At 45.5% G+C, this 71,633-nt stretch overlaps 2 protein-coding genes and 1 non-coding gene across 3 annotated transcripts; all 3 read right to left on the reverse strand.

The window, feature by feature from the left end:
* Positions 1-22,208: 22,208 nt before the first annotated feature.
* Positions 22,209-32,033, reverse strand: Tomm20 (translocase of outer mitochondrial membrane 20). The gene is made up of 5 exons (XM_032887385.1): positions 31,788-32,033; positions 27,986-28,032; positions 26,631-26,712; positions 24,059-24,201; positions 22,209-22,711 (listed from the first exon to the last, which is right to left on the reverse strand). The coding sequence occupies exons 1-5, from the start codon at positions 31,906-31,908 to the stop codon at positions 22,667-22,669; spliced, it is 438 nt and encodes a 145-aa protein (XP_032743276.1). The 5' UTR covers positions 31,909-32,033; the 3' UTR covers positions 22,209-22,666.
* On the reverse strand, positions 31,040-31,173 carry LOC116886724. Its single transcript, XR_004386136.1, has one exon. It is a non-coding gene; the product is annotated as a small nucleolar RNA SNORA14 (small nucleolar RNA).
* Positions 32,034-33,362: 1,329 nt separating the features above from the next.
* On the reverse strand, positions 33,363-53,179 carry Rbm34 (RNA binding motif protein 34). Its single transcript, XM_032887546.1, has 11 exons — positions 53,120-53,179; positions 52,682-52,870; positions 51,918-52,051; positions 48,163-48,397; positions 46,796-46,855; positions 44,406-44,449; positions 38,849-38,932; positions 38,648-38,711; positions 36,931-36,970; positions 36,328-36,446; positions 33,363-35,210 (listed from the first exon to the last, which is right to left on the reverse strand). Exons 1-11 carry the CDS (start codon positions 53,177-53,179, stop codon positions 34,926-34,928), a joined length of 1,314 nt encoding a protein of 437 aa, XP_032743437.1. The 3' UTR covers positions 33,363-34,925.
* Positions 53,180-71,633: the final 18,454 nt, after the last annotated feature.

Here is a 71,633-nt window from a genome sequence, read left to right on the forward strand (position 1 = left end):
TGAGCCATTGGCTGGGCTCTCATCCCAGAATCTGGCCATGGGCTGTGCATGCGTACGCACTCTCCACAGAGAGCGTGCTCTCCACAGAAAGCATGCTCTCCACAGCTGGACACTGATCCCCAAATAACCAGCCTTGCTTTTAACTGAGAGGAGCTTCAGGCAGATTGACCCGCCAGCGCCCCTCACACGCATGAGGGCCTACGGTTGCGTGCCAGGTTCTCCAGCAGGGATCTGGCAACAGAGGCATTGGTCTTGGCTGCCAGCCTGGGACAGACAGATCTGACCTGCAGGTACACAGGAGCCCCTCACAGAGCCATGGCTCAGAGCCAGCAGTAATGGCAGTGGTCACCTCTTTATTACTTCAACCATACTCTGGCCCCAAGGGAAGCTGGCCTCAGCATGAACCACACGTATTCCAGGGCTATGTGACACTGCCAAAGTCAAGAACACTAGGAGAACTTAGGCTCAGGCAGCTGTGTGGGCTGAAAGGCACACCTGCCCCTTGGCCCTTGATACTGCTTTGAAATAGAAATCACTCCTGAAGGTAGCGTGGACACGCGGTCAGCAAACAGCAAAAACGGACCAGCATGCATTTCATCTGAACTTTAGGATAGGGAGAGCGGCAACCAGCTCAACCTCTTACTAATCATATTTACTGACAAATGAAAAAGGGGAGGGGCCTTCCGAAGATGGTTCAGGAAAAACATCCTTCATTGTGATGACAGTAAAGGGAATCTGTGGCACTGTCACCACCTGGCAGAGGTGCAGACGGCCACTGGTAAACGCTGGCCCCGTGTCTCTTCAAGTTGGTGCCTGAGTCGCATGCAAGCCACCACCAATAGAAAGTGCCTCCCTCCCCCAACAGAGAGAACAGACTCTGGCCTCGGAGCCTGGTTGAGTACAGTGTCCTGCACAGGGGTGGTGACAGCCTCTGCTGTCATCAAAGGAAATGTTCTCTGCCTCTGTCCTGCCAGACACGTTGTTAATAACAGTCCCTCAAAATGTAACAAGTCACACACAAACACCTAGAGGCCCCAGATAGTCATCCCCGTGCCAACAAATATGTCTGTCTACTCGCAGGTGGACTGGGCTCTCACACCCGTGAGGACACGTGTATCTGTCACTGTCGGTTTGGTGCACACAGCTGTTTCAAAGCCCCCACTGCCCTTTCCTATGACCTACGCCTCTCCTACACATCCACCAGGAGGGGCATCCTGAGCCCACCATCCAGAATGAGCTTCTCCATCTAAAGGCTTTTGTTTTGTTTCTTTCAGGAAGGCATCTCTGGCTTGGAAAAGGAAGGGGAGGGGAATTTTAAAAATTCAAGTTCATTTCCTGAGTCTTTCCAAATTCTCAGAAGCTGTGCCCAGAGGACAGAGAGGTCTCAGGCAGACCGTGCGTGCAGAATGGAAACTAAGTGCCTGTCCCCCAACACCCGCTCTGTTTGAGCCATCTGCTGCAAAGCTGACTTAGCAATCTGACAGCACTGAGGGGCTCAGACAGCAGTGTCTGTCTCTTCTCATCCAACCCCACCCCATCCTTTTTAAAAAAAAGTTTTTGTTGTTTTTTGAAACAGGGTCTTGCTATATATAACCCAGGCACGTCTTTAAGCCCCCACTGTGGTCCAGGGTGACCTCAAATGTCTGCTCTAGGCCTGCTGCCTCAGCCTCCAGAGTGCTGGGATTCTAGATGTGAACCATCACACGCACAGCACGAAGAAACTTTTTTAAAGAATTATTTGTTCATTCGTTTGTTTATTTGTATGAGTGCACACTGTCACTGTCTTCAGACACACCAGAAGAGGGCATCATAAATGGTTTGTGAACCACCACGTGGTTGCTGGGAATTGAACTCAGGAACCCTGGAAGAGCAGTCAGTGTTCTTAATCTCTGAGCCATCTCTCCAGCCCCACAAAGAAATATTTTTAAGGACAGTTAGAAATGTGGGTTTCCCTGGGTGTCTATCTGTTTTAGATTGTTACATTGGGTTAACCAAGTCAAGTCCAGAGATCAGGAGACTGAGGCAGAAGGACTGTCATGAGTTAAGACCAGCCCGGGCTACATAGCAGGTGGCCCTTGCTCAGTATGGAAACCAGGATAGAGGACCTTCCAAAAGCTAAAATAGAGGAATCACTCCATCCAGCTCTGTGACTCTCGAGTGATCTGCCCCAAGCACTTCAAGTCAGCACTCCCGGCATTCCTGGTGCACTAGTCACAATAGGAAAGTCCTAGAACCCACCTTGGTGTCCAGCAGCAGGAAACAAAACAAAACACACGACTTAAACACGTGATGGAATTCTCCCAGGACATTATACTCACGCAGTCCATAAGGAACAGGAAAAGTCACATCACCTGCAGGAAAATGGATGCAACTTCATGGAGATAATCATATTAGGCAAATACATGTTTTGGCTTACACACAGCTTCTAGGTGTGCAGAGAAACATAGAATCATGTATGTATACGTGGTGTGAAAGCTGAGGCAAGACAGTTGGCAGGAACAGTGGGCTTATGTGGGAAACAGGATCAATATACGATATGTATGTGTATAGAAATACTCTCCTGTGACACTACGCGATGCACATAGTGAATATTTTTATTTAAAAATCGACCAATGAACAACTAAATCAGACCCAGGAGCGGGGTGAACAGACAAGGCAGAGAAGCACAAGGGTTGCCCCTCCTGCCACCATGCGTTTCACACGTATCATTTGCCCACTGTTTCTGTCATATCATAAAGTCAGCTGGGCTGAGCTAAGACTCTAAGGAGACAACACCAATCCAAGAGAGCTCTCAACTCTAGCTCTCTTAGTCACCCGTGCACCACAGATGGACTTGTTATTAGCAAAAGTCATTTACAGAATGAGCTGACCCTGTCCATTGCCTGCCCACTACTACCTGCTACTAGGAAAGAACTTGTCTCCAAAAGCCTATGTGATGGAGCATGTATGATGGAGTATACATAGATGATGGAACATGGATGATGGAGCATATGATCTACATGGAGCATACATAGATGATGGACCATGTATGATGGAGCATACATAGACAATGGAACATACATAGATGATGGAGCATACATGGATGATAGAGCATGTATGATGGAGCATAGATGATGGAGCATCTATGGTGGAACACACATAAATAATGGAGCATATATGATGGAGCATACATAGATGATAGAGCATGTATGATGGAGCATACATAGACAATGGAACATACATAGATGATGGAGTATACATGGATGATAGAGCATGTATGATGGAGCATAGATGATGGAGCATAGATGATGGAGCATCTATGGTGGAACACACAAATAATGGAGCATATATGATGGAGTGTACATAGACGATGGAGCATACATAGATAATGGAGCATGTATGATGGAGCATAGATATATGATGGAGCATGCATATATGGTGGAGCATACACATATGATGGAGCATGAATATATGATGGAGCATACACATATGATGAAGAATACATATATGATGGAGTATAGATAATAGAGCATACATGATGGAGCATATACTTGGTACTTTTTTGTAGTTGTTTCATGTGTGTGTGTGTGAGATGTAGGCATATTCATGTGGGCATGTAGGCATATTCATACACATGCATGTGGAGCCAGAAGTTGGTGCCCAGTGTCTTCCTCTATCACTCTTCATGGTTTGGGGTTTGTAACCTGAAACCCATCAATTCGAGCCTCCTCGGTGTCCATGTTGGGATCACATGTCCGCACAGTACCAAGGTTTTGCATGAGTGCTAGGGACTGAACTCAAGTCCTCATGATTGCTCAATGGTATTTTACAGACTGTGAGACTGTGACGTCTCTCCCAGCCTGGCCTCAAATTCTTGATCTTCTTTCTGCCTCAGCCACCTCTAGGACACCAGGATTACAGTCACGTGTGTATGCATCCGGCAGATGATTCATTTTTCAAACTGATGCCATATTCCTCCTTGGGCTGAGCCAGCCATGCCTGCAGAGTCTGGTTCCTGGGCAGAGAAGCCATCTTCACATTTTCCCCTAAGGCAGAGTGTGGGGCGGCCAGGGAGCCAATCCTCTCATACACCAGGTGTGGGGAATGTGCTCCCCTTTGGACAGAAAGAACAACTAAATCACAGAGGGTAGTTGTCTTAGTTAGGGTTTTACTGCTGTGAACAGACACCATGACCCAGGCAACTCCTATAAGGACAACACTTAATTAGGGCTGGCTTACAGGCTCAGAGGTTCAGTCCAGTATCATCAAGGTGGACATGGCAGCATCCAGGCAGGCATGGTGCAGGAGGAGCTGAGAGTTCTACATCTTCATCTGAAGGCTATACTGGCTTCCAGGTGAGGATCTTAAGCCCACGCTCACAAGGCCACACCTCCTAATAGTGCCACTCCCTAAGCCAGGCATGTACAAACCATCACAGTAGCCCTACAGTACAGGCAGCTCAGCAACTCGGGGCAGAGTCTGGGACTGAACTTAGATGTTTAGTTGTGAGCCTAGCCTTTCACAGTTGAGCCATCTCTCCACCCCAGGGGACTGAACTTACTAGAGCTGCCTTTAATCCTGGACCCCACACAACAATCCGCAAACACACACAGCATTTGGAGCAGCCGTCCCAATTCTGGCTCTGCTGACGACGATTACTCCGGTCCACAGAGTGTCCCTCTCGGTGTCCCCCACCCTCTGGGAATGGCCAGCCATCAAGAATAACCATAAACAAGACAGAGGAGAGAGGAGGATGGTGGATGGTGGGGCTGTCCTCCATACCAATGGTTGACCGTGCTACAGGCCCCTTGCTGGGCTTTGGATTTTTATGGCTGGTCCTAGGCTTGAGCGTTTGAAATGTCAGTCCACTGTGTTCTTCATTCTGATGGTCGTTGAAACTGCTAGAGGGAACCACAGGGCCCTACCTGCCTCCAGTCTTCCAAGTCAACCAAATGTTCAGCCTGCTAGAGTCTCAAACCAGACCACTGACCTGGCTACTGTCCTTCCTGGCTTTCCCCTCTTCCAAGTTAGGGAGTTTGTGGGAGAGCAGGTTCAGCCTTCCCTACGAGATCTCGTTGCAGGTTGTCCTCAGTGTCACCTACTCTGTTTCTGAGTCACATGGAACAGATGACAGCTTGGTGCATCAAACCTCTTTCCTGTTAGGGGGTGCTTTGGAGAGTCCCTTAGCCCACTCTAGAGCACAGAGTCTAACCCATACCAGAAAATACCTGGGTTCAGTGCACAGATGAAGGCGTACCTCCCACCAGAGCAGCTCTCCAAAGGCTTTCTGGCCACGGCCTATGACATGACTCTTAGAGTTACATTTTTACTGGCAACAACTGTGACCTCTGACCTTTTAAAATTGGGAGCAGAAAAAATGAACGGGAGCAGTAATGGGGGCAGGAAGCACTCCACTAAGACATTCTGTACCATCCATCCACAACTTCTGTTTGGTGGTGGTGGTGGTGGGGGTGGTGGTGGTGGTGGCGGCGGTGGCGGTGGCGGTGTGCGTATGGGGGGGAGGAGTGTGTTTTCAAATGGCAGGAAATATTTTCCAGATACACTGTGCTGGCATTGCCAAGCACATGTTAATGCCAAGGTTACAAAAACCAGCTGTGGAGAGGTTTCAAGGAAAGGTTTGTCCTATCTAGAAGACTCCCACTTTCTTTACTGTGTACCTGAGGGAGGACATGTGTGTGGCCTATTGCATTAGTTACGTGCAAGGTACTTGAGTGGTAGGTCCTTATGATCCCTCAGTGCCCGAATCCTCATACTCAACTAAATGTGATGGTACATGCCTGTAATCCCAGCATTTGGGAGGTGAAGGCAGAAGGACCAAGAGTTCAAGACCATCCCCATCTACAGAACAAGTTCAAAGTCAGCCTAGGATACGTGAAATCCTTTCTCAAAGGCTCAAAAGTTCCTCCCCATACCAAAAGAATCTCTCTCACAGACACATACCAGAAACTGTTGCAAGACTCATGCTACAGATGCCGGGAAGGCTCAAAAGGGCATGGAAAGGTTGGGCTGCAGTAGTAAGAACACATGACGACCCCCTGTGGATCAGTTCCAACCTCTCCTCTCCCCTTTTCTCTACATGTGAGTGTGTGTGGAAGTGAGTTCATATGTGTGTGTACGTGTCTGTGTGCATGTTGTGTGTGTGAGTTCATCTGTGTGTGTTCTTGTGTGTGTGAATGCATGTGCATGTGTGTGTTCAAGTGTATGTGTGTGCATACAGGTGTATTAGTTCATCTGTGTGCATATGCTTGTGGGCAAGTATGTGTGTGCGTGTGTGTGAGTTCATCTGTGTGTGTGAGTTCATCTGTGTGTGTGAGTTCATCTGTGTGTGCTTGTGTGTGAATGCATGTGCATGTGTGTGTTCAAGTGTATGTGTGTGCATGCAGGTGTATTAGTTCATCTGTCTGCATATGCTTGTGGGCAAGTATGTGTGTGCGTGTGTGTGAGTTCATCTGTGTGAGTGTGTGGGTGGAAGCCAGATGCTGACTTCAGGGTCCTTCTCTGTTGCTTCTCTCTTTTTAGATAGAGTTTCTCACTGAACCTAGACATCACTGTTTTAGCTAAACCAGCTGTCCAGAGAGCTCTAAAGCTCTTCCTGTTTCCATGCCCCAGCCCCAGCTCTGGGGTCACAGGCATGTGACCCACCAAGTCCAGCTATTTATATGGGTGTGAAAGGTCCAAACTCAGGTCCTCAAGATAGCATAGCAAACACCTCACCCGCTGCGCCATCTCCCCAGTCCCAAGAAGGATGTTCTGTGTGTGGAACCATGACTCCCCAGTACTCCTGCTCCTCAGCTCCAAGACTTCCACTAGGTCTCTCACTCTCATTCAGTGATCAGCTCCAGCTCCAGCCTGGGGAATCTCGTCTCATCCTGTTCCTCCCATGCCATGGGACATCCTATGCCACACTGATGCTGCGCTGCTCTGCATGCAGTGAGATTCTTCCCTCCTTCCCTCAGCTTCAGCCTAATGAAGACAACTGGGGTGACTAATTGGTTAACCCTGGGAAGGCTCTCTGAAGATGAAACATGGGTGTTACTCACTGGATGAAGGCATGAACTTGTCCTAGGCCAGGTCTGAGTCAGCAGAGAGTGGCCTCCTACCTCCATACAGGCTGGTCCAGCCAGCCTAGGTCCAGCTCAAGGTCAAGGCTGTCCTACAGGAGGGCATGGCAGTGCAAACCAAGGGAGACAGTGAGGTCTTGGTGGCCTGTGTGGGGTGGGCGGTTCTGAGCCTGAGAACTGGGCCCTATTGAAGATCACATAGCACAAGGTCCTCAGCTCATGCTTCCAAGACAGCGCACGCAGCAAACCTTGGTCAGGACAGTATTTCCTGGTCATTGTTTGGAGAAATATTTTCCCCACAGCAAATTCCTCACAAACCACAGCCCATCTCCTTCCAATCTCCTTAGCTGTGCTATCAGCGTAAGTCTTGGGAGAACGATGTGGGCAACTTGTGGCTTCCCTTGGCCTTCCCACAAGCATCTCTGTTACGAGGGTAGAGGTGATGGCTGAGACAGGTTCTCACTATTAAAACCAGGCTGGCCCTTCAACTCACTGTGTAGTCCAAGCTACAATTCAGCCTTCGGTCATGCCTGGCTATCCCATCTGCCTATGGGAGGAAGAAACTAGCCACGTGTGATGGTAGATGTCTAACATCCCAGTATTCAGGAGGCAGAGGAAGCGAGATCAGGAGTTCAGTGATAGATGAAACCCTGTCTCAGAAAAGAGACAAGAGGAAGGAAGGAAGGAAGGAAGGAAGGAAGGAAGGAAGGAAGGAAGGAAGGGAAGAAGGAAGGAAGGAGTGAAAGAAGAAAGGAAGGAAGAAAGAAGGAGAGAGGGAGGGAGGGAAGAAGGGAGGTAGGCAGGCAAGCAGGCAGGCAGGCAGGCAGGCTGACTGGTAAGCCAGTTTAAAACCAGAGGTCACAGCAGAGAATGGAAGGGAAGAAAGAGCCCTTGTGAAGATGCCCTGCACTTACCCTTGATCCTTCCAGCAGGGTTTTGACACCACAGCTGGGAGACAAGAACCTTTAAGACAGCCTTTAAGATGCAACCCTGGGTCAGATTCCCCAGTAATGGAGCAGCAGGACCCACCCCTGCCCTCCTGCACACTCCTGTAGTAACCCCCACACGATCCCCCCCACCCTTGCCTCTGCCCTCTCCCTCTGCTATTTCCTTCGTCCAGAAAACAACCTCCCCAGCCAGAAGGATTCCAGGCACTTCTGCTTTTGCTCTAAAGCCACCAGCTCTTATAACATTTTCTATTCCTCATCCCGGAGACTCTGAAACACACAGAGGACAAGGCTTTCAAGACAAATAGTGGAAGGCGACACCTTTCTTCCCAGTGCTTGGGAGGCAGAGGCAGGCAGATATCTGCGAGTTCAAGGTCGGCCTGGTCTACAGAGTTAGAACATGTCTCAAAATAAAATTAGATGAAAATTAAAACACAAAAATCTGAGATAAAACCAGGAGGGATTGCTGGGAGCTTGGGGCGGGTGAGTGCATGGAGGCTTGGGTCTGACTAAGGTGCAGAGCACAGCAGTGGACTGAGCTGAGAAGCTTGGGTGGCTGGGGTAGAAGAGGTTAGGAGAGAGCTGCTAGGATCTGCAAGACAAGAGCCTCTTTTCTCAATTCTCACAGTGCCATCAAGTGGCTCAATGGGTCAGTGCAGGATGTCTGTGGCAGCCTGAGCTACCTAGAGAGAGAAAAGGGTTGGGGATCTACTTTACCTAGGGACTCAGAAGCACCCCTCAGAACTGAGGACCAGCCTAGAGCTTTGAGCTGTTCAGTAAATGCCAATCCTTAGCAATATTATCAGAGATGTGTGGAAAGCCTCTCCAGGCATGTGTGCAGTGTCTAATCGATTCCATGAATTTGGGCAAGCAAACTCACTGATCACCTGCTGGGCACATCACCACACACAGAGACATCTCTGGAAGAATCATGCAAGAGTCACTGTCTGTCTCAGCTGAGCACGGGACACACCCTATGACCCAAGTGCAAAGAGGGACCTTTTCGTTTATTTTTATGAGTATTTTTGAGTATTCTGTCTGCATGTAAATCTGTCCACTATGACCGTGCCCGTTGTTTATGATGACTGGGAGACAGCATCAGATCCCCTGAAACTGGAGTTAACAGACAATTGTGAGCTGTCATACAGATGTTGGAAACGGATCCAGATCCTCTGGAAGAGCAGCCAGCCCTTCCAAGTGCTGAGCCATCTCTCTGGTCCTATAGGCAGGAAGATGTCAGTCACAAGTTCAAGGCCAGCCTGACCCATGTAACAAACTCTGTCTCATAGGGAAAGGGACAGGATGGGAAGATAGCTCAGTGGGTGAATTCCTTGCTTCACAAGCGTGAGGACTTGAGTTCAGGTCCCAGGACCCATCTTAAGGGAGTGGGGGCTGGGGAGCATGGCATGGTGTTATATGAACTGCAATCCCAGTGCTGAGAAAGCAGAGGACAAGGGGGCTCCCCGGGGTAGCTGAACAGTGAGCTCCAGGTTTGGTGACATTCTAGAAAAATAAGATGAAGGACAGAAGACACCCAACGTGGATCTCTGGCCTTCATTTACACAAGTACACACATGCCTGTACAAGTACACCTGCATGCACACAATACACACACTCACACACACACACACACAGACACACACAGACACACAGACACACACACACACACACACACGGCACACAAAAGGGAAACTTAGAACTCAGCAATTCTATGTTTAGGTAACTGGGACAGAAAAGAGGAAGGAGGGGACACCTACAAGTTCAAGCCCTGACACTCTTGTCATCTCTGAGGAGGTGGGCTTGCCTGAAGAAACAGGAAACAGGTCAAGATCCAGGCGATCCAAAGTCAGCTCTAAGACCTAAATATGTGACCAACTTGGGTAGGACTTCAAGCCTCACTCCCTACGGTGGCCAGCTTGGATTGTCAACTTGACACAACCTAGAAACATCTGGAAAGAGTCTCACTGAGGATTGTGTGTGTTGGGTTGGCCAGTTTGTGGGAGATTGTCTTAAGTAATTTGATGCAGAAAGACTTAGCCCACTGTGGGCAGCACCATTCCTAGGCAGAGGGTCCCAAACTGTATACTAATGGAGAAACCCAGCAGAGTACAAACAAGAAAGCAAGAATATATACACTTATTTCTCTCTTTTCTTGACTGTGGATGATATATGACTATCTGTTTGAAGTTCTGGCCTTGATTTATTATCAATGATGGGCTGTTTCTTGGGATCTGAAAACTAAATAAACCCTTTCTCCTCACTGCAACAGAAATGGCACCAGGATACTTCCTTTCCCCACACACCTCTGTTCACCTCACATGTTTGGGTTTTTTTTTTAAACAATGGGTAGCATAACCACATTTGGAGTGGGTTCCTACTGTCCCATGCTTTAGGCACACTCCTGCCATGCCTGCAGAGTCACGGTCATCAAGTCATGTAATGAAGATCTTGGTCACTGTTGGCTGGACAGGGAGTGCTTACATGTCCTGTAGAAAGAAGGCCATTCAAACCTCCCTCCTGCAAAACTGTCAAATTCGGTGACAGCCAGTCCCTGCTAGGGTCTAAAGCTGTACACGTTAGCCAAGGACTGAGGCAGCAGAGAGGCAGCCAGCAGCTGCTGTGCACATCCATTCTCTGCCTCCCAAGCACTCACTCCTGGCACCTCTTCCCTGTGACTTGTTCACAAGGACCTATTCTCTTGTTATAGTCCAATTTTTTCACTATGGAGATCAGTCAGAGACTTATGCATGTTGTATGCATGTTGAGCAAGTGTTCCACCACTGAGCTACATCTCTAGCTTGTGCCTGTGTGTGTGTGTGTGTGTGTGTGTGTGTGTATGTATGTGTGCATGTGTGGTGTGTGTGTAGTGTGCATGTGTGTCTGCATGTGTAGTGTGCATGTGTGTCTGCATGTGTGTATGGTGTGCATGTGTGTGTGGTATGCATGTGTGTGCATGTGTGTGTGTGCATGTGTGGTGTGTTTGTTTATATGTGCGTTCATGTGCACAGGTGCATATGTATGCTCGTGTGCTTGCATGTACAGACCAGAAGACCATCTCAGTTTGTCCTGCAAACATTTTGTTCATTTAACAAAGTCTCCCACTGACCTAGAGTTACAGGATACCTCATAGTGTGGCCAGCCAGCCCCAGAGACTCACCTTTCCGGCTTTGGGGAGGGAGAGGGTTGAACTCAGATCCTCATGCTTGAAAGACAAACATTTCTGTAACTGAGCTATCTCCACAGCCAGTCTCAGCCCTTGAGGTGGGGTCTCACTAGGTTTCCCAGGTCGGCTCTTGAACTTGAAATTCCTTCTGTCTCAGCCTCTAAAGTGGCTGAGATACTGGCCTGAACCCAGTTTCCAAGAATGAGTACCTCTGTTAAAAACTTCAAAACACTAGGCAAACCAGGTGGAGTGGTATGCCTTTAATCTAAGTTTGACAGGCATATCTCCACGTGTTCAAGGTCAGCCTGGTCTACAAAGTGAGCTCCGGACCAGTCAAAAGTACAGAATGGGACCTTGCCTCAAACTAACAAACAATACACTGGGTAGAATGCCCTAAGGATGTTCCCAGTTCTACGGCATAAGACCTATCTGGCCCAGTGCAGAACACCTCATTTCCCAAGCCCACATCCTATTTCTGAAAATATAGGGCACTTCCTGAAGAGACTGTAAGCTTATGAATTACAATGCTCAACACACAGCAGCAGGGAAAAACTCAGCAAATATTGACATTGTTGGCTCCACCTTTCCAAACGTTCTTTACAAATCGGTCATTGTTCTCTGGGATGTCAGATTTCATCTGAAAAGCATTTCATAGTTTGTGTCTACCCGTGCCCCCCCTGCTGATTACACCGGTGGTTTTCACTGACTTAATCTGTCCACACAGGGTGAACAAGGGTAGCCAAAAGCCTATCATGGAAGTGGGGATTCTAGGATGCTAGCAGTTGCTGGGGTGGTGTCGTAGCCACTAGTGAGGTTTTCATGCTCCTGTAAGTGGCCCCCCTGATGACATACTGGACACACACAAGACATGGTAGTGGAAGGGGCTAGCTGGGGAGAGGGATGGGACCAGGAGTCGGAAGGGGACAAGAAAGGGTGATGGGGGAGAAATTTGATGTACCGTGTATGCATAGCAGAATGCCATAACATAACCTGTCATTATGTACAATTAATATATGATAATAAAAACATTAAACATGTGTCTGTCCTAAACTTTTCACCCAGGGACTTAGAGATCTGTAAATGGGGAGCTGTGAAATGGCTCAGTGGGTAAAGGCAGCATCTGCTAAAACTGGTGGCCTACACTTCATGCCTGGAATCCAGAGTAGGAGAGAACTGACTCCAGAAAGCTGTCCTTTGACCTCCACACTTGTGCATGTGTGTATGTGGGGTGCGTGTGTGTGAATGTGTATGTGTGTGTATGTGTATGTGGTGTGTGTGAGTGTACATGTATGTGGTATGTGTGGGTGTGTGTGTATGTAGGGTGTGTATGTGGAGTGTGTATGTATGTGGTGTGTGTATGAATGTGTATGTGTGTAAGTGTATGCATGTGTGTGAGTGTGCGAGTATGTAGTATGTGTGTTTGAGTGTATGTGTATGTGAATGTATATGTGTGTGTAAGTATATGTGTGTGTGAATGTATGTGTATGTGGTATGTGTGTATGTGTGTATGTGTGTGTGTGTGTGTGTGTGTGTGCGCGCGTGTGAGTGTGAGTGTGTGTTGAGGGTCAGAGGATACCTCTCGGGGTTGTTTCTCCCTTGCGCCAGGGTAGGTTCTGGGGTTTGAACTGGATTGTTCAGTTTAGCAGCAAGCACCTTTATTCACTGATCCTGTCACCGGCTCTTTTTTTTCCTTATGTATTTATTCGTTTGTTTGTTTGTTTAGAAACAAGATCTCATGTTGCCCAGGCTGGACTCAAATTTGCTATATATCCAAAGCCGGCCCAAGACTGTAGACATGAGTAATTAAGCCTGGCTTCGTTTTCTCTCCTCCTCAGATGCTCAAGATTTAACAAAGAAATGGATGGTCCTGCCGCTCATGCTGGTGCTTCCAAGGAGCCAGGGGAAGGGAACTAGCGAGAGGTCACTGCTCCTATTGCTTCACAGGTCACAGGGGATTACCAGGTATCTTCTCAGGTGGTCTCTGACACAGCAGTAGTGATCTCCATTAGCAATAGGCATATCTATGCAACAGCAGAGAGTTTATTTGAAAAGTGCTTTTGTTTTCTTTATCAGACTCAAAATAACCATCTTATTTACCTAACTTCTGTGCATACATGTGGTATGTTTGTACGTGCACATATATGCAGATGCACAAGGAAGCTGGAGAGCCACCTCAGGTGTCACTCCTCGGGTGCTGTCTACCTTACTTCCCCTTGAGACCTTCTCAGTGGCCTGGGACTTGTGAAGTAGGCTAGGCTGGCTGGCTGGTGAGCACTTCTCCAACCAATCCGTCTCCTCGGCCTTAGGAATGTCTCTGGCACGGTGTGCAGTGGGGCTTCTGTGACAGCCAGCAGCAGCACTTGGCTCACCCGGTCTGTTGAAAGGTTCTTTCCGGACATAAAATAAGAGAATCTGCCGTGAACAAGAGCCCTAGATGACTGCCACACACATGCCTGAGGTGCCACGGCCTGGACCATCCGGTTACATCACTCATGGTACTGGGCTGAGCAGCACCCCGAGGCATCCACGGTGAAGCTTTGGTAGGTTTTTCCTTGCCAGAATTATCTTTTGCTAGTTTCTCTTCCTACCATTTTTTTTTTTTTTTTTTTTTTTTGCCATGAAAGTTTCTTGTCAGACTTTATGGCACATGCCTGCAATCTTAGCTCAACTGGAAGCAGAATTGGGAGGCTTAAAAGTGAGGTTTTTGTGGGCTAGAGCATAAGCTCAAGACTAGCCTCATCTACATACCAAGATCATGTCTCGAGCCAGTAAGTTAATGAAAGTAGCTAGGCATGGTGGCAGATGACTTTAATCTTGTGGATATAGTTCAGGGCTAGAGTATGTCCCTAGGATATATGGGTCTCTGGATTCAATCCCCAGTACCATGGGGTTGTGTGTGTACATATATATGTGTACATGTATGCATGCATGGGTATACGCATGTATACTTGTGTGTGCCCATGTGTGTGCACGTGTACTTGCGTGTGTGTTCAGATGTGTATGCATGTGTGCTTGTGTATGCATGTGTATGCATTTGTGTGCCTGTGTATGCACATGTGTATGTGTGTGCACGTGTGTGTGTACACATGTGTGTGCACATGTACTTGTGTGTGCCTGTGTTCACATGTGTATGCATGTGTGTGCACATGTGTGTGTGTGTGCGTGTGCACACGTGGTATAATTTGGTTAAGTAGTAAGAGTGATGGTGATTCCATGTTTCCTTTCATGTCTTCGTGAGGCTAAATAAAATTTGGTAACTGTACCTCAACTGTTCCTTTCCTTCTTTCACACACACAGCCAGCACAAGCAAAGCCAGCAGCATCTTGTCAAATCTAGTGTCTTCTAGACCAGAGGGGAAGCATAATGTCCCAAACTTAGATTTAAGATGCAGGCAGCCAAGCATGGTATCCAGGCTTTAATCCCAGTACTCGGGAGGCCGAGTTAGAAGAGTACGTGTTTTAAGGTTAGGCTGAGCAAATATGTAAGATCCAGGATGGGGAAAAAAAGGGGGGAGGGGGAGGATGGAGGGAGGAAAAGAGGAAAGGAAGAAAGGAGGAAGGGAAACTGTAGCAACATACATTTGTGTTCCCAGCATTTGGATAGAAGGGACAGTAGAATCAAGAGTTCAAAGTTATCCTAAGCTATATAGCAAGCTTGAGGGCGACATAAACTACTTAAGATACTATCCCAAATATGGGGAGGAAAAGAGAGGGGGGCTAGAGGTTAGCTCAGTAGTTAGGTGTACCTACTGTTCCCACAGAGGGTCTGAGCACCCACATCAGGAAACTCAAAATTGCCTGTAACTCCCATTGCAGGGAATCTGTTGCCCTCTTCTGGCTTCTAAGTGCACATGGTGCACATAAGCACACAGACGCACTAAATATTTTTTAAAGGAAGTTTGCAGAAGGCAGCAGGGCAATTTGGAGTCCTAAACTGCCTGTATTTGTGCACCCACCCAGCTGCTCCCAGAACTTTCAACCAGTAGATCTCTGTGGACCCACCATGTGCCTGGAAAACTTACACAATGAACAAGTTGGACTTGAGGTCTCAGAGATGTGGACCTAGCATTTTCATCATATTAACAGGGAGAAAGCACCTTGTGGCTGCAGATCAAATACACCAAGCTTTGTCTTCTCTGACATTGCCTGAGAGAGAACTCCCTCCTGTTACAGGCAAGAGCCAAATAGAAGGTGAAGACATTACAGTGTGGCCACAAGATGTTTCTAAATAAATGGTGTAAGGTGATTCTGGGAGAAAGGAAGGGAGGGCCTGGTGCAAGGATAATTTAAAGGAGGACAGGTGTCGTGGTATCCTCGTTTGAGACTTGCCTTGTGTTTTGAAGCTGGGGCCAACCAGCTTTAGTGAGTTCAACCAGCCTGGGCTAAAGTATAAAACTGTACATGCATGCACACATACAGCTATACAAAGCCAGCAGCTTTTGGTCTTGCCAGCCAGTTGGCCCTGGTCAGCTACCAACTACCCACAAAGGCCATGACCCACATTCCCAGTATCCTGGGACTCTCGGCATTCCAGAGCCCTCCACACAATCACATTGTTTGTGGCAATTCGGAGCACATTGGGAAATTTTAAATGTCCCATGGAAGGATGAGGGGAAACTAAGAGGCAGAAATGGGCTGAGGGCAGCCATTTAAGGCTCCATTGTCCTCTAATAAATGGTTACTCCCAAGCAGACAAACATTAAAAGCTGTCAGAAGCTGAGGTGTGGTTAAGAATGTGCAGAGGCATGAGGTCCCAGCAGGGAAGGCTGGGTGTGAACTGTTGGTTTTATCCAGGAGCTCCCTATCAGCCACTGGAGGATGTCACCTGCTCAGCCCAGCTGAGCTGGTTACAACGGTATCAGGAGACCCATAAGCTCCTGTCTTACAGAGAGGGGTCCCTGAAGATGAACCCCGTCCCCTGAAGCCCCTCAGAAATGCTATATATTCCCTTTTAACATACATTCTGTGTTGGATTCAGAAAGGATGCCTTGGCCCCAAACGCTGATGTTTCATTTGCAATGGACCAGGGACCATGCACCTTGGGTGGCAAGAAAACAGCACTCAGGCTGGAGATGTAGCTCAGTAGCACGGTATTTACCTAGGTTACACCAGGCTTGGTGTGTGAGCCAAGAGTGGTTGTGCACACCCAAAACCCCAGCAGTCGGGAAGGAAAGGCAAGAGGAGACAAAAGAGGGCCGTCCTCTTCCACAAAGCAAGTTCAAGACCAGCCTGAGCTACAGAAGACCCTGTGTCAAAAATAAACGAGTAAGGAAATATAGGAAGTTCCATTTTGTGGATGAGGAAACTGAGTCCAAGAGGCAGGTACCAAGCTCTTTCAATGACTTTAGCTTACTTTGGGGGAGGCCAACATGATGGGGGATGGGTTAAAGAGTAACCTTAGCACAGAGGACCTCAAGCCTGTCCCTTGCACCCCCTGCCTCAGCTGCTCTTCTCTGACTTCTGATGTCTGTGACAGCACTGTCTCTAACTCCTTGCACCTCAAAGTACTACCAGGAAAAGGAGTGGATCTGCCCAGTGCCTGATGCGTGGTGTGATGTGGATCCTGGAGGTAGCCATGTTTCATATGCTACCCCCACCCTCTCTGTTCCTGCACTTCTATCCCAGCTCAGCCCTTCTGAGGACACAGAGCTGCTGGACAGCTTTACTGTATGGGGGGTGAGGCTGTTACCTCAAACATCACTGAATACTTCCTAGGCCAGTCCCACCCAGCCTTCACTCTACAGCCTGCCTGGGTAACTGTGGGGCAGAGAACACGGGAAAGAAACTTTGAGACTTGTCCTCCTTACCCACTCCAGCCCTCTCATTCATCAAACCCAAAGCTCCCCTCTTCCTCCTGGTCATTCTCAGAGAGGGGTGAAGGGGCAGTCCTCATTACCACCCACACCACCCTGCCTGCCCTCCAGCAAGTCCCAAGATGGAGGAGTATTAGAAGCTACTAGACGTTAGGACCTATCAGCCTTCCAGAGTTCATGCATAGCCTGGAACACAGCAAAACCATGCAACAGTAGCCCACCCTTCAGTCGCCCATCCTGGGTCAACTCCTTAGCTCCTTCAGCCCTGGCCCTGTTTTTGCTCAACCAGAATTAGCTTTTATTCTGTCTCCACCTGTTTGCAGGGGACAGACCAATAGTCTGGGTGTCTGCTGAAATGTCCTGTGCATAGAAAGGTCCTCCTAAGTACTGATCCACCTAAATATGGAACTCTGCTGTGCAACTAAGTCCCTTGAGATAAATGGGAAGGCCAACGCCCTGCAGTACCTATAGTTGACACTAGATGGCACACAAAGAACTGGCTGCAGACAAGAAGGGCTTGAGATTGATTGAGGTAGAGGCTAAGTTTGCCCTAGTTCATCAACGAGGTCTTTTGGCTGAACAGCTGTCATCGGGACACACTGTAATCACCAGGTTTTCCAGGGACAGACCCTGTGGAGTATGAATCCATGCACTGCACATCTGCAGTGCCCAACAAGAGGAAAGGCAAGCCCTTCTAGACAGCACAGCCTTGCTCGGGGAGCCCAACCTTTTTCCTCTATGCAGGCCTTCACTGGGTGAGATGTCAACCACCCACAGTATGGAGCAATAGGCTTCACTCAGCCTTGGCCAACCCAGTGAGAGTCTCATGCAAGGACACACTGGGAGGTGACCCAACTAAACTTCACACCGACACCAGAGCCGAGAAGTCATGGCCTAGCACGGAGACCCATGTCTTCTGTCTTTCCCTCCTTCCAGGAGAATGAGGTCAGGAATGCAAAGCCTTAGTTGCAGCATTTTTCCTAATTCCCCCCAGCAGGCTGGTGGCTGATCTCTTCTCCAGTGCAGACCCCAGTAATGTAAAGTGAACCTTTCTTATGTTGCTGGGACAAAGTCTCACTGTATAGCCCAGGCTGGCCTCAGCCAGGGATAACAGCTGCAAACCGCCATACCCACTAAGCAGAAGGACCACGGGTTCTATCCCAGCCTGTGAAAATTTCGTACTCTGCAGACTTTCGATGTTTTAAAAACAGCTCAAGGCCTGTGACTGGAGGTGAGGAAGTGGGTGTCAAGGGTTGCATTCCAGCCAGGCAGTGGACTGGGACTGCAGCAACACGAGTGACAGGCAGGAAATAGTTGAGCAAATCTGCCAGTGGGAGTTGCTTTTACATGGCCTTTTAAATCGAGACTTCAACTTTTCCCACTGGCCAACTCCTTCACCCAAGAGATTTTCACATGACCCCAGGTACTGAGTCTATGAAATAGAAAGACAAATTATCAGTTAATTAATCACAAGGGTGTTTATTTTTAGATGGAAGAAATGGATGTGCTTCTTACATAACAATTTTGGGTGAGCATTTGATCCTGTAAGCTGCAGAGCGCCTTCAGCATTATTCAGAGCTGAGTGATATTTTCAGAGTTGACTCAGAGAACACTGCTTTACATAAACACAATATAACATGGAAGCAGTGTTTAAGGTCATTTTGGAAAGTGCTGGAAACTCTGCTCTAACACCAAGCTAAAACTTTCCGACAGTTTATGAAATCCAAGCCAGAAATGCAAACAAAAACTCTTGAAAAGCAAACCTGGAGGCAAATGCCTGTGATCCCAGCACTATGGAGTCACAGCATCTTCAACCTACTTAAAGCTCAAGGCTGATTCAGAAAGGAAAGAATCAAGCCTAAGATCCATCACTCTGTCAGGACTGAAAGATACTGATGCCACTGAGGAATGAAGGTGGGGACTACTGAGTTCCTGTTTGGAACTGTGGGGGCTGGAGGACAGGGGCAGCTGGATCTGAGTTCTAGGCCAGCTAAGGCTACATACATAGTAAGACAGCGTCCTAAGTAAGTAGGTAGGCACAGGAGACCTGTAAATACAGTACTCCATAGATTAAGACACTAAGAACGAGAGTTCAAGGCCAACCTAAGACACATGAAAAGTATAAAACAAAAAAATGTCCAGCTCCTTCCCTATGATTTTAATCTTGTCAATTTAGCCTTCCCGATTCAAATTCCCAATCTTCCAGATTCCATGGGGCCCAAAGCTGGCTTAGAACTGTGTGCCCAAGACTCTAACTCACCATCCTACCTTAGCCTCTTATCAGTGAGTGATAAGTAGTCAGAAGGGAACTGTTCTGTTACAACCATTCACTAATTACTGCCAATATTCCTTAATCCAAAAGCTGGCTCTTAAAATGGGTATGCTGATACATTCCAAAAACCCCAGCTTGTAGGAGACTGAAGCAAGCAATGAGCCTTGCCAGCCAGTCAGTAGTGGTGTACACCTTTAAACCCAGCGCCTGGGGGCAGAGGCAGGAGGAGAGTTTCAAGCCAGCCTGGTCTACCAATTTCAGCAGAACCAGAATTAGCAAAAAAAAAAACCAAAAACCTGTCTCAAAAGAAATAAACAGAGACAGAGACTGAAAGGGGTTGAGGGAAAGGTTTGCTGTCAGTTGGAGCCCTTATTAACAAGGAATCAGGGCCTTTAGGAATGAGATGTGGACAGCTTCACCAGCACAGGATGTGCTGTTCCTGGTAAGCCTTGGTGGGACTATCTGTCACTGTGTTAAATGCAGAAACCTAGGACTGCTAGAGGTCAAACCGTTACCAGAGCTTCTCACACCTCAGTGGAGGGCCGTCTCCACAATGCTTACATCATACCTGCACATGGGTCAGGGCCACCTGCCCAGACAAAGGCATTCTTTAGCTAGGGTCAACTTTTCACCTTCCAGTTCCCTGGCTATTTAGCAAAACTATTTGACTCTGATAGTTTCTGCATGAACCTTCACCCTGTGGGCAGGACCCTAAGGTAGCGAGCACTTTAAATGGTTAATTCCACAAAGCCTTCAACTGTACCTTTCTGTCTCTTCCACACACAGGGGAGGGGCAACCTGCCTTGTATCAATTGGGTAAGGGTAAAGTTACCTTACTCCCAAAATTGCTTAGTGTAATTGTGAATAGACCCATCTAGTTGGATCATACAAGTTTAAAATCTTGATTACTTCAAAAGTGCTGAGTCACCAGATTTCTCGATTTCCTATTGGTGGTCCCCATTTCACCCACTAAGCAGTCGCATTGAGAAAGATCCTAGACACCTACCCTACCAGACACTGCTAGGGTCTCTTACCTACTGGGATTAAAGACTTAGGATCTGAAATAATTTCCATACTAGAAGTCAGGTAGCAAACAGGTTTTTGTTTACTAAAGGGGTGAGGTGGGAGAGGGCCTTGTGTTAACCTAAATGTGGTGTGCTTTCTAGGTAGTCACCAAAACCAACAGCATTCAGTTCTGCAAATACACACCAAGCCAGATGTTCTCCAAACCCTTTAATACAGCTGAGGCACAGGCAATAAACACTTCATTTTTTTTTCACGTTAGAATTTGTTGAGCTGTCCTATCATGCACCAGACCACACCACTTCCTCCTCATAGTAGCACTCTGGTTCACAGGTTGATTCAAGGTCACAGATGCAGGTGCACAGCACATATACCTACCTGCCAGAGCTAACACACCTGGACTTCACCTTGTTGTGCAAATTACACTACTAAGGGTGTTTACACCTTTTTGGGCAGCTGGTTAAAATGTTTTCAGCTAAGACAGGGGCAAGCAAAACACACCTTTGCCTAAGGCAGCATGCCAACGTGCCATAACATGTAGTCCCTCTCCAGACTTAAACTGCTTTTGTCTTACTTGGGTGTTAATCTTGCCTTCTGGCATCGCTGACCATGGCAAGGCTTTCTGCTTCCACCTACTTAACTTCAGGGAGAAATGGTGTGCAGTGTTTGGTTTTTGTGAAGGAAAGTAATCAAACAGCTAGTGTTCACAAGTGACAGTGCCAAAGCCTCACATCTGTCTTGTGTGTCAACAGTCTTGGCTTAATCAGCCTCAAAGTAAGCCAGCACTCCACCTCTCCAACCCCAGAGGCCAGGGCATCCGGCACACACTGCAGAACACCTCTGCAGGCAGTGCCCTCTGGCCTTCTCCACGCCTGGGCTGATGCAGGACTCTACAGTGCTGTCCACCACTGAGTCACCATTATGATGCTTGGGACTAGAGATCCTACCAGCAAACTGCAAACGACTTGTCTGTAGCACCATTCCCCAAAATGTGCATATCTACCAAGAAAGCAATGTTTAAGGACTCACGATCAAAAGGCTTTGAAGGACCATGGATGAGGTCTCAAATGTGTGCTCAGTCTGACATTTCATCAGAAAACACTAGAGAAAGGCTCTTGAGTGAGAGGAGTTGTCCAAAGCTGTTATCCAAACACCAACCAGAGGCAGAAGGGAACTAAAGCCCCCTTCCAGGTTCTCCCCACTGCACTACCCCAGAAAAGGTGAGGAGCCCCAAAACAAGTCTACAGCACAGATGTAAGGGAGCTGTCCCAGGAGAACGCTGCTCGGTGGACAGATACTAGCAGACCACCAGGTCTTGATACTCGATTCAGAAGCAGGTTCAGTGGTCAGTGCGGCCACCATTAAGAAGGTCTGTCTCCCACTTGCTGCAGCCAAGTCTCCAGTTAAGATGACACTCCACTGTCACTGCACAAGATAAATTAATGCACAGTAAGACTGAAGCAAAATTCTGCTAAAAGAAAGAGGGTAATCAACACTTGCACAAGTAGACTACCACAGCTTCCTCAAGAAGGGAGTTTCTGACTAATTTACACAGCAGTAACAGAATAACTTTATATCAATAGCAACTGACAAAGAAATTATTCCACATATAGGTTTTGAGGAACACTAAGTCAGGCAAACATGCAATTCAGGATATAAGCAAGTGCGAGGCCTGGTTATTCTGAAATAGTCATCAGCTGGAGATGGACCTGAAGACAACTCAGCAGAACCAAATGACCTAATGCCGAGATGGGACGCCCCAGAGACAGGCAGACCAAAGAGCCAGGTGAGGAGGTGCACGCAGGTCTGTATCCAGGTGCTTGAAGATTAGGAGCAAGCGCCCAGAGCACGAGGCCACTGATGTAGACAGAAGCTTTTACGGATACACAGGGAGGGAATGGAATTGCTAACAGACAACACTCCGCACATGTTTAAAAGTAAACAAGAGACAGTCTCTGTAAGGTTTTAATGCTCAGTTTTCACAAACACAAGTTTCTACTCAATTTTACAACGTACAATAAAATGTTCTAGTCTTTAAAATGTGCATTATTCAACTATTCCTCAGTCTTTTCCAATCCTTTAAAATCACCAGGAGTCTCTACCTAAGTAATACTACTTTATTTACATTGAACTGCATGTCTTAAGAACAAACGAAATCCATGATCTTTTGGTTAACGCAGTGTATTTATAAAATGAAAAGCTATCAAAATACTTCTCACTGGAAAAATAAATAGAACAGACAATGGCTCTACCAAAGTTCAGGTTCACTTTGGAGATGTCAGTGGGACAGTTCATGACAAGCACAGTTTGCCCTTATCCCCCCAGAGCAGATCAGCCTGCAGCTAACTGTTATTACTTCACTGAGATTTTATCATGTTGGTGTCTGGCTCACTCCACATCATCCTCAGCCAAGCTCTGAGCACTGACAATTCTCTGAAAGAAAAAGAAAGATTAATTTTGAGAAGTGTCTCAATTTTAGTTTCAACTTAAATTGCTTTTCATAATCAAAGAACCAATTCTTGCTAAAATTCTCCCATATTTCACACTCCTGTCTCATACAGAAGACAAAAGGTCAGCTGGGCGTGGTGACACAGTCCTGGACCCTCAGCATTAGAGATGCTGAGCTTAGGGAGAGGGGATCGGACTGGTGGTGGTGGTGAGGGAGGGGCATGCTCACACAAGCTTTAGTTCCACACCATTCAATGAGTGAGCAGTTGATGCAATGCTGCTCATCTGTCAGCTGTGCTTCCGTCATTTCCCATTCCAGCCTACAACCACCACGGAGAGAGAACACTGCCAAAATAACATTCACCAAAATCTGTGCACAACTTACAAGCTTTGTTCTCAGCAAAGCTTCCCTGTGCTGGAGGCTCAGGAACTAGGGTGGCAGTGTTGAGAATCTGAGGTCTTTGAAGACCTATGGGAAGGTACCTGTGACGGTTTGTATATGACTGGCTCACAGAGTGGCACTACTAGGAGGTGTGGTCTTGTTGAAGTAGGTGTATCACTTTGGGTGTGGGCTTTAAGACCCTCATTCTAGCTGCATGGAAGCTAACCCAGGTCTGCCTGGTTCTCTCCATGCTCTGGCCTTTATAACATCTGAACCCATAAGCCAGCCCCAGTTAAATATCTAACAGTTGCCTTGGTCATGGGGTCTGTTCACAGCAGAAAAACCCTAAGACAGTACCACTCTCCAACTGGATCAGTTCCTGAACCAAGCAATTAACGGCTTACTCCCAGCTCTTCACTGCCCATTATGCACATGGCTGGTTCTCTTTCCAATTCTGTCACACAGCCAGGTGACTCTTAGTCACATTATAGCCACAGCAGCCAGAATTTTGATTATAGCATCATAGTTGAGGCATGAACGGAACATAATTATTTTAGTCTAATGTTAAAAGATTTGGTTCAAGTTCTTGGTTTTCTAAGTCTTCAAATCTTTGAAGGGGAAATTTAATTTTTCCCCAGGCCTCTTCCAATCTAGCTGAGGTAAAAACCAGCATCAAGGGAGGAATGTGACTCACACAAGTAAGGCAGTTTAATGAGCACTTCAAAGTGAAAACTGGCACATGCAGTAGGTGTTCTGAGATTGATTTTGCACTCCTCAGTCTTATATAGTTGATACGAGTACTTACACTCTGATTCACATCTGACCCAAGCATGGACCTTTGCTAGCTCACCGGACAATGTATCCAGTATTACATGCTTGGCAAACTTGTCCTTAAGCATGGAGTTCTTAGATCAAATTATTTGTTACTCTGAAAGACTTCACCTCCTTACCTGACTAATGGTTGGAAGCTTGGTCAGAAGCATCTGGAACACTGGTGGTGGAAGAGTCTGTTGTAACACTTGCAGCAACTGCTGAGGCTGTCCACACACAGCGATTGCATTTGTCAGGTGGTCCACACCCTTCTCATAGTCACCTGCCAGACATACACTGCATGTTATCTGACGCCATCAAGATTTTGTCACCAACTAATTGTTCCTAGCCCAAATCACTGGCAAGTAAAAATTGGTAGAGAATTTCCTTGCACCCATGGAAAAGAGCACATTTTACCAACTGGCAGCTGTGGAAAGACCGAGGCGCCAGCACCGACGGCTTTCATGGGCTGTTATGCATCATCAGAAATAGCCAAATCTCTGCTGTCCCTGCGGGGATTACGTTTGTCCCATTTATACAAATCAGACACTGCCTGACTGCCACCTCACGGTGACATAGGTGCCCAATCCCTTTCCTGGGGTACTAAGAAGATATGACGCCCACAGAAGAACCTGCTGAGGGACAGGCACTGATGCACAAGACACCAGGTCTCTTCCTGCTGAGCCGACAGTGCTGCTGCTGCTCAAACTGTCCGAGGAACCAGCAGGCTGAACACCAGCTGATTCTGAGAACACACAATGCCTGGCCCTCTGTAGGGCGTCTTGGAAAAGCTTCCTGAATAGTATCTACCTCCTGCACTTAACACTTTCTGACTAGTTTTCCTACTCAATTGTTCTTAATCTAGGAAAAGCTTGGACACTAAGAAAGTTTGCTAGTTACTTGAATACAAGAACTACCTCTGACTCTTAGTGAAACCAACTGAACAAACTCAAAGAGAAATTTTCTCTTAGGAAAGAAACGTAAGTAATCTGGGGCCAGTGAGGTGGCCCAGCAAGTAAAGGTGCTCGCTTGGATGCCTTAGTTCAATCCCCAGATTCACATAAAGGTGGAAGAGAAATGTTTGTGAGATTTCCTCTAACCTCCACTCACTTACAAATTTGTACATATCTCAGATACATTTTTTTTTCAATTTTTAAAATTTATGTGCTTTGGTGTTTTGTTTGCATTCATGTCTGTATGAAGATGTTGAATACCTTATAACTAAAGTTAGACAGTTGTGAGCCACCATGTGGGTGCCAGGAATTGACCCTGGGTCCTTCTCCAAGAGCGGCCAGTGCTTTAACCACTGAACAATCTTTCAAGCCCACAAAACTAATTTTAAAAAGGGTAAAACTGACCATAAATTTTCCTCATAAAATAGAACACAAATAAATACACATTATACATGAAGTTCACTTCAACTCCAGTTGAATCTAATGAGGAAACAAAAAAAAAACCAAGAATAACACAATACCAATTTTTTTGTTTTGTTTCTTGAGACATGGTTTCTCTATAGCCCTGGCTATCCTGAAACTTGCTCTGTGGACTAGGCTGACCTTGAACTCAAGAGATCCACCTGCCTCTGCCTCAAGTGTTGGTTTGAAGGCCTAGGCCACTACTGCCTAGAGACACAATTCCAATTTTATTAATGGCAGCAACAACTTCAAAACTACTTTTAGATAAAAGCTAGTAAACAATGGGACCATCCTATTGTATGGAACAAAGTGTTGCCCAATTCTAAAACAAAATCACTTTTCATTACAAGTACTTGACTAAATGAGGCCCAAAGTAACTGGACCACGTTACTGATCAGATCTGAGACGAGCTGGCAATACCTGGCTTGGCGCTAACATTTGATTACATCTGAGAGTAGCCAAAACTCAAGCAGCGGAGTGCATCTATGAGGTGTTTCTTGGTTGGACTTTTTTAGGCCGGAGAGCCTCCAAAATCCAGGCCATACCTTCTGGAGGTCGCCACAACAAAAAGAGTTGTGCCTTTCCGTCTGCTTGTCCTCACTCTCACTGACAAGCTCATCTATCCCAAGTCACCTGTCGGATGGTGTCACAACATGCTTCTTTAGGACTTCAATGCTGACTGAAGTACTGCAGCTCTCCGGGGCCTCTCGGGACTCCAGCACCAGCCTGAGCTGTAAGCTGCCAGGTCCTTGGCCTTTCTGTTAGGACTAGGCAGACCATAGCCCGTAAGCCACTGCAATAAATGTTTCACACAAACATGCTCACTCTACGAATTCTGTTCCTTAGAGAATCCTAATACACCCTGGACTCTGATTAGGTAAACTAACTTTATTTTAGGCTTATTAGCCACTCCTTCCTACAACCCTGGAAAAACCTGGACTAGGTGAGTATTGGCAGACTCCGGTCATAACCTCCTATTCACTGTTACTATTTATTCTGCACTATGGTGACACCCAAACACCCTGAATAACTTGAGAGTCCTCTCCTCTGCAAAAATGAAGTTCTCTCCTGATTTCATTCAACTGTTACCTTAACTTCTACATCCTATGACAAAAGAAACTCTAAAGCTCACTTCAATCACAGGGCCTGACAACAGCAACCTAGTTTGTCTTCTGAAGCCAGGTTCAGTCTAACGTACCCAAAAAACTACCTTGAAGTGTTTAGAAGAAAATCCTGTCAAAAATATTTATCAACAGAATTAATTCTATGTGTTTCTAAATCCTGAAATGACTATTACCTTGTGCTAATAACTCTTCACCAAGCTGTATCTCTTCAAGGAAGAATTTCTGAACAGCTTCAGCATCTTTTAAATCAGGTAACTAGAAATGGAACATACAGAAATTAAGCTGAGGATTTATCTACAAAAAACAAAACAAAACCCTTGAATCAAGAAAACGGAAAGAGCTAAAGCGTACAATTATCTATAGTCTATAGAAGCCTTGGTATTATTACCTATATACCTCTATTTGCCATTATAGAATATTAAACTATTACCCATTCATTCTTTTAACAGTATTTCACACACATTGTCACGTGCACCGAGGATAGGATTTCTCTGTATTTGTTACATGAGTGCACATATATGTACATATTCACACACATGTACAACTTGTTTTATTGGTGGATTTGGGATTGAACCTAGGGCCCTTTGCATGCTATACTAGAAAAGCATCCCATCACTAAGCTAGATCACCAGGCCTCTTTTTGATAGGATCTTGTAGGCTGGCCCGAGAGGTATAGAGCTTACCTAGCACACAAAGTCCATTTCTGCCTCTAAAATCCTAAATAATACACCTCCTGTCAGACTCACATGAATACAGATCCTATGTTATGCCCTTATATCCCACATCTTGGAAAGGAAGTCTGCACACACTAGAAAAACAGTAGTTCCCAGCTTCACGTCACTAGAACCATTTCCCACCAGCTATGTTAATCACTCAACTGGCTCAAATAGCAAAATGTGTAGCATTTATCAATATCATTTTTGCTTGCCTGAGTGTGCTTTTAACAGAACCATTAGTGATCATTAGTTCATCTACAAATCCAGAGAGTGTCAGCAAGAGGGAAAGTTGATATGTACAATGAGTAGCATTTACTTAATTACTTAAACGATTTATTTTTAAATCAAGTAGATAAAAAAACCTACTGTTAGTAAAAATTATAAACTCGGGTCCTATAAAAAGAAAAAATGAAAATTTATATCCCACAAGTTACAACTTGTTTTTAAATTTGTCTGAACCTGATAATAATTCTGGTCCATAGGTTAAACATTAAAGATACTTGGGACTAAACACACTTGGTTCTTTTTGCTACTGAAGACAGTAGCCAACTAGTATTAAAGGCATGGATCTTTGAAAGGTTACTGTGAGAAGGAAGGAAAATCCAATTAAATGCTGCTTTTTTAAAAACCATTTTCAAGTAGCTGAGAGTTAACTCGTGGTGTCCATCTCTGGAGCCCTCACCTTGCTGCTTGTCCAGTTAACCTATTTGCTATTTTGGTTACCACCTATTTTGGTTACCACCAAAAGAAAATAAAGGAGGCCTGGAGAGTATGCAGTCTACACACAAAAAACACAAGACTATTTTTATTACCTTGGAAAGCCCAGCTCTCTCCTTAGCAAGCTTCTGTTTCTTTCTTCCTACAAGAAAAATAAAACAAAAATTTGGCTATCATAAGGATCAAGACATCTAATGCTGCAACCATCATTAATTCTACAAAGCATTCCTGATTCCAGAATCCCTGCCTCCCTGGTTAAGTGAACTAATGCTTTCAAATAGGAGCTTTCTCTTTTCTTCTGCCTCCCAGGTCCAGCGATTCACAAGATAGACTGCCCCAACAGCTGTGCAGCAGAACAATGCTCCCTTTCCAAATAAAAGAATTAAGCCATTATTACTGAAATGTACGGATTTCAGCTTTACTATTAAAAATCATCTCTTCTTAGGCCAAGTGGTTCTGTAAAAATAAAATATTTGAAAGCTCTGTGACTCAGGCTGGCTTACAACTGCAACAGCGCTGAGACTCCTGACCTCTGTATCCTGCAGTTCCAGCTCCCAAGTGCAGGGATTACAGGCAAGCAGGCAACTAGTCCAGGAGCATTTACGCATTTCACCAAAAGACAAGGGCAAGAGACACACGGGCTGGTTAGTCAAAAACCACCTCAGTGCTCTGTAACAGTACGTCCTAAGAAAGATTTAGCTTATGGGGACCACCTGCCAGTTTTGTACGAAATGCCTTACGCTTACACTAGACTGAACCTGTCCCTCAATAAAACTCATCTAATAACCATGAGGGTTCTAGCAGACTTCTGAGTTGGCAGATGTAAAACGTGTGGTACGAGTGCCTAGGCTCATACTCTGCCATTTTGGCTTCCCACAGTTAAATACCCAATTCCTAGAAAGTAAGTTATTCAATACTATGACCCGGACAACAACCAGGTGGGACAAGTGAAGGGCATTCTCCCCATGCACTAGATAGGCAAACTGTAAGCAAGAAAATTTAACTCTCCAAGATCAGTGTTGCCAAGAAAGGCAAAAGTCACCAACCAAGCAAAACATCTATCTCTAAAAACCTTAGTCTATGCATGAATCTGAGTCAACTTGTGATTGAAGGACCTTTTGGCTAATACTTAAAATAAGTGATGGACTACTCAAGCCCCCTGCATTCCTTCTATCTGTATGACCAAAGACACATCATTCAGATGAAAACCACCTCACGAAGCACAACTGTGTAACAAGCAATGAAAAAATATAAGGTGCTAAACCAGAATTTTGAGAAAATAATAAAGGGCAATGAACCTAATCTCCATAACCATCTAAGTAATTAACACCGTGCACAGGTGTAGGAGAAGATCCTTACTGTGCTTCACTTTTAGCCTTCAGTTTCCTAAGACTAGACTATCTCTGCAATAAAGGCACAAATGCTAACAGGCTGCAAGAGTCAAGGTTTGGTTATGTGCTGGTATTAGCTTCAGAGACTTGTAAATCTACCAAGTTTAAACGACTATATCCACTAAACAAAAACAAAAACCTGAAAGCCAAGTGAATGCCTTTAATGCTAGCACATGAGAGACAGAGGCAGGGGGAATCTGAATCAGGAAGAGCCAGGATTAGAGATTTTGTCTCAAAACAACAAAAGCATGCAAAGCCTGAGGTCAGAGCCACTCCAAACCCAAGCCACTGTTCAAGATAAATCACCTCTTTAATAAATAAAGTGTGCAGTACAAATGAAATGCACCTGCAGCGGGCAGTTAACTATTTAGATACCCCAGGTCAAACCTAACACCAATGGAGGTGGGGTAGGAGTAATGATCACCCACTGACACAAGTCAGAAAGTCTGAATTAAGATATTTAACCTAATTTCAAATCCTAAACTTAAACCCCTTTCCATTAAAAAACAAAACGTCTTCGGAAAGTATCCTTCCATTGAAGATGTACCACACATCAGGTAAATGACTCAAATTCTTAACAATCACCCAACTACACAATCTAGAGACTGAATTGACTGCTACTTGGTAGCAAAAATTTGCCAAAACAAACAAAACTTATAGCATTTATTAATTATTGCTAGCATTCATTAATTACTGCTGTCAGCAACAGGGCCAAGGACTTCTAAGGTGTGGCTTTGTTTCTGCTTTCTTGTCACTGCTGCCTTTAGTAATCCCCTGACATCAACTGGTTCTGACTAAAGCTACGAGGGAAAAACAAGCAGGCTAGCACAGAAAGTGATAGGTAGGAGAGGCCTGGCCTGCACAAGGCCATGGATTCAATCACAGGAAGGCAAAAAAAAAAAAAAAAGAGAGGGTGGACCGCTGGAAAGATTAGAGAAGAACCCTAGCAGGGCATGATGGCCACGCCTTTAATCCTACCATTTGGAAGGCAGAGGCAGGTTTATCTCTGAGTTCCAGGCCAGACAGGTCTAAAGAGTGAGACCTTGTCTCAAAATTAAAACAAAACCATAATCTTCCTGAAATGACAACTTATGATTTCTCCAACCCAAACCGACTTTCTCAAGATTTCCAACAAGGCTTTCCGAAGGAATCAGCCTGCTTAGCTTTCTCCAAATGTGTAGATCTACAGCCCCAACCCACTGTGTAGACCGGTGAACCCAAGAGTCACAGCCCTCATTTATGAAGTCTTCGGAATGTCAAGCACTTATCCCACCAAACCAACAAGAGGCGGCAGCTTGTACTACCTTACTTTGCAGCTAAGAAGATTTTTAATGAATGCTGGTGGTAAGCAATCTGGTCCCCAAAACGCAGTCTATGGATTCCAGCAGCATTCTTTGCACTACTCTACCTAGCCAAGGGACAAAAATTCTCTGCATCTCCCATGATGAAAATGATGCGGCTACTCGGGGCCCACAGGCTCAAAAAGACATCGAACTCCTACAGTAAATGATAAAGTCTATTTTATCAGTCTCCGACCACATATTAACTACGAAAAAGTTAAAAATGATTTAGAATACTAGAGAATGGAACTACTGGCACCCCCGCCCCCGAAAACGAAGGGGAGGAAAAAAAAAGCTAGCTTAGCATTACAACAAGTGTTTTCAGACTACTGAAAACGATTAAGAGTCCCTTGAAATTCACGGGCGGAACACACTGGTTAAAGGCATGCCAAGATTTCCCTCCGGTTAACCTCTTAAAAGATGTCGCAGGTATGAAATAAGACTGAGCCACGTGAGGAGCGCAGCCCTTTGGACTCCCCCGCACTTTGTCTAGCATTCACTCATATCTTGGAAGCACCAGAGCAAAGCCGCCAAGAGGGTTTAAGAATGCAAGGATGACACCGCACTTAGTAAGCGGGTTGGGGCACCACCTTCGGGATAGGCGCCCATCTGTAATGCAACAAGAGTTCGAAGTCGGCCTACCAATTACAGAAAGGCCTTGTCCTAAACACATATAAAGGATGATTTTCAACACTGGTTGTAGGGAAGGAAAGGCTCGTGCCTGTTATCACAGCACTAGGCTGAAGCGGAGATGTGGGGGGCGGGGGCGAGGGCTACCACGAGGTCGAGGTTAGCATGGGCTACAACCTATTAGGCCAACTTGACCTACACAGGAGGGCCCTATTCTCCAACACGCACGCACGCACGCCCCAAGATTAATGGGGAGAATGGAGCTGAGCGAGGTGGAACGCTGAGGCTGGAGGATTACCACTTTAGCCTGAGCTAAAGACCCGTCTCGGAAAATAAAATTACAGAGGTGGAAGGCAAAAAGTGCTACCCCTCCCCCCAAACCAGCATGCATTCCACGGACAGCAAGATGGAACCAGGTCGCCTCCAAGATGGAGGCCCGCGGGCACAGGCGGGACCCCGGCCGCAGCACGCGACGCCGGGGAGCACTCGGGAACGCGCAAGCCTGAGGGGAACAGGAGACGCACGGGCCCACTCACGTTCTCGAAGCCTGTTCTTGAAGTTGGGGTCACTCCGCCTTTTGCGGTCGAAGTAGATGCAGTACCCTATGAAGAGGGCACCGCACACGCCCGCGGCGATGGCGCTGTTCCGGCCCACCATCTTCGCTCGACTAGGGCGTGTGCCAGGCCGCGGCAGCCCGCCTGGCAGCGGTTAGCTCCGACCGATCGGAGCACGCCGGCCTCTCGCTGCCGCCTGTCTGCAGTCCTGACGGAAAAGGCCGAGTGTGAGGACTTCCGGTGCGCGAGGACCCCCGGGCGTCCGCGGCCGGGTGTCCGCGGCAGTGCCTGAGCGGAAGCACCTGGTGCGCACGCGCAGATAACCCTGTCTGCGCGGCGGAGGCGCCATGCTGGGGGCGGGGCGTGCACTGCGGAGGGGTTTGTGCGTCATCCCGCGCCTCCCGCCCTCCCCCACGACCTAGTGGTTGGGAGCTGCACGTGTTTGTGGCGCGCTGAGTCAGATCCTCTAATCCACCGTCCTTGCTTATGAAAGACGAAGGTGGGAGCCCTCTCAGAACAGCATCTCATCTCCTTGTGTCCTTCAGGAAACCTGTGACTTGAAGTGCATGCGTTTACTTTTTAGATTTTTTTGAGATGGGCTCTCCCCTTTGTAGCATAGTAGTGTCTGGAACACAGTAGAGTCAGGAACTTGCTGTGTATAGTCTGCCCTGGCCTCAAACCTGCAGTCCTCCTGCCTCTTTGCAATGGTATTAAAGGAAGGCCTGAACCACCTGACCTGGCAGTATTTACTTTGTAAATTGGGTTGTGCTGAGCTTAGACACGGTGATTGACTTCAAATTATGTTGTAACCCTGTCATAAGTTTCGGATAAGAAAAATGTGGTAATTCGTTTAAAAATTTTTAGCCTGTGAGGGTTTTAGAAGGGCAAAAAAGTCTCCGGGTGGCTCTGATTTGTTCCATCATTAAACTGCAATCTCTTGGGCCTCCCCTTACCCATCTGAGCAGGATTCCCCACAAGCTCATTAATGGTGAGACCCACCCACCACGCACTTGTGGCCAGCATTTGAAGGAAAGACAGTCTGGTACAGCACTGCTCCCTTCACTGAGGAAACATGAAAGCCTGGGACAGTAACAAGCTATGCTGTAGTCTCTGGGAATTGGGTACAGTGACGAGATAAGAGGTAGCCGGTGCAAGAATGCTTTTTCCACCCAAATTTATTTATGCATACAAGTGCTCTATCTGCATATACGCCAGTGTCCCAGAAGAGAGCATCAGACCGCATTACAGATGGTTGTGAGCCACCATGTGGTTGCTGGGAATTGAACCCAGGACCTCTGGAAGGGCAGCCAGTGCTCTTAACTGCAGAGCCCCGTAAGGATTTTTTGAGGCTATGTTAAAGAAAAAAAAAATTCACAAGAAAAAATACTTAATATTCATGATTAATCAGCACCTAGCCAGTACTTTTATCCTAACAAACCCAACTTCTATCCACTGTCCGCCACTTATACATAGCTTGTGGCTATTAAGTATTTATCAGATATAACAAGTTACTTTTTCAGGTAGCAAAAAATTACACAAAGCATCTTTGGAAAATTCTCTACAAAATATAGTTTTTTAATGATTTACACAACCATAGCAGCACATACATTCCAAAGTAGAAATTTCAACAATTACACAGTAGCAAATTCCAAAATATCTGGGGCCAGTGAGAAGGCTCGGTGAGTAAAAGTACATGCTGTGGAATGAGAGAACTTGTTTTCTGAATTCCACATATACCTGCATTCACATCATACATGTATTTAATAATAAAATTACATGTATGCATGTATATAACCTATGCTTTAATCCACTCACTCACAGGAGTCATTTCTCAGTATATGTACATATGTGTGTAGGTTATATTGGTGAGTGCAAGAGGCCAGAGGAGTTGGACCCAGGAGCTCAAGTTACAAACAGTTGTGAACTGCTTGACATGGGTGCTAGGAATTGAACTTAAGTACTCTCTGAAGAGCAGTGCATGCTCTTAACCAAGAAGCCATCTCTCCAGTCCCTAGGGCTGTTTTAAACACCTCATTAGGTTTTCTACATGAAGGACCCTAGTTCTTACTGAAGCATAAGAGCTATTAGGAGGCTTGGCCTGGAAGAAAGTAGATAGGTTATGAGGACCCTAAGGGCTTTCACCAGTTTCACCCCCACCGCCTCAAGTCAAGGCTAGGCCAAGTTCCATTCTCCACCCACAGTTCTCAGGAACAGGGACATTCTTGAAAATCCATAGAAAGTACTGACTGATAGTCACCTGATCCTCTGTTCCCAGATAGAGCTCGAATGCATGTCATATAAGTTTGAACTATAAACTTGCTGATGTTACCTGTATCTCTGAAAGTATAAAAACTGCTTGTTACAGCCATTCGGGTCTCCTTCCTGTCACCACCACGAGGGGGCTGATTGAGGGTTGACCCGATGCACCAAGGAGTGTGTGTACTTACTGGACTCTGCCTGCCTGAATCAGCTTTGGATTCCCCTGTCCCCCCTCTTGGTAAGATCAGTGTCTGGAACTTAGGGAATGCAGCAGCATGTTGTGCTGTCATTCAGCTTAAAAGTTTGCAGTTTAATTAACATAATTCATTAGATGCTGTCTTTAAACTATCAGGGACAGCTGTTTCATTCTGAGTGATACTAACTTAAGCATCACATTTCCCTTTATAGCCAAGCAAATCAATGACCCCTGTAGTCACTGGCTACGTATTAGAAGCCAGTCCCACTTCTATTAGCAGTCTTACTGGTTAGCAATTATTAGATGTATGGAATAAGATAGAAATGTACATCTCCACTATAATTTCAAGAGAAAGAAAAATGAGAGGTGAAGAATGTGTGTTATAAACAGCTCACAAGTCCTTCTTAGGGGCCATGACTACACCCAGGATCAGTATCCCCGCAGTAACCATTTGAACGCCTGGCCTAAACACAGAGTATTAATGTTTATTATTTTTCTTTAAATACATTTCTAAGAACAATGCTTCAGAGAGGCCTTACATATAGCATGAATTTAGTAAAAAAATAGACATTGTGGAAGTCTCCACATTTTCCTCACAATCCATAAAAAACCCAGACACTCATTGCAAGGTTTCACCACAGAAAGGAAGGGGACAGAGTCTGTTACTACTTCTGTTTCCTCGGTTTCTTCGTTTGTCCTTTTTTCTTTTGTCCTTTCTTCTTTTTCATGAGAACTGCCTTTTCTCCAATAAATGCATTCTTAGAATGGGATTTTCCTTCTTTAGAAGTAAAATTAAGTCTCTGCTTAGATTTACTGCCATCTTTCTTCACGCTTGGATTTGAATTCTGTTGTTTCAGTTTTTCTTTATTAACAGAACGCATGACTCTCAGTTTTCTTCCCATTAGCTCAGAATTATTTAACTTCAAAGCAAGATGAACAGCATCTGTGTTCTGTAATAAGAAGAAACATTGATTTCCACCAGAAACTCCTATGTAACGAGACCGATAAGGTCAGTCTTCAAGCTCTCACACAGAAGTCCTCCTAGTCTATGCCCTGGAGCTCAGATCCTGAGAGTCTGGGCAGCCTTTGCTTGAGCCCCTTCCTGCTCATGCTCCACTCACGGTTACAGGTGGCACTCAAGCTGCTTCACCAAATGCTCACCATCACAACCAAAGGCTCACTTTTCATCCTATGTTGTTTCTTTAAAATAGTAAACAGCTCAAAATCCAACTTTCTTTAAATTCCTGTTCTAAGTGGAAGGCAGGAAACTCTTCTACAGTCCCTGAGATGTGGGACTAGAGACTAGAGGGTTCTACTTGAGTCCAAAATCCCATTCTAGTCCAACACAGAACCATTAATACTATTTTAAATGTTAAGGAGATTATTGAAAGAACCCTACAAGCTTCTCAAAAGAGGTGAGTAACGAAGGACACAGTAACAGGATCAGTGTACTATAGCAACACAAACCTCACTCACCTAAGAGTCTTAAACTTTCCTGGCAATGCTTATCAAGAGGCAGAGACCCCGAATGCCAGACAGATGTCTCGCTCAGGAGTTAAGAGTACATTCTGTTCTTACAGAGAAGTAGAGTTCTGGGTACCCAAGCTCAGTGGCTCGTACCACGTGTAACTCCAGCTCACAGGGAACCCACATCTCTGGTAGGGGCATGTACATTCTCATGTCATATCCACACACAGCCCACACACAGCCATGTTAAAACAATAAAAATAAATCTAAGTGTCACTAAGTAGTAGGTTATGTTCTTTTCTGCTTAGGAGTGTTAGGGAGCCCTGATTAACAGTCAGAGTGAACAGTGAGGATCTGCTCCTTCTTACAGAAGGTAAAATCCCAGTTTTAGTCCCTCTAACACCCAACACCTAGACTATAACGTAGTACTGTCAGCACGTACAAACAAGGAGTTGTAGCCACAGCCATGTGTGGCGATGGATTTAGCTTCCCTAAGTCAGAAACCAGGAATTTAAGTGACAGCAATACCACAAAGATGGCATAGCAGTGCCAACCTCACCCCAGCATTTCAAAGAGCATCCCCACATTAGTCTCCCATACCTCAAAGAGCACATAGCCGAACCCTCTGCCGACTCCTGTGAGTGGGTTTCTCACGATCCTCACTGCCACAATGCTCCCACAGTCCAGAAAGTGCTCCTCCAAAGCAGGCTCTTCCACTCCTACAAACAAATCCAGGCACCCGAAGGTGAACAGCAGACTCACCTTAAGCTGCAGAGGTTTCACAGCACTGAGCTGAGCAAAGCCCCATGTACACAGCGTCCATCACACACCAGGACCACATGCTGCTGCTTTTTTCCCCCAAGTCAGGGTTTCTGGGTAGCCCTGGCTATTCCAGAACTCACTCTGTAGACCAGGCTGGCCTTGAACTCGGAGATTTGCCCGCCTCTGCTTCCCAAAGTATGGCACTGAAGATGTGCGCCACCACCCTCCAGCTTACAACATGCTTCTTAAAACTAGTCATAAGCTAGTGTTAGACTACTCGTTTGTTTGTGTGGGTTCTGGCGCTGAGGGCGCTGAGGGCGCTGATGTCACAGACACCAGAGAGGAGCTCTGCTACCGAGCAACAAGCCCAGCCCTTTCTAATTCCCTGAGGCAGCCAACGCTGTAGCAACAGTTATACTTGGTTTGTTTAAATAAACTTACTGTAAGGAAGATTTCCCACAAATACTGATCTCTTGTCCCTCTGAAACAAGAATAAAAACAGTAAGTGCATTAGAAACAGAAATATCCTACACTGCTAACGCTGCCCTCTGCACCCCCTGCCTGTAGCCATCCACCTGCACACGTGATCATACACCTGCCCACATCTGTTTCTTATCTTCCCTCTGCATGGTAGGAGCAGAGGAGAGACTTCATCATGGCGGCACTCAGGGTGGGTCTTAGGGAAGGCCCGCTACTGGGAAGTTTTGCCTATGAAGAGCTAATCAGCAAACACTTGAACTCTAAGGCAGGGGTTCTCAGCCTGTGGGTAGTGGGGTGTGTCAAATGACCATTTCACAGGGGTTGCTGCAGACCATTGGAAAACAGATATTTACATTACCATTCCTAACAGCAGAAAGATTACAGTTAGGAAGTAGCAAGGAAAACAACTTTATGGTTGGAGGCACCACAACATGATGAACTGTATTAAAGGATAACAGCAGTCGGAAGGTCGGGAGCTACTGAGGTTTGGTCTAAGGGCCAATTGGTCTCCATTGCAACTTCTCATCCTGCTGTACGAACTGCTTAACAAACAAAAACAAATGTGTGGTTGTGTGCAGCTAACTTCATTGACAGACACAGGTGGCAGGTGGGCATGGCCCGAGCAGCACAGCCTGCTGACCCTCTGTGGTAGGTTCTGCTCTGACTGCTGAGTAGCCCTGACACTCAGAGAAGCACACGTCTGCAGACTGAGTCCGCAATCCTTTGTTGTCTGAAGACACAGCTGTCATGTGCTGTGCAATCTGGTCACATTGCTGCTGTACTGAATCCGCTCCTGGACAAAGTGCAGACCACATAAAGTGAGGCAAAGCAGGCTTCATGGTTTGCTTGCTAACCTATCCACCCAACAGCATGCTGTGCCCCCTTACACCGTTAGCAACACCAAGCTCTTGCCATTCCCCGAGGAAGTCAGGTTTCTGCCCTCAGTGTATACACCTCACAGATATTGCCTATGAAAATGTCTTCCTGCCCAGGTAAACCTCTCATAGGAAATCTCTTCTCCAGGAAACCCTCCTTGTTCTTTCTTGTTGACCTGTCCCCAGTGCCCCATTCCTAAATGGATGAAGCATCCCGTGCTTATGACAGCATTTACCATAAAACAGAGCCACAACTGTACCTTTGCATGCTCCCTGCCGAGTACAGAGTCTTCAGACTGAGCTCCTTACCTCTAACAAATAACAACTTTTGGTTCCTAAACAGGTTCTCGCTGTATTACGCAGTGTCCTGAAATGTGTGATTCTCCTACCTCTGTTTCCGCAGCACTGACACAGGTATGAGCTACCTGCATAATCCAAGTAACAACTGCTGACTTCAGTCTATTAAAGGAAGGTGCTAGACCTGCAGATCTCGTACTTTCTCTAACATCCCAAGGTCATCATCAAATAGAAAGTGACCTGTTTGTGATGGCACCAACACTGTGGCCCTAAAGAACAAAGGCTCTTTCTCCTGCTCACACCCTTGGTTCCACCTTCCCACAGGCTCTTAAGATCTTTTTGTTGCTGGCCTGTTTTCTTTGGAAAATGGTCTCACAAGCCATCCAGGTGGGCCTGTAGTTCCTGTTGCTCCTTCTGTCTCACCCTCCTGGTGCGTGGATTACAGGCACGAGCTACCCTATGTAGCTGTCGAATTAAGATCTTTCAACAAATCACATTCTACTCACAGAGGCGGTTTCAGATGCCAGATCAACTCGAATACGAAATCCTTCTGCAATCTGGGCCCCATTTCTAGTTATAAAGACAAGGGGAGATGACTACTGAAAATGGGCACTTAGTTACGGCAACATTTGCTGTCATTGAGCCAAATAATGAACCCATCTCTACAGGGCAGAGGACAGTAATGCATCCAGCCCAGACACCATTACCTCTGCAGCGCCTTTGCAGCAGCGCTCTCTTCCTTAAACACTACGTACGCATTGATGCTTTTCTGGTCAGGATGAAATTTACGTCTACAGAGAAAACATAAGAAAAAAAGGATCATGTAAAAGTGCTCAGTGGTTAAGAGCACTGACTGCTTTTCCAGAGTACTGGGTTCAATTCCCAATACCCACATAGTAGCACATGTCTGTCTGTTACTCTTGTTCCAGGATATCCAACGTCCTCACACAGTTAGGCATACATGTAGTCAAAACACCAATGTATGGGCTGGAGAGATGGCTCAGCTGTTAAGAGCATAGGCTATTTTCCCACAGGTTCTGGGTTCAATTCCCAGCAACCCATGGTGGCTCACAACCATCTATAATGGGATCTGATGCCTGCTTCTGACATGCAGGTATGCATGCAGATAGAGCACTCATATATATATAGAATCAATAAATAAATCTTTAAAAAGAAAAACATCAACGTACATAAAAATAAACTTTAAAACAAGAAAAAATTTTTTAAAAAAGTTGCTAACCTCAAACTCAAGGGAAAAACTCTAGTTTTGTTTTCTACAATCAATATAAGGCAGGACTTGCAGAGTGAATGTTCCACATTTAAGTAAAGATCGAGTAATTTGAAAAAGAACAGAGACATAAAAAGGCAGCCAAAAGAACAGAAAGCCCACACTCTGGCATCATCACTGTGAGGGAGTGGTAAGAGCAGGACTCCCACGTGTGACAGCCCAGAACAGAACAATAGAAGGATTAGAAATGCCATCCTGGCTCCAACTCTGCACCTAGCAAAATTCTTCTCACAGCAAGAGACATGCATAACAAGTGCACATCCACAAATAGCTCAGCACACAGGAGCCTAAGCTCTGGCAGGTTACCACCCAAGGGCCCACCCTTCCTTCTGATGGCCATCACCACCCCTACTCCCTTGTGTACAGCTTTCCCCTTACAATACAGCCCTCCCTACTCTCACACATCATACTCATCTGTCCATTCCCTCCTCTCTCTGTCAAGTCACCTGACCTACAATACATCCCAGGCCTAGGCTTTGCTGTCTGCCATTTTTGTGTATAGACACTGTTGTAGTTGTAGGTAAGGGTGACGTGCACACTCATGTGTAAGCAGAGGACAACTCATGGGAAGTAATCCTTTCCTCCCACCACTGGAGTTCCAGGGATTGAACCAATGTAATGGAGCTTAGCAGCAGACAATGCTCCGTGCTGGGCCATCCTGCAGGCACTACTAAGTTTTTAAGATGGGGTTTCTCATTGGCCTAGGTCTCACCATACAGGCTAGACTGGCTGGCCACTGGGTGCCAGGGCTCTACCCGTCTCACCTCTCCAGCACTGGTACTACGAGTATGCCAAGCATTATGCCCCGCTTTTATTAAAAACAAGCCTTCCAGGAAATCAAGTTTAGGTCCTCATGCTTGCAAGATAAACACTCAACTGCCTGAGCCATCTCCACAGGCTAAGCTTTTCACCTCTATTGATTATGGCCAATGGTGCTGCTCAAGGGTAATGAATGTGAGTCAGCAGAAAATAGTAATATTAATGGTAAACAGACTTGGGGCTGGAGAGATGGCTCAGTGGTTAAGAGCACTTGTTCTTCCTGAACTGGGTCAGTTCCCAGCACCCTCGGGGCAGTTCACAACCACCTGTTAATTCCAGTTCCAGGGATGTGAGATCCTTTTCTCCTCAAACACCAAGCACATGGTGGACATACACATGCGAGCAAAACAATCGTATGCATAAAAAATAAAAATAAATAAATCATGAAGGAAACAGAGTGGTCCTTGGCTAAAGATGTTAGCCTCTGCTGAAGTAACAAAGAGGCCAACACACAAATGAGCACCACTGGGAAGAGAACCAGTAAGAGTGCCAGGCACTGCGCACAGCACAGGCACCAGGCACACTGCAGCACACTATGCCACTCACCGTCTTTCCTAAAACACAAAACAAGACTACTTTTCAAACCAGGGTTGGCGGTGCACACCTTTAATCCCAGCACTGGGAAGCAGAGGCAGGTGGATCTCTGTGAGTTGGAGGCCAGCCTGGATACAAAGTGAGTTTCGGGACAGCCAGGGCTGTGACACAGAGAAACCCTATCTCTAAAGGCTGATTTTTTTTTTCATATAATATATTCTGATTAGTTTCCCCTCCCTCATCTTCTCCCACATCCTCCTCTCTCTTTAGAAAACAGGCAAATAAACAACCACAAGAAAAATAAGCCTGAGAAATTTGTGTGCGTGCACACATATACACATATACTCATAAAAACACAAAATCAGAAACTATAATATATAAGCAAAAAACCAACATGGTAAAAAATGCCCAAACAAAACAATATGAGACACACACACAAAAAAAAAAACAAACAAAAAACAAAACTTCAAAAAGCACATGGAGTGAGCGAGTTAGCCATCTCCTCCAGGGCACAGGGCCTGTTACACCCAGTGAGACGTCACTGGAGAAAACAAAGTTTTTCTGTGTGAGCAGCTGACAGTTGCAGGCAGCTTCTGGGGTAGGGATGGGGGCTCATGTCTACTTCCCCTCTGAGCAATGAGAGCCCTTACAGCTACAGTTTGAGCCTATGCTGCTGCCAAAGTCTCTGTGATTTCCTGTGCACAGTCTGCCCATTTTCTACTGAGAAGAGAGCTGTGATTTATTAGATGCGGATGCTGTCAAGCACTAAACAGACATTTCACACGTGTCATCCAACCTCACACCTAACATGGGTTCTGCTTTATAAATGAAGAAACCGAGATTGGAGATACAGAAGCCAGAAAGAGCATCTCCCCTGTCTCTCAGCTAATCTATAGCATCAAAACTTTGGCAGAAGCCATCAGAGAACAGGAGTCTTAGAGGAAAAAGCCTGGGACAGGCTCCACACTCCAGAGAGATAGTGACAGCATAGTTGAATGTCAGTCAGAACCCTAGTGGTGACAGAGGCTGGAGCGGGGACCATGCATTGGGTATACTCTGATCTGAACCACCATCCACAGGAAGATGGAGAGTAGGCAGGGGCCCCCGAGCACAACTAGGGTAACAGCAGGCTGGGGAAGAGTACCCAAGCCCCACCTGGATCCTCCTCCACACCAAGGGGAAAGTGACGATGCTATGGAGGACAGGCAGTCTGTCACTTAGGCAGAAACAAGAGTCCAGGGCTAGAAGAAAAGGAAAGGGAACGTCTTGTCAGCAAGACAGTATGGAACTTGAAGACCCATCAGAGACAAAAAGGCTGAGCCTAGTCTACAAGATGGCCCAATGAGCAAAAATGTCCACCACCGTGACTGACAGCTTGAGTTTGATCCTCTAGAACCCACAAGGTGGTGGAGAACCAACTCCTACAAGCACACTGCAGCACATGCATGTCCCCCCCACACACACACACACATTAAAGCAGGGTTGGGGTGGGAAGCCTGGTTGACCACAGATCTTGACGGATCTGAGCCTACCTGGCTGAGACTAGGCCAGGACATGGAAGAGCCTTGTGCTTGTGTTTCCCACTACACCACAGGCTCACCAGCAGGTGGAGCACTACATACTGGATCCCTAAAACTGTGAAATTTCATGTTTTTAACACCAAAGCAGGGACGAGCCACATGGGTCAGTGGTTAAACACTGACTGTTCCCTTAGAGGACTTGCATTCTATTCCCCATGGTAACTCACAACTGTCTGAGACTCCAGTTCCAAAATATCTGGCACCCTCACACAGACACGCATGTGGGCAACACTAACAAACATAAAATAAAAATAAATAAATCCAAAACAAAAACAAAAGCCCAGCACCCAAAGCTTTTGTATGCAGAATATGTAGTTTTTCCCAACCTGGTCTCTCTGTCTGTCTCTGTTTCTCTCTCTACTTCTCTCTTTCACTCTCTCTTAGAAACAAGAAGAAAAAGACAGTACAAAGTAGGTGAAGCTTTTACCAACACCAAACATGCAGATACCCATAATATCTGTGGGTACATAATCAGTGCTTGCCACTTTAGAAAGGCTAACACTGAGTGACTGGCAGCACCCAGTGCTGGTGAGGACATGAACATGTGGTGTTCTCACCTACTGCTGAGGGAATGTAAACCATGCAAATGGAAGGGGTGGTGGGTGCCTATTTTTTAGGAAGCTAAAACACACCTACTATAAGGTGCAGCCATCCTTTCTCAGATATAAACTATGCACAAATGTTTGTGGTCCGTCATGCATGAAAGATAAAAACTGAAACCACCAGAACTGAGGGCTAGTGAGCAACCAAGCCCTGCTAACTCCACACAGCTCAACGGTGTGGACAGAGAACAGACACCAGTGCACAGAGCACAGGGCTCAGAACCATGCTGAGGAAATCAGAGGCAGTGTGTGCTCAGCATAAAACAGGCCCCACATCCCATCCCAGAATCAAGAACGCAAGACACTGGAGAAGGGTGGGGACTCTGCTCACGTAGCATAGCAGCACATGTCACTGAGAGGCACGAGGGAGCTGAGTGGCTCCCTAAGGACAGAGGAGGAGGGACGCACTCACTCAGGATGCAGACTGTGGCCATCCTGAAGGTGGCCAGAGGCAGTGGTGTCCTGTACATGCCCAGCAGTCAGGAAACAAATAGAAGAATTAGGAGTCCCACAGACCTTAATACATAGCAAAATTGTCTCAGAACTCTAAGGGTTGGCTGGGCGTGGTAGTGTACACCTTTAATCTGTGCACTTGGAAGGCACAGGCAGGCAGATCTCTGTGTGTTCTAGGTCAGCCCGCCAGGGCTACATAAGACCATGTCTCAAAAATAAGTAAATAAATAAATAAAATAAAATAAAAATAAGGGGGTTAGGGGTGGGGGTATAGTTCACCAAGAGAACAGTCACCTAGTATATACTAAAGTCCTGAGTTCAATCCCCAAAATAGCAAAAGAGACTACTAAAGTTGTACATCTCAATTGTGCAAAATTTTACTTAAGGTAAATTACACTTTTTTTTTTCCTTTTTTTCAGAGCTGGGGACCGAACCCAGGGCTTTGCAGTTGCTAGGCAAGCGCTCTACCACTGAGCTAAATCCTCAACCCCAAGGTAAATTACACTTCTAAAGACAACAAAACACCTAAACAAAGTCTCCCATGGCAAGAAAAAAAAAAAAAAAAAAGACGAGGAGAGAAACAAACATCTTTATCTTCCATCTTTCATCACAGATATCTAACTTCATCCCTGCCAAGCCAAAAAAAAAACCAACTCAAAAATGACCAGAGCGAATGATAGCAACCCCTCATGCAGAAACAGGCCTGCTGCACAGGTGGATGCCCAGTTAACTTTAGCCACAAAGACCACCGCCACCTGCCAGGCTGTCCTTGTCCAAAAAATAATAACTTTTATAAAATAAAACCTGCTGTCTCTATAAAATGTGTGACTATAACCAGGTGAACAACTCTGTGAGACAGCAGCCAGAACTGGAGTGGAAAGTGGCCTCAGTACTTCCCAGCGCTCTTTATGAGCACTGAGCCATCTCAGGTGTACACGACACAACACTCGGATGGTCTCAAAGAGAAAAGAATCTTGTATGAGCTTACTTTATCGCAGCCAACTTCTTGGATAGTGTCCCCTCTGCTGGCATCTTTTAAGAAGAAAAAGAGACATTAAACATTTGAATGACTCATTTCCCAGTTGGTTAGCATTTTCATTCTTCCCCCTTTCTCAGTGCTGGAGACTGATTTCAGGGCTCCGCACATGCCAACGTGGTCTATCTCTGCCACACTCCCAGCCACATAAGTCACATTTTAGAAGCCAAAATATTCTAACCACATGTAACTCGTGTAACTCAAAACATTGTAGGGCAATCAAATCAGAAACAGCTACCTCAACGCTTGTGAAAAGGACTCTGAGAGCCAGGAGTGGAGGTACACACCTATAATCCCACAATCCCAGCAATTGTTGAGAATGTGGTCACCCTCAGCTATAGGTGAGTTTGAGTCCAAGGCTACAGGAAGCCCTACTACAAAACAGTAATGGGGAGGGGAGCAGGAGAATTAAGATACAAGGAATTCCACAGACAACATCACACTCAACAGCCTCTCTCAACAACCAAGGAACAAGTACAGACAAGGGGCACAGACTACAGGATGATTCCAAGACAATGAAGAGTCGAGAAAAACAATTTTATAAAGTAAACATGTATGGGAGTATCATTTACAAACCTAAAATGTCTAAACTTGTAATAAGGAAATAGTTCATTTGCATCTAAGAGATTATATATCCCAGTGGGTCCTAAAATTAGTAGTGTCTTTATTTGTTTTAGACAGAACTTTTGTAGCCCAGGCTAGCCATGGATGCAGCATAAAGATCAGGACGATCTTGATCTTGGACCTATGGAACACACTCCAACAGAACCAAGGGCACGGTGTACTAGCAGCACAGAGAAAAGCCAAAGTGACAAAGCAGCAGCTGTGGGAAGGGCCACACAGCCAACAAAACACATGGCTTCAGTTCAGGGTAGTAAGTAAGTGCTGTGCTGCAAGATGAGGCTCAAGAACGCACAGGGCTACCACACACACACACACACACACACACACACACACACACACACACCCCTGGAGCCATGGGGTGCAGTACAAATGAGAGGAGATTGAAGGGAGGAACCATGGTAGAGTCAGCTCTGCTAACAAGAAGTAATAAGATATGGAGAGATGGCTCAGCAATGAAGACAATGGGCTACTTTCCTACAAGACCAGGCTGGTCTCCCCCAGCTGTCTAACTCCAATCAGTTCCAGGGGATCTGAGGCCCTCTTCTGGCCCCCAGGAGCACTGCATGCATATGACAATTGCAGGCGAAATACACACTGATACACATAAAAATCTTAAAATCTTTAAGAGTTCTCAATAAGAACAAATTTTTTTTAAAAGAAGCCATGAGTAAATATAGACCAAGGAGAAAAGAACGAAGTGACTCAACTGTGAAAAGCCTCGATGTGAAAAGCAAGCAGAGCAAGTAACAGGCAAGAGCCAAGGAGCTAACACTGGAAAGCCACATCCTGCAGGCATCCTGCACCATGGGTGTGGGCCAAGACGCCCGGTGAGGTCAGGTAAGAGCTTCACACTGAGAAGTGGAGCTCAGGACAGTTAAATTGGTGTAATGGTGGGGAACAGGCATGCTGACACAAATAATGAGAACTGTCAAGATCTTAGAAAATGTCTACTTTTAAAGAAGTCGTCCTTTTTCCCACAGGACACTTGGTAACGTTCAGGGAGAGCCTGCAGGAGTTAGTTGGTGATTCCAGGGATGCACAAGGCAGGTGGCAACACAGAGCCATCTAGCCCAACCCTCACGGGTGTGGGGATTGAGAAACGACAAACCCTAGGCAAGCATTCTACGACTGATCGATGCGCTCAGCCCTGAGAAGCCCTTAGAGAGTCATGTAAGAGAGAGCAATCAAACAAGGGAAGCCCCACGTGTGCACCCTGAAACACTGCACACTACACTCAAAGGAACTTTGAAAAACAGGCTGCTGGGTGTGATGTCACACACCTTTAGTTCCAGCTCCCAGGGAGCAGAAGCAGAAGGAATAGATTTCTGTGAATTCTAGCCCAGCCCAGTCTATTTACATAGTGAGATTCTGTCTCAAAAGAAACAAGAACAGAAACATACACCTTCCTGGTATTCATCCTCTGAGCATTAGCATAGCTGCTTGAGAATGGAATCAGATCCCAAGCCCTCTTTCGGTGCCTAAGCACGGCTGCTGCAGTCACACTCCTCTCCTGCCCACAGCCCCTACCTACGCTGACAGCACAGTCACCTGCCTGCCCACCAAACCCCAGGGCCAGCCTTGGTACCAGACGTCACTGTACTGTGTGCACCCATGCAGTGCTGACTCAGCAGTGGACGCTGGCACCAAGGGCCGGTAGGTCTGACGGATTGACAAAGCACAGTGACATTATGCAGTTTTCAGTGGGAGAGGACACTTACCACAGAACGAAATCGTACGGATTCTACTTGTCCATACTCTTTAAAAAACGACTTCAGCTTCTAAAAGAAACAACATACAAATGCATGTTAGCCAACACACTGAACATCTGTGTCACAAAAGAAATGATGTGACTTTATTTTAAGAACATTCCAGAGCCAAGGACAAGTAGTGTACACCTGTTATCCCAGCACTAAAAACAGGAAGCAGAGAAAATAAGATGAAGTGTTTACATCCAGTGTCTAAAACCCAAAGAACATGTCAGAAATAACATGTGACTGCTCAGCTGGACAGACGAAAGATTTTACAGAAACTTGGGAAGAAGAAAAATACTATTCACATTAGTGTCCATGCATGAGCTGCGGGTAGCTGTATGTTTCAGTGTTTATAACCTATGAGAATTAAATAGAGGTCAGTTAGACTTGTATGTTGCACATATTCCCTGATCTTTTCACACCGGCTTAAACCACAGTGCCTTTTAAGGATGCTGTTCCACAGAGAAATTCTCTAGCTGTCTGATTGAACTATCTCAAGATGTGTAGAACATACATGTATTTACAGGTAAAACAGTGATTTCTACAACTAATTCTAATTAAAAAGCCATTTGCTGTGAGACTATTTTTACAGAACAACATCACACTTCTCTCCTCTGAGCTCTTATGACCTAAAAGGAAATCAATAACCAACAGTAAAATGTACACAGGCAGGCAGCGAGGCAGGATGACTGAGATGTCCAGGATAGCCTGGGGTACATAAGGAGACTCATAGGGAGATGACAGCAAACTGACAAAAACACCTGGGCAAGGTCCTTCATCCTAGTACTGAGGGGGCGGAGGGAGAAGGAGCTCCACGAGTTAAATACCAGAGTGAAGACTCAACAGCACAACGGAGAAAGGGCTCAGCTGCTACGGGCACTTCTCACTCTGGAATGGGACCTGAGTCTGGTTCTCAGCATGGGGTGGAGGAGACAGGGTCAGGTACTGAGGTAGGACACAGCATAGGACAAAGGACAAAGGCTGATGACCTTTGGCCTTTAACCCTCTCTTACTGTTCTGGGGGCCAGAAGATGATGACTTTTGGCAATTTCATGGGGAAAGAGAGAGAGAGAGAGAGAGAGAGAGAGAGAGAGAGAGAGAGAGAGAGAGAGAGAGAGAGATCGGGCATGCACATTCTCTCTCTCTCTCTCTCTCTCTCTCTCTCACACACACACACACACACACACACACACACACACACACACACACACACACACACACACACACACACAGCCCAGATTAAGCCTGTGACTACAGCTATAGCAATGAGTTAGTTATGGACTATGAGCTTAGTCAATAGCTTCCCTGGCTTTATTCTACCCCCTCCCACTCACCTTCTTATTACACGTGACAGGCAAATTACCAACAAACACAGTCCTCTCATTTTTTAACCGCTCCTCTTCGGGGTTGAGTGGGACTTTTGTTCTTTGGCGCCCATCCTCATTGAGGCTGAGGGCAACATCCAGGGCTTCTCCATCAGTCACTTTACCCCGAGACTGAGACCTTCTCCTTCCCTGCCCTTGGCCTTGACGAATCTCTTCTAAATCAGCATTCGCCAGCGCACTTTCCCTAGTTTTTAAGGAACAACCAAAGAAAGGAGGAGTCAAAAACAAAGCAACAAACAAAAAGCCCAGAATTTGACAAACCAGTCCCACCTCCTCACTGCAAACACCTCCTGCTGGCTTCTGCAGTCTGGTACCTTAGAAAACACATTCTGTACTCGAGAGTTTAAGGAATATTTGATGACATACTAAAAACCAGGCAGCAGCAGCAGCACAGGAGTTCTAAAGGAAAGCCACATAAGCTCTTCAAGGTCTACTTCACGTTCTGCTGGTGCCCAGTTTATTATCATTCTCTGCCGTAGTCCCTGGACACTAAACACTCTCTAAGACCTAGAGAGGTTTCTATGCCCACCGAACAGTCTGAAAACAGTACCTGTCAATTGAGAAAACGAGAGTCCTTACTCAGAGAGCTCGGTCTCATTGAGGTGCTGCTGACTAAAGGAAATGAAGGGATTCTAGCCCACCGAGCAGGATACGGCTTAGACAGGCTTCCCCCTTCCCCTTGCTAAAAACTATTCGATTACATTCCTAAAGCTAACCCAGGGCTATTTCCTTATTTGGCCACTTCTTCCTCCCGAGGCTGACTACCAAGGTCCAGCAATCAAAAGCCCCCATTGGTTGCCCTAATTAACAATCCTAACCAAAATTAAACACCCAACCCTAACACGGGTTTCCCCTTTTACCTTCATAAACTGCCATTTGCCTATGGGCCGCTTTTGTCTCCTCTTTGTATCTAGAGGCAATCCTTTGTGGTCATTGCCTTCCTTTACCCCTAACCCCCCAAAGGGCCAAATGCCACCCCCTATTCCCTTTCCCTTCTCTCTCAGCTTCTATTTCATGTCTTTGTCCCTTATTCCCTGCCTTTTTTCCCTCTAGGGCAAATAAATCTCCTTTGTGCTGGGATTTGGTCTTAAGGTGTCTTGTGGTGATACTGTCCATTCAGTAAGCTCTGAAATGAAAACTACAACAGATGGTACCAGTGCACAGGGACACCCGGGTCTGATGTCACACTGACAAGAGAACTAGACAGGGGTCTCAAGATGAGAGAAAAGAAGGGGCAGCAGGAGCCATGCAATGACTCACTGGGTTCCCACTGGGTCCCTTAAAGCCTTTCAGCAGTGCATTACAGAGGCAGGCACTACATAGCAATGGCTAGGATAACGGTACAGAACCATGAAGACCAAGAAAGGCTTCTCAAAGAAGACAGCAGTGTGTGTCACAGTCTTTAATAAATACTACTACTGCTCTTCCACTAAGAGCCCAAGTACAATGATCTGTTCACTCCAATACCTAATGGAGCTGGCAAGGAAAAGAGGAATGCTGGGGCCCAGTTGAGACTGACCAGTTATGCAGAAGCATTTAACTGTTTCCTTTGGAAGACAGGAAACCACAGGAACTACCTACGAGAAACCACTTGGGCACTGGAAGCAAACCTGTGCCACACAGTCAGGCTGTACTTCAAAAACTAATTTGCGTCCAGGGACATAGCTCAGCAAGGCACTTTGCCCAGCATGTATTTTTGTTTGCTCAATATCCAGCAACACAGAAAGGAAGGGAAGATAGGAGGGAGGGAGGGGGGAGGAAAGAAGAGGGAGGGCAGGAAGCAGGTAAGGAGGGCGGGCAGGCACACAGGCAGACAGGCAGGCCCAAGTCAATCATGTAACTGAGAAAACAGGAAAGGAACAAGATGTATAATCACGAACGGGAAAGATTGTCATGACAACACAAGAAAAAGCAGGCTAGAACAGGACGAAGATAGAAAGAAGGCAGACTAAAGAGAACTAAAGAATAGTGGCTGGACTTGAGATGCTAAGGCAGGGGATCTTAAATTCAGGAGTAACAGACTGGCTTAGAGAAATACAATTAGACTGTCTTCTCTGAAAGAAAAAAGAAAGAAAGAAAGAAAGAAAGAGAGAGAGAAAGACAGACAGACATACAGACAGACAGACAACGGCTTCAGGACTTAGCAGCTGGGTAGCCATGTGTGAAGGGGCGAGCACGGGATAACTCCTGAGTCTCTGGCTTAGGCAACGACCCAGAAGTGAAGTGCCACCAAGGCAGGAGGTTTCAGTTTGAAGCATTTTTATTTTGCTCTTTGGTTTTTGTTTTAAGGAAGGGTCTCGTGAAACCTAGGCTGGCCTCAAACTCACTACATAACATAGGATAACTCTGAATGTCTGATCCCATTACTGTCACCTTCCAAGTGCTGGGACTGCAGTTATGTGTTACCATGCGTGGTTTAGACAAGGGCTTTCTGTGTGCCAGGAAAACACCCCACCGAGTGTGAGGTACAGAGCCTCATGAAGCATTGTCTTAAGGCGAGCAATGCACAGGTGCAGATTCGGCCAGTCAAGAAGACTGAGCAGGTCTAGCAATCAGGGTGGACACACATGGCAGTGCTCACAAAGAACAGCTGTGAGGCAACTGACAAGAACTCTGAGAAGAAGCTGTTTCCTAAGAGCAAGCTCAGGAAAGGTGTTCATCTTAATTCAGAAACAAAACAAAGAAACAAGGGAACAGAAAGATCCCTTGGAACGTGAAGCTTCGAGAAAGCAGTCGCCAAGTGTGAGCAGCACGAAGTCCTCAGGACATGTGTGAGGGTGGTGGGGAATTAGTGCAATGGCTCAGCAGGTAAAGGCATCTGCTGTGCAGCTGGATGACCTCAGCCTGACTCTGGGACCAGACATCGGAGAGACAGGGAATGGACTCTGGGAGTTGGTCCCCATGTCACAGGCCACCGTGACAGGAGCGCACTGACACACATACAGACACAAACGTGATGACTGTTAAAGGTCTTCTGAAAGAGGAGAGTGTAAAAAAACTGGGAAAGAAAATAGGTTTGAAGGAGTGAAAAGGAATTAAGAACCAAGGGTTTGTGGAAGCTGAAATTCAGCTTAGGTTGCACAGTGAATTCAAGGCCCAACTGGGACACAAGAAATCCCAGGAAAAAAATGAGGAACAGGGTTGGGGATTTAGCTCAGTGGTAGAGCGCTTGCCTAGCATGCGCAAGGCCCTGGATTCGGTCCCCAGCTCCGGAAAAAAAAAAAAAAAAAAAAAATGAGGAACACTGGGGCTGGAGAGATGGCTTGTTCCCTGCAAGTTGAAAGTCACCTCGTGGTTTATGGCAAGTGTTTCAGCCTGTCTGTCAAATACGAATTTGGTTTTTTGCAGTAGTCAAATTTCCTTCATAACTTAAAATTTCTTTTACAGGATATATGAGTTAGTATCCAGACAGGTCTACTACTTATCTAGTCAGTGTTCCTCATTCTTTTTTTTTTTTTTTTTTAAGATTTATTCATTTATAAATACACTGTAGCTGTCTCCAGACACACCAGAAGAGGGCACCGGATCCCATTACAGATGGTTGTGAGCCACCATGTGTTGCTGGGAATTGAACTCAGGACCTCTAGAAGAACAGTCAGTGCCCTTAACCACTGAGCCATCTCTCTAGCCCCCAAACATTAATTTTTTTTAATATAAAAAATGCTTGAAGTATTTAATACAGCAAGAAGGAGAATTCCACCAACCTGTTTGCCAGCCTCTTGTCTGCATCGGAGAGTTTCTTCACTTTCACTTTTCTTGCAGGCTCTTGCAAAGCTGGCTTTTTAATGTGGGCCACAGTTTCTTCTTCATCATCAGGTTTTCTTTTTTTAGATGTTTCCTTTCAAAAGTTCGAAACCATATTTAAAACCTCAAACTTAAAAAAAAAAAGTCTGACCCTAAAATGCTGTTGTTGCATATGCCTGCAATTCCAGCATTCAGGACACAGAGGCAGGAGGAACCAGAACTACATAGCAAAGTCCCCATCTCCAAGTCTCTGAGCAATACTGCGATGCCTTTCTACATGGATACTTCTTCACTGGTTACAGAGAGAAGCAGAATATTAGTCAGGCGAGCAAATTGGATGGGTTTGGTCACACTAAGCCTGTATATAGCACCAGCTACTCAGTGCAAAGCTTTAGTAGGAATATACAATCCAGGCTTCCATGTACGCTAAGCCTGGGCAACAAGTGAGACCACGTCTCAAAACAAAAAAGTAAAGTTGAATATGGTGGAGGAACTCTGTAATGTCAGCACTCGAGCAGCTGGAGGATGATCAGAAGTTTAAGATCACCCTCGGATACATAACAGAAATATGGCGCATATATGGTCTACAGGAGACCCTTTCAATCAAATCGGCTGAGGATCAAGTGTTAGCCCAGCTCTAGGGCCAGACAGCTACTGTGTCAGGCGAATTACCCTCTAAATCTGTCTCTAAAGGGGATACTCAGGGAGCAGCCCGGAGACTCACCTGGGGCACAGGCACAAAGACAGGGGGAGCCAAAGTCTCCGGGGTGCTGAAGAGAGCTGCCAGCCGCCCCGTCCCTCCTCCAGGGGGGCGCGTGCCGCCCCGCAAGCTGTCGGCGACCTGTCCCACCAGGTAATCGGTGGCTGCATTCCCCACGCCGTCTTCAGAGCTCTGTCTGCAAACACAGGCACACTCTCAGCCACGCCACGCCACGCCACTCACCAACACCCCTTCCACAGCAACGCCGCCCGCCACTCACCTCCGCTCCTGGCCCTTCTTTCTCTTGCGTCGTCCCTCCCCTCCCAAAGCCATGCTTAAAACTAATCTTCCGGAACGGAAGTAATGAGTCCGTACTTCCGGGATCCGGTTAGTCCTGCGTTCCCTCTGGTTCCAGGTTCCGGCTGCCTCTGGGTTCCGACTACTTCTATTCTAGGGCCGGACTCTTCCGCTCATGACCACGCCTCTTCCTCTCTGTGCAGACCGCGGCTGGGCAGGAGTCATGCTCGGCCTAATACAGGCGGAGCTGAGGAACTGGGCGTTTACGAGGGCGTTCGCTCTAGTCCGCCGACTTGTAAGGGAAACCTAGGCTAGGGAGTGCACCAAGTCTTACGAGTAGCTGAGGCCTAACGTAGGCACGAGGGTCAGCCAAAGCCTGACATGGTGGCTTAGACCTTTAATCCCACCATTTGGGGCTCGAAGTAGCTGGATTGCCTCGAGCTCCTGGCTTCCAAAACTTTTAAGTTTCCATGATTCGCCAAAGAATGATACCCCGGACTTCAATAGTATGTAAGCGCAAAGAGCGTTTTATTCTACAGAAGCCCAGCATGCGGGGGTCTCCCCGTTTACCAACACCCAAGTGAGCTTGCAGGCCTGATTAAAGCGCATTAGGGAATTCTGGGATAGGTGACTTCTATGTTAATCTGTTGGGTCCATCTCTACGGATATTCCATTACCGGGATGTCGGGGCTGGAAACTTTCTGTGAAGGTCTGGGATTTTACTGAGGAAGTCTGGAAACTGCAGCTGACCCATTCTCCTTGCTTCAGGCCAAGTGGCTGGGACCTTCCATTACCTGGGCATGAAGGCTAGAGCCTGGGGATTTTTCTGTTAGTAGTTGACTTGCCAGGGCTTGCCCAGTGTTTAGGCCTAGTCCCCTTAACTGCCAATTTGAAGTCTGTCATGGAATCAGCCTAGGCCTCTCAATCCTCTCTTTCAGTAATGGGCCATCTTGAATCCTTCTGATGTTTCTGAGGCCCCTACACTAGGACCTCTAGCCAGTCCCAGGTCAAGGAGAGAACCTAGTAACACCTAGGCCACTCTTTTAACCTGATTGGAGGTGCTAGCTGGTTGAAGACAAAAATCCTCAGTTGTATTTACAACCAGGCCATAAATTCATGGTGTCCAAGGTACAAGCCCTCCAAACATTCTCTGGGGGCAGCAAGTATCCTGCAACAGTAGGGATTACAGTGTGGTTGCAGAGGTGGGAATAGACACTTCAATGAAGTGAAGATTAGCTAAGACTAGAGACTAGAGAAGCATTGCAAAGCTATCTGTGCAGCTCTTCCCCCCCCCTCCGCCCCTCCCCAAATGTCGAATCCTACTTATACCCCCTCTAAAGATTATGTGTCTTCCCATGGCTCTTGCCTCAGCAAAAAACCTTGTGAGTCTGTCTTAGCCAAACTACATGAGTCTGAATCAGCTGGCATATCCAGAAACTTTTAAAAAAAAGATTTATTATACATAAGTACACTGTAGCTGACTTCAGACACACCAGTCGAGGGTATCAGATCTCATTACAGATGGTTGTGAGCCACCATGTGGTTACTGGGATTTGAACTCAGGACCTCAGGAAGAGCAACAGTGCTCCTAACCACTGAGCCATCTCTCCAGCCGAAACAGAAAGTTTTGTTCACTCTGCCAATCAGCCTGAGTCCTCAGAATCAGCAAGAAGTGGCCAGAACATCAGAAGTTTTTCATTGCATTTCTCTCCATGAAGTCACAATAAACGTTGACCAGTTAAGAGCTGTGAGGTGTATTCATACTACCCAGCATTGTCTACCATTTTGCTGAGTTGTGTTTATATTTTGTCTAAACATCACGTTTCCTTTCACATGTCTGCTTTAGCAAAACATCCTTTTCGCCGGTGGGCCCCAGCAAGCCATCATTTGATATAACCGACTTTCCAAAGAAATCAGAAGTTTCCACTTCACGTAGGTGGTCATCCTACGTGAAGCAAACCTTTTGAAGCAAAGACGTGATCGCCACTCCTGGAATAGGCAGTACAGAACCATTTGTAGTTAAGGTTACAGGTGGGGCATAGCCCAATCCTCAAGAGACAAGGGTTTAATCATAGTTTGTCTTTACTGTAAGATAGCTTTTAGGCTTAAAATGGAGGCAGGCTGGTTCTTCCAAAGAGAGAGAGAGGGAGGGAGAGAGAGAGAGAGAGAGAGAGAGAGAGAGAGAGAGAGAGAGAGAGAGCGCAAAAGAGAGCATAGCAGATAGCAGTATAAGGGACAGGAAGACAGGAAGCTGGGGGAGGGGGAGATCCCGAGCTGAGAAAAGTTGGCAGTGAGGGAGGGGGAGGGATCAAGGATGCCAACATGGACTCTGTAACAGGTAATACTTCAGGGAGTCTGGAGGCCAGCATGTACTTTGGGCATGCTAATAGGTACCACAGACAGCCATTTGTATCTTTGCCAGTATTAAGGAAAACTGTCTTTGGTAGAGGGGACCATGCTTCACAGGTTCCCGAGGAACTCTGGCTTTTGTCTACCACAATTTGGGAAAATAGAGTTTCCTGTAAAGCTGACAAGGACCACAACAATATCTTTAAAGAGGAAAGGAGAAGGGTAGGGAAGGGAAGGGAAGGGAAGGGAAGGGAAGGAGAGGGAAAGGAGAGAAGAAAGAAGGAAAGGTTTGTAATGGGTTTTGCAGCAAAGGGTATCCTGACAATCTGAGGGAATCCACAAAACCACATACACAACAGACCTCACAAAAGAGATTTGATGTGTGTGTGTGTGGGGGGGTGCCTCTGAGCTGGGATGTAAAAAGAGAGAGAACAGGCCACAGTGTGGGCTTTATAGTGAGGCATGGAGAATGTGTAGTGAAAATACACAACAATAGTGATGATGGTGGAACACATTGCTTTAGTGACTCCTGTCACATTGGCTTTAGTGACACATGACACATGAACCTTTAATGACACACGTCATATGGGCCTTTAGTGATGACAAATGAAGGTGGAGTGGGGATGGGGAGCATTGTTTCTGGAATGTGGATGGGTTTTGGTTGACTAAGGCAGGAAAAAAGAAAGGTGGGGGACAGAAGAAGGAAAAAGAAAAGAAAGGGAGGGAGAAGATATGTCCATGAGTAACAGCACAAGAACTGTTTCCTCTTGTGTGTGTATGTGTGCATGTGTGCATCTGCTTGTGTGGTGTGTGCATGTTGGGGGAGGGGCGGTGTTGTAAAGCCCAACCAGCTCCATTTTTGAGAAGCTCCTGACCAGGGACTAAACTCCAATTCCAGGAGGAAAACCACAAAGTCCATTTAAGCAAACATCCTATGGCAAACCCTCCCCTCAACCCCCAGTCAGACTACAACAGCAAGGTCAAAGTACAAATAGGTAACCTAAGACATCCTGCAGAAAACAGATAACCTAGCCATTCTGTTTGTCAGGTGTTTTTGCCCCCATGTTCAGTTACTATAGATTACACCAGAAATGCAGTTTTAAAAGTATTAACTTACTGACCTGTATGGAAATTCCCCCAAGCTTGCTGCAGCCACAATACATAGGCTGCACCCCTAGACTCAAGGCTCTCACCTCTGACCTGCTGCAAATGTGTCGGTGAGAGCCCTTGCTCTTGAGCTCATAGTAAAGACCCTTGTGTATTTTCCTCAGAATTGGCTCCTCAGGGGTCTTTGGAGGTCCCTACAATGTGGGCATGACAGTTTCTGTCTTTCATTCATTCTTGTTTGTTTTGTTTTTTGTTGGTTTTGTTCTTATTTGTTCATTTGTGGGAAAGGGTGGAACTGTGTATCCATAGCTGGTTTGGAACTCAGAAATATAGATCAGGCTATCATTGAACTCAGATATCTCTCTCTGCCTCTCGTGTCTGCCTCTTGAAGGAAATATTTCTCGACATTACATTATCTATATTTTTCATAAAGACTTTTTCACAAAAATAGTATTCTGGTGAATGTGTTCAAGGAGATGCTAACATTAAATAGACTATAATATTCTTTCCTTCCAAGAATATTTGTGAGCATTTAATGACCTTTACAGCCCAATCAAAGGAGACAAATCTATTAGATGAAACAAATAAATGAAAGTTAAGTAACCTGAACTATTCAGCTCACGCTGGCCTAATGACTGAGTCCCATTAAAGAATGACTGCACAGCACTGGCAAGATGGTTCAGCATAAAGCCACTTGTCACTCTCTTTTTAAAACACATTGTGTGTGTGTGTGTGTGTGTGTGTGTGTGTGTGTGTGTGTGAGAGAGAGAGAGAGAGGAGGGGGAGAGAGAGAGAGAGAGAGAGAGAGAGAGAGAGAGTGCTTATTTTATGTGCATTGGTATTTTGCCTGCATGTGTATCTGTGTAAAGGCAAGTGTCAGAACTTTTGGAGCTGGAGTTACAGACAATGGTGGGTGCTGGGAATTGAACCCATGATCTCTGAAAGAGCAGGCAGTGTCCTTAACCACTGAGCCATCTTTACATCTCCAGATTTCTTTTGTGCAGACGGAGATTGAATTCCCATCCTTGTGCCCACCAGGTAAACTCTCTAACACTGAGCAACACTCCTAGCTCCCTAAACCCTTTAGGTACAGACCATGAACCAAACAAATGGATAACTATGTGAAGGAGCTTACATAGATTGAATTTGCATTTCTTTTGCTCCAAGCAAAGATAGCTACGAAGGAAGAAGACAATGGGTAGGAATGGGATGAACTCAGAAACAGCAACTAAGGTCAGAATTAAAGGTTCAACTCCAAAATTTTGGGGTCGTGTTCATCTGGGAAAACATATCCTCTATTATTACCTGGTATTAACACTTCGCTTATCTTTCATTGTTTAATATTGCGTTGCGGACTGGAGAGGTTGGCTCAGCAGTTAAGAGCACTGACTGCTAATAATAATGATGATGATGATGATGATGATGATGATGATGATGATGATGATGATGATGATATATTGCTATCTAAACATCGACTGACAGTTGAGAACAATTTTTCCACCTGGGAAAGGAACTGGTCACAGCTAGTCAATGTATTAAATTTACAACCATGCAAAAATCTCGTGTTCTAAGCACGTGATACTCACCAAGACGTGCCAGAGTGCCAACCATTTTGTCTCCCAGAGAACTTGTAGTTATAAAGATATGGCCAAATCTCTGTTTCCATGTTTAAAACTATATTATTGGGACCCTGCTATTAACTAAGTATGCTCTTAAGACAGAGGTGTAAAAGCCCAAATGTACAATCATGTCAACTGCTTTTTTACCATTCTGAACCCACAGGTTCAGCCCACTTCTCGCTAAACTGGCCTTAAGTCTCAAACCCTGGACAAAAGGCTGAGATGCCTACTGACATAACAAAGCCGTTGCTGGCTGGCAGGTTCTCCCACCATCCCTTGGTCCCTTCCTGTTTCAGGGTTCTCCTGGCTGGCGTACCCTGTCCCCTACCCTAGACTTCTCCAGCCTCGGAGCTGGGTTGCCCTTCCCCCAGCTGCTCTTCCCTATATAACCCAGCCATTCTGGTTACGCAGCTTTTTTGCCCTCTTGGCCGCTGCACCTCGTTCCCTCTCTCCTCATATACTCAGGGCTCTTCCAGATGCCTCTAGCTTAGACTGTTTAATCCTTTATTTCTTTGATAAACCTTCACCTCAACCCCTTGGGAGCAGTCATGTCTTCCTTTTAATTTATCTTTTTCATGCAGCTGGCGTGATAATTCACACTCATTATTCTCAACCAGTAATCTTAATCATTTTGACCTCAAGTTCTTGAAGCTAATGGTTTCCCCAAATGTCTAGTAAGCCTCGTATTGATTTAGGAAGGCATGACTGCCACCTAGTGGTAATCTATGAAGAAGCAAGCTATACAGCAGGGAAAAGGCTTTCTCAATTTTCTCAATCCACCTATACTTTTTTTATTTCTACTTTTATGTGCATTGGTGTTTTCGCTGTATATTTGTCTGAGGGTGCCAGATCTTGTAGTTATAGATAGTTGTGAGCTGCCACGTGGGTGCTGGGAATTGAACCCCAGTCTTCTGGAAGAGCAGCCAGTGCTTTTAACCACTGAGCCATCTTTCCAATCCCAATCCACACTAATTTTAAAAATAGCACTAAATTGCTACCCCAGACGTGCTGGCACATGCCTGTAATTTCAGTACTCAGGAGGATCAGCTCCAATTAGTTCTTTTCCTTCAGACTTCTCCTAGGCTGACAGTCTCTCATTAGACTGTACAAGACAAACAAGAACACCTTATAAAATTCTGATACATTCAGATTTTTTGTTTTTTTTTGTCTTTGTTTCTGAGCTGGATTCAGAACCCAGGGTCCTGAGTTTGCTACTCTTCTAAACTCCTCCCGCTTTAAACTCTTGGAATTCTTTAAAGATTTCCAGAAAACATCCCCATTGTCTTCGTGAGGTGGGTGTTCAGCAAGCATAATCAGGAGTGCTTACCCACCTGGCGAAGAGTTTAGTTAAAATGATTACACAGGATGCCAAGCACTGAGGAAACAGTGGTGGGGAGATTTAAGGAACGAATCTGGGGACACACACATACATACACACACACACACAGGTAAAAAATTGCTAAATAAACTGAACACACACTAAAAAAGAATGAAATATTACAGGCTCGACCTCTTAAAACTATTTTAATTCTATTTTAAATATAGAATAGAAACTGTAGCCTTTAAAGATAGGATTAAAACAAAGAATGGGAAATGAGGCTTTTTAATGTGTAACCCTGGAAAACTAAAACACTCAGTCTCCCTGACTGCATCAATTAGAAATACCACGATAGGGGTTGGGGATTTAGCTCAGTGGTCGAGCGCTTGCCTAGCAAGCGCAAGGCCCTGAGTTCGGTCCCCAGCTCCGGAAAAAAAAGAAAAAAAGAAATACCACGATATGAGCGTCCTGTGAGGCTTTTGGATTTTCTAGAGAGTTTCGAATGGATATTAAATGCATATGGTGTAAAGTCCAAAGGAAGTAAATGTAAATTTAGGGAAAATGAAGTCTTTCTTTCCTGCCCCTCGGCTATCCAACCCTACCCGCAAACCTGGTAAATTAATTCTAATTAGGAAATAATGGGGTTGGGGATTTAGCTCAGTGGTACAGCGCTTGCCTAGCAAGCGCAAGGCCCTGGGTTCGGTCCCCAGCTCCAAAAAAAAAAACCAAAAAAAAAAAAAAAAAAAGAAATAATAATCTCTTGAACAGCTCAGGTCTCGCAGCTTAGCAGTTAGTTCAGAAGTTTAATAAAAAGGTGGGGTTGGGGATTTAGCTCAGTGGTAGAGCGCTTGCCTAGTAAGCGCAAGGCCTGGGTTCGGTCCCCAGCTCCGAAAAAAAAAAAAAAAAAAAAAAAAAAAAAAGTCACTTGGGGTTGGGGATTTAGCTCAGTGGTAGAGCGCTTGCAAGGCGCTGGGTTCGGTCCCCAGCTCCAAAAAAAAAGGTGTCATTTTATCACACAAAAACCAGAGGAATTTTACTCCAATTGAACAATGTTTTCTGTGTCTCCCTCTCCTCTCACAACATTCTCCCCCTCTTTGACAAGTTATTATTTAAAAAAAAATCATAATTATTAAACAGTAATAGGTTCTGCAGTTTTAGAGACAAGAAGCAAAAGTTTCAAAGACAAAGCTAATAGCCCGAGGAATCATCGAGTAAGCGACATCGCTTCGCTTCAAACCCCTGTCTGACCTCAGGGCTCTGTTATACATCCCTGGCTGCCAAGAGTCACCCCAAAAGCAAAGACTAACACACCGTGATGTCAAGGACTGTCATTCTTAGTGACATGTGTACCTGCTGGTTTCAGCCATTCTACACTCACTGAAATACAGTCTGACATCGACAACCGAACTACAACGGCAACCTGAACAGGGGAGACTCGCCCGTACAGTTTGCCCCTGCCACGCGGGACTGAAAACCCCAGAGACCAGCACAGCTGCTGGCGTTCTGTTCCCCATTAGGAGACTTCTGGCACAGCTCTGGCTTTCTGAGATGTTCTGCAGAGAACGGAAAGATACAATCTGAGTATTTTTAGACTCTCCAAACAACTTGAAGCCCTCCCAAAAGCCATAAAACAATTGCAATATTTATGTTAGAGCATTTGAGATTTTATCGGATATGATCAGATAATAATGACAGCAATAATAAAAATGGCAAGGCAAACATTGATCGTCATAGAGTTCATGTGCAACGGAAGAACAAGTGCTTGCTTCTGCAATCCAAGTTCAACTTCTTTTTTTTTAACTTTAAAACTTTTATTGGATATTTTAAATCTACATTTTAATGTTATCCCCTTTCCTGGTTTCCCCTCCAGAAACCCGCTATCCCCCCTCCCCCCAAGTTCAACTTCTTAAGTCCAAGTTGGGCATGAGTCAGAATCTCTTCGTGGGCCCAGGGAAAGCTCCAGTACTGGAACAAAATGGAGCGATAGCTATCTTCAGATGACGGAGCATGGTAAAATTAATTTATTTTCGCTTTTGCTTCTCTCCCACTCTCTAAACTTTATACAAGAAATATGTAATTACATAGCATTTTTAATCTGTATGTGTTCAGAGATCATCTGGCTTCATCTTTGGGGTGATTTTTTAGTTCAGAGTCTTCCAAAAGAAAATCCAGTGATCTATCTAGGTAACACACAAAGAATTTGAACCTGAATGGAAAAACGTGTTTTTCGTGAAAGAAACTCGTGTTCTGGAAATAATAAACTCCGGTTCCTAAAATGACTTGATTACCATCTATTTCCATTCCCCACGTTCTCAAGCCGGGCATTAGGTCCTGCTGACCTTCCCTTCTTTGAAAGCTACTCACTTTCTGCCATTTACCAACCACTCTTAGAATTCTGGAGTTGTGAGGACATGGATGTGTAAGAGGTCCACACCCAGCTTCAAGAATCTGCCTAGGATACAGTGAGAGGAATAAGGAAAAAGCCCAAGTAGGAAGACCAGGAAAGAATCAACTATGAAGTAATTAAAAAAAAAATCTAGGGAGTTTTTGAAGTGTCACTGCCTCTCATTTGGATACACTTACTCTCCTAGTTATCTTATTAAAAGACACACTTAAAAAGAGTGTTTGTGGACTGAACACTGGCTCAGTGGTCTGACTGACTGCTCTTCCACAAGTCCTGACTTCAAATCCCAGCAACCACCTGGTGGCTCACAACCATCAGTAATGAGAGCTCATGCCCTCTTCTGGTGTGTCTGAAGACAGCTACAGGGCACTCACATACATAAGATAAATAAATCTTAAAAAAAAAAAAAAAGAGTGCTTGCTGTTATTTGCTGTTTTTATTTTTCAAAACATTCATTTAGTGTGTGTGTGTATGTATGTGTGTATATGTGTGTGTATGTGTGTGTATGTGTGTGTGTATGTGTGTGTGTGTTTATATGTGTGTTTATATGTGTGCATGTGTGTGTGTGTGTAGACCAGAGGACGACATATGGGAGTCAGTGCTGTCTCGTCCACCATATAGATGCCCAACATTGCCCACCTACTAAGCCAACCCCAGGGCCCAAGCGCTTGCTTTTAAAACAGTTTAACAAAATAGTTCCAAAGTTTTTTCTTGGAACTGTTTCAGAGAAACAACAATAAAGGATTTTCCTTGATCTTGTTTGTTGTGTATGCACATGTATGTGTGACTTTGGTGTGTATGGTGTATGAAACTTAGTTTTGTTTAACACTACCTACCAAAGTAAACTTTATTCCCCATATCTTAAAGTGTGTGTGTGTGTGTGTGTGTGTGTGTGTGTGTGTGTGTGTGTAAGGCTGATTTTGCGTGCCTGTTTTAATTTTTTGAGTAAAGGATTCTCTTTCATTTACAATTAAGTGTACATCTCTAGTCCCAGCACTTAGGAAGCAGAGGTGGGTATATCTTGTGAGTTCAAGGCCAGCCTGCTCTGCACAGTGAGACCCTGTCTCAAAAATAAAAACTAGGGGTTGGGGATTTAGCTCAGTGGTAGAGCGCTTGCCTAGGAAGTGCAAGGCTCTGGGTTCGGTCCCAGCTCCGAAAAAAAGAACCAAAAAATAAATAAATAAATAAATAAATAAATAAATAAAAACTAAATTGAATTAATGGAACTCATCCAGTCTTTAAATCATGACTTATTATACAACACTGGCCAACCCACCACTTCCAGGGATCCTTCCAGGCTCCTCAAGCTAGGAGTTTCCTCATTGACACCAACTCAGATCCCAGTAGTGCAACAGACAAGAAGAATATGAGACCCGGAAGCCAAGGCAACTGTAACGTTCTTAACATGAAGATATTGAAACTGCATAGTAATTGTATTTGTGGTTTGTTTGTTTGCTTGGTCTGTTAGATTTTTGAGATGGGGTTTCTCTGTGAAACCATGGTTATCCTGACGCTCTGTAAACCAGGCTGTCCTTGAACTCAGGGATCCACCTTTCGAGTGCTGGGATCAAAGGTGTGGCTGCTGCCACTACCCAGCTAATTATATTCTTGAAAGACATTTGTTTAAAAGCCTCCTTCCCATGTTAAAATCAACAGGAGAGATGGTTCGGTGGTTAAGAGCACTGACTGCTCTTCCAGAGGTCCTGCGTTAACTTCCCACATGGTGGCTCACAACCATCTGTAATGGGATCTTCTGGTGTGTCTGAAGACAGCTACAGTGTACTCATGTACATAAGATGAATACATTAATTTAAAAAGATGAGCGGGAGTGCTCATTGTAGGCATAAACAGCAAGTTAGGTTCTAGATACAGCAAGTTAGGTTCTAGATACAGCAAGTTAGGTTCTAGATTACTGGCTCACACCCTGGCAAGGCTACATAGACAAGTCTCTCTCCAATAAACAAATACGTAATAAATAAATAAGTAAAAAACTGAAATGAACGTTGTATCCAGGGTTTTTAAAAAAAAAGTAGGGAAGGGACTGTATGGATGGTAAAAAGCAGAACAAAGATTTATTTTACGTGGCTTCAAACGGAGTCACCGAGAATCTGTCAGGCCTCTCACCTCCCGCCCCCCATGTCCCACTTCCTATCTTAATACAGGTGAAAGAGATAAGAATATTTGACTATTAGTAATAAATAACACATTAAAAATAATTTTGAGTGTCTTACTACCTCCTTTACAAAGCTCTGGAAGAAGTCCTGAGCCAGGCAGTGATACACTGTAACTCAAGCTGGGAGGGTAAAGGAGATGTGACAATTGCAAGGGCTTGCTGGATACCTGAAAAGTTAAACCAAATTGAAAGGTGAAGTAAAACCAAATACACATGAGCATGTATTCCTCAAAAAGCCAAAAATGAGTTTGGAAGTAATCATGCCCCCACCCCTTAATAAAAAGGTAGTTTAAATAAACCATGAGAGATTTGCATATCTAAGAACCCTGTGGAGGTATAGTCCCAGCCACCATTGCTTCTCCTGTCTCTGATAAAAGGTCAAGGTACTGTGGATAGACAATGACCTTGAATAGAGCATGACCTTGAATTTAGGACCCTTCTGAATCTGCCTCTGGATTTCACTTCCCATTTTTTTTCTCACCCAAGTCTGAGACACTAGAATTACCTGTCCACACAACTCAGTAATCTGTATATTTGTATTAATGTAGTTAATGAGCCACTGTGGATTAAAGAGAATCATAATACAATTCAAGGAGTTCCCAGGGCATGAGATATTAAACAAAACCTCAGGAATGCCTCCCTAGGGTTCATAGGTCAAGAAAGCCTTAGACAGACAGGTACACAAGCAGGGACTCATGCACACACAGCAAAAACAACAAACTAATCAAAATCACCAACAGCCCACCTGAGGAAACAATGCTAAAGTCTGGACACAGGGGTCCATCCATGCAAGTACCCGCCTTCCTTGAGCCCCACATAAGGCAACAAAATTTTCAAGGCAAACGACTACAACTCTCGCCTCAGAGGAAAGAAGAGGGCTTATTCTGAAACCATTTTGAGGGACACTGGCCTGGGAACACAGATTTAGGTTTCCCCCAATTCCATGTTCCAATGTAGCCTGTAGTTTTCGATACCCAGCCTTAAACTCCAGGAACAGACAGTGCTAGCAGCCCCCACTCAGGTTCCCTTGGATTCTTGGATGAAAAACAAGACACACACACACACACACACACACACACACACACACACACACACACACACACTCACTCACTCATTAGTTAATCTTAAAATGTCTTCGTTAACTCAATGACTGGGCACTCCCAAACCTCTCCTGCCACCCCAGGCATAATCAGATAGAGTGGCCATTTTCAGCTCTAACCAAAAATTCACATGGTTCTTTGACTTTATCTCCTACTACTGCCTCCTTTCCCCCTGCCCCCAGTTATCCTGTGTCTGCTAGCTTGCCTGCGGGTGCCCAGAAGTCCCACTCATTGGTTGGTAGTGAAAGACCCCCAGAGTGGGGAGACCCTCACTCAAGTCTCAGAATGATGCAACCCCTCAAGAGCTCATACAAGACCATCCTTGCTGTAATCACATGAGGTTTATCGATAGGAACCAGTGCACTGGGGTCGAGACTCATATCCCACGCAGGGGCAGTGGAGTTCGACCCGGAGAGGCTGGGAGAAAGGGTATTTAAAGGAAGAAGCCACAACCCAAGTGGGCAGGGATGGCATCATTGGAAAATCACAAGGAGAAGCTTCCTGTCTCTCAAGATTGCTTAACTTTGTGTTCCCTTTAGTTCCTAGGAGAAGCTTCCTGCTTCTCAAGGTTGTTCTCTTAAGATTCTAATCTAACTTTATGCTCAGTTAGTTCCTGGAAGAAGCTTTCTTTACTAGGTCAGGATCACCTATCTAAGGGTCTTATCTTATACCCTTTTATCTGGATCCTGGGGGAGCAGGCTCAAGAAATGTGACCTTTTACCTACTTACAGATAGAGGGCAGGGTCTGGAATTTGAGGTATTTAGGGGTTCTTAGGGGGTGAGATAGCATTTTTAAACTTCTGACTTCTTAGCTGCAATTTTTTTAACTTTCATTAGCATATTTTTGATGGATCAAGAACCAATTGGGGAACAGGACCTTAGCATCAACTTCACCTCTACATTCCAAATGTGAAGAAAGCTGTAACTTAAGGCAAGTTTAAAATGCACTGGTTGGGGGGGTTGGGGATTTAGCTCAGTGGTAGAGCGCTTGCCTAGGAAGCACAGGGCCCTGGGTTCGGTCCCCAGCTCCGAAAAAAAAAAAAAGAACCAAAAAAAAAAAAAATGCACTGGTGGGTAAATCACAGAGGTGGGCGTATTGAGCAGGAGGGTGCTTTTCTATAGGCCCAAGGAATTACCTGGGCTGGTTAGTGCTTTGCTTCTGAACATATTCCAGGAGGCTTTAATCTTTTAGTCACCAGACTGGGGTCTGGTGCCTATGTTCAAGCTAATAGTTCAGACACAGAGGTGGACAAGAACTATCCCAAGAAAAGGTCACTGGGCTCTGGACCTGCAACATTCCAGCTCTGACAGTACTGTGGTTCCAGTCAGTCAACCACTCTCTGCAGACACAGCTTCCTTTCAGGAGATTTTCCCCAACAAAACAAGCTCTAGAACACAAACAAACAAAGCCAAGCCCCACAGGTTACTGTCATGGTTCTTGTTTAGCCACCATGAGCTAAATGGTGACACCCTATTACTGAAGACCCAGTACATTTTGCAGGAATAGACAAATATACCTTAAAGGGACTTTAAATTTCCTCCCTTGCAGCTAGCTACCTCTCATGGTGTTAAAAAGTGTGATCCGGGCTGGAAAGATGGCTCAGCGGTTAAGAGCACTGTCTGCTCTTCCAGAGGTCCTGAGTTCAATTCCCAGCAACCACATGGTGGCTCACAACCATCTGTAATGCGGTCTGATGCTCTCTTCTGGTCTGCAGGTGTGCATGCAGGCAGAAGGCTGTGTGATGTATACATAATAAATAAATATTCAAAAAAGAGAAAAATTTAAAAAAAAGTGTGATCCCAATTCATAATTTTTTTTTTTTTTGCTATGTTCCCTTCTTTATCTTGGGAACATGTAGTAGAGACACGGGCCTGAGAGGAGTTAACTGTTAGCACATCCAACATTCTACTCACTGCAATAAGAGTGGAGACTCCAGACCCCAGTCACAGGAGAAGGAAAGACCTTTCAGCCTAAAGAAGTCCAACTCAGGAAGAACAGGCCCAGGCAGGGAAGATTAATAGTTATTAGCTATCGATAATAATAATACATTTAGAATGATCATGAGGTCTAGAGGCTCACTCCTTTTTATTTTTATTTTTTTATGCGCATGGGTGTTCTACCTGCATTTGGATCCGTGCCCCACATTTGTACCTAGTACCCTCAGAGGACAGAAGAGGACATCAGGTCTCCTGGGTCTGGAGATTAAACCATTCATTACTGAATGATAAATATGTCAAAAAAGAAACTAAGAAAAAAATTTTAAAAATTTCCTGGAACCAAATGAAAATGAAGACACAGCACAAAACAGCCTCTGGGAGTCACTCAGTCCCAAATACATTAAGACATTTCAGAAAGAGTACAAAGAAATAACTGAACAACAGAGAGCTCAAAAATTTGGAAAATAGGTCTGGAGAGATGGCTCAGAGGTTAAGAGCACTGTCTGCTCTTCCAGAGGTCCTGAGTTCAATTCCCAGCAACCACATGGTGGCTCACAACCATCTGTAATGGGGTCTGATGTCCTCTTCTGGTGTGTCTGAAGACAGTCACAGTGTACTTATATATAATAAATATATAAATAAACAAACCTTTTTAAAAAAGATTTTGAAAAACAAGAACAAACCAAACACAAACCCACTTGACAGCAAGAAGGAATAGAAATGAAAGCTGAAATTAATGGATGCAGAAATAAAAAGTCTTTAATGAAATCCAACATGCCTTTGTGATGGAAGTCCTAGAGGGAACAGGACGAGAGGAAATGTTTCTCTATACATGAAAGCTATAGACGAGAAACCAAAGGATAGCAGCATTCTACATGGAGAAAACTGGAAGCAGCCCAGCAGGAGACAGGATGCTGGTGCCCAGAGAACTCTTGCTGCTCTTCAAGGCCCATTTGTGCACCAAAGTGTCATGACTGTCTCTGATGAGTCATGCCACCCAAATGAGTGTTGTCATTATTATTTTTCTATTTTTTTTCCATTTTTAAAAAAGGTTTATTGATTTATTCTATATAAGTACACCAGAAGAGGGCACCAGATCCCATTACAGATGGTTGTGAGCCACCATGTGGTTGCTGGGATTTGAACTCAGGACCTTCGGAAGAGCAGTCAGTGCTCTTAACCATTGAGCCATCTCTCCAGCCCGTCTTTCATCTTTACACTAGGTCTGTGTGCATCTTTTGATTCCTGCTACCTGAAGAAAGAATTTGTTTTAATTCACTGTTTTCATTACTTAGACATGAGATCAATTTTTTCTTTTCTTTTTTAAATTTTTTTTAAAGACTTATTTATTTTATATGAGTACACTGTTGTTCTCTTAGGACACACCAGATGAGGGCATCAGATCCCATTCCAGGTGGTTGTGAGCCACCATGTGGTTGCTGGAAATTGAACTCAGGACCTCTGGAAGAGCAGCCAGTGCTCTTAACCACTGAGCCATCTCTCCAGCCCTATTTCCCCCCTTTTATTTATTCTTCTCTCCTGCAATGCATTCCGACTGCAGCCTCCCCTCAGTCCATTCCTCCCAGTCCCCTCCTTGCCTCCTCCCCTCTCGCCCAGATCCATGGCTCCATTTCCCTTCAGAAATGCACAGGTGTTATTATCTTCTATTTATTTATTTTTTTACTTTATCTGCATTTATTTCATGCTGAATTTATTCCCGTGCCATGAGTTTTTGTTTCTTCAGTTTCTTCTGGGTACCTTTTTCTTCTGTGCAACCTCCTCTTCTGGCTTTGGAATGACTAGTTCCTTCTCGGTTAGGATCGTCTCAATGAGCAGGGGGAGCTCACGTATGGGTTAATCCGGCCACGAGCTCTGTAGGTTCGTCAGCTCCATCTTAGGTGTCTGTTTCACCTGGATGTGTTCAATGACTGGAGAATCTACGTCTTAAACCCTTAAGTTCAGCATTACTCTCTGCATTTTAAGCATGTGCAGCAAAAATTCAGCACTTTTTTTTTGGCCACCGTCCCTGTGTCCAGTCCCACTGTTTGGCCTGGGCGCACCTACTAACTCCACCATTATACCGCCAGAACGGCACACATTGCTTCTTTAAAGTGGCATCCTTCACATACTAGGTGGCTTTTCAGAGATTGATACCCTTGATGGCCTGGGCAGTTTCCCGGGTGTTCGTAAAGTGAACACGAAGGTTTGAACCTTTTTTTTTTTTTTTCTTTTTTTTTTTCGGAGCTGGGGGCCGAACCCAGGGCCTTGCGCTTGCTAGGCAAGCGCTCTACCCCTGAGCTAAATCCCCAACCCCTGAACCTCTTAATTTGCATGATTTTGTGGGGTTTTCTGGGTCAAGAGAGTAGTGAACTATCTTCACCAGTCACCTCTGGCTGCTTATTAGAAGAGGTTATTACCTTTTAAATCCCCAGATTCGGGCTGGAGAGATGGCTCAGAGGTTAAGAGCACCGGACTGTTCTTCCAGAGGTCATGAGTTCAATTCCCAGCAACCACATGATGGCTCACAACCATTTGTAAAGAGATCTGGTGCCCTCTTCTGGTATCTGAAGACAGCTACAGTGTACTTATATATAATAAATGAATAAATGAATCTTAAAAAAAAAAATCCCCAGATTCAGGCCACATGGATGTTTGGAAGAGTTTCCAGAGCCTTCCCTGCATGTCTCTGCAGTCCGATTTTGGAGCAGAGACGGGGAACCGCAGCAGCGGATGCTTCAGAAGGATAGCCAGTGGGACTCTGAAATGACTGCTACACTTGTACCTCTTACACAGACCCTAGGGACCCTGACTGCGTCCTTGCCCGTTAATGGGAATAGGCAGTGTTCACGGATCAGGGATCATCCTGATGTGTTTTGCTTTCTAGAGTGTCCTAGAAGAGCCCTTTGGTGAAAGTTCTGGTCCCAGGCCATTGCATGATGCTAATCTGCTTCCCTGGAGCCCTGCTCGCTCTTCCCATGAGCCTTCAGTTTCCCATGAAGCTGATGGGGGCACCAGAAGCCGCAAGCCGCATTTTCTGTACAGTCCTGTCAAATAAGACTGGGCGGTGAGAGCCTTTGATGACGGCTGTTGATGGCATTGACCTGAAAAGCAACACAGACCCCACTGTGCTTGTTTAACCCCGCCCCTTCCTGGAAGGTGGGGTAGGATGATCCAAGTTTGTTTCCCTGAGTGTAAGCGTCTGCTGACGGCGCTTTAAAAATGTCCTAGCCTGGCTATGCAGCACCGGGGAGGAAGAGACAAGTTATGTCTTGAGTTTGAGCCTGTTGTGGCCGAACCGGGCGTTCTCACTCCTTGAGGATCCTGGGAGCTTTGTGCTCCAGCTGTTTCTCTGCCAGCTGCTTTCACACGCTGTCCCCTTGGCAGTTTGTTACCACGCTTGACACACACACACATCGCGTTCCGCTGGCCGTTCTGGTGTGGCACCATGCCATACTAGCTAGCTCCAGGCATTCTATAGCCTAGCTCGGCTTCCAGAACTGAGACAGGCTGTCTCTCTGCCCACCCGGAACTTTGCTCACACCCTCTGTAGACTGGTAAAATCAAAACCCTAGAAGCTTGTAGTTTAACAATTAGATTTATATGTTAAATTCTTAATCTATAGTACATCCACACAATATCCTCTGATCCATTTGATAAGATATAATTTGCCCATCTAAACAACACAAAATCCTGTACACACCCATCCCTTAAGAATAGTCATAACAGGGCTGGAGAGATGGCTCAGCGGCTAAGAGCACTGACTGTTCTTCCAGAGGTCCTGAGTTCAAACCCCAGCAACCACATGGTGGCTCACAACCATCTGTAATGAGATCTGATGCCCTCTTCTGGTGTGTCTGAGGATACCTACAGTGTACTTATATATAATAAATAAATCTTGAAAAAAATAGTCATAACAGCCTGTAATATGTGCAGAGAGGAATCTTAACATGCGCAGCCTTGTTCTCTCCGCTCCTCCCTCCTCGCTCCTTCCTAGATTTTCCCCGCCTACCCTTCCTTCTCATCCAATGATAGGCTTTGCCTTATCCTGGACCCGCCTTGCTGCATAATGACATCATCCTACATGAGGCCATACTACTCTATACAATGAGGTACAGTTCAGACAGGGATGCGTAGCCAAACCATGTCTCAAAGAGACAAATACATTCCCTTGGGCTAGTCGGATTGATCATGAGGTAAAGGCATTTGACAGTGAGCCTGAGAACCCAGGTTTGATCCTTGGGACCCTCATGTAGAAGGTCATGTGGAGGGGATGCCCCAAGAGGGAGAGACAGGACACCTGTGTTTGTCCTCTGACTTTCATGTACACACTGTGGAACACTCCACCCATCTCTGCACTCACGGGATACACTTACTTGTTTATATTTATTACTTGTTTATTTATTTATTTATTTGATACACACACACACACATGCATACACATGTGTCTTAGTTACGGTTTTACTGCTGGGAACAGACACCACTACGACCAAGGCAACTCTTATAAAGGACAACATTCAACTGGGGCTGGCTTACAGGTTCAGTCCATTATCAAGGTAGGAACATGGCAGCATCCAGGCAGGCACAGTGTAAGAGGAGCTGAGAGTTCATCTGAAGTCGGCTAGCAGAATGCTGGCTCCCAGGCAGCTAGGACAAGGATATTAAAGCCTATAC

The sequence above is a fragment of the Rattus rattus genome, chromosome 17 (genome assembly GCF_011064425.1).
Source record: "Rattus rattus isolate New Zealand chromosome 17, Rrattus_CSIRO_v1, whole genome shotgun sequence".
Taxonomy (NCBI): domain Eukaryota; kingdom Metazoa; phylum Chordata; class Mammalia; order Rodentia; family Muridae; genus Rattus; species Rattus rattus.

Bases quoted from the DNA above. Each gene is read 5' to 3' on its own strand.
- Rbm34 (XM_032887546.1), bottom strand. From the start codon at position 53,179: ATGACTCCTGCCCAGCCGCGGTCTGCACAGAGAGGAAGAGGCGTGGTC. The intron at 52,871-53,119 runs GTCCGGCCCTAG...CGTGGCTGAGAG, and splicing joins GCGTGGTCATGAGCGGAAGA to TGTGCCTGTGTTTGCAGACA. The intron at 48,398-51,917 runs GTTGGTGGAATT...CTTAAAAACTAG, and splicing joins GACAAGAGGCTGGCAAACAG to GGAAAGTGCGCTGGCGAATG.
- Tomm20 (XM_032887385.1), bottom strand. From the start codon at position 31,908: ATGGTGGGCCGGAACAGCGCCATCGCCGCGGGCGTGTGCGGTGCCCTC. The intron at 24,202-26,630 runs GTAATAGTCATT...TATGTCTGGCAG, and splicing joins TGAAGAGTTATTAGCACAAG to GTGACTATGAGAAGGGTGTG. The intron at 22,712-24,058 runs GTAAGGAGGTGA...TTTTTCTTTCAG, and splicing joins AGCTTCCAACCATTAGTCAG to AGAATTGTCAGTGCTCAGAG.